Source organism: Chiloscyllium plagiosum, unplaced genomic scaffold (genome assembly GCF_037043375.1).
Source record: "Chiloscyllium plagiosum isolate Xiang-an unplaced genomic scaffold, Cpla_swu_hap1 HiC_scaffold_4, whole genome shotgun sequence".
Classification (NCBI taxonomy): Eukaryota; Metazoa; Chordata; class Chondrichthyes; order Orectolobiformes; family Hemiscylliidae; genus Chiloscyllium; species Chiloscyllium plagiosum.
Genome location: NW_028270142.1, coordinates 109,739,002 through 109,811,090, shown reverse-complemented (window position 1 = coordinate 109,811,090; position 72,089 = coordinate 109,739,002). Strand labels below are relative to the sequence as shown.

At 41.4% G+C, this 72,089-nt stretch overlaps 2 protein-coding genes across 5 annotated transcripts in view; one reads left to right on the top strand and one right to left on the bottom strand.

Annotated features, from left to right (window-relative positions):
• setd2 (SET domain containing 2, histone lysine methyltransferase) overlaps positions 1-5,162 on the top strand; it is a 124,829-nt gene extending 119,667 nt beyond the window's left edge. For all 3 annotated transcript variants that reach the window (XM_043687964.2, XM_087986585.1, XM_087986584.1), the window contains 2 exons: positions 2,136-2,237; positions 2,988-5,162. In XM_043687964.2, the coding sequence (XP_043543899.2) occupies positions 2,136-2,237; positions 2,988-3,149 (264 nt within the window). In that variant the 3' untranslated portion in view covers positions 3,150-5,162. The remainder of the gene's footprint in view (positions 1-2,135; positions 2,238-2,987) is intronic.
• A 32,285-nt stretch (positions 5,163-37,447) lies between these two features.
• nradd (neurotrophin receptor associated death domain) lies at positions 37,448-69,931 on the bottom strand. Of its 2 annotated transcripts, none has more exons than XM_043687976.2 (7): positions 69,802-69,931; positions 69,307-69,450; positions 47,185-47,317; positions 45,309-45,644; positions 42,505-42,697; positions 41,640-41,782; positions 37,448-40,843 (listed from the first exon to the last, which is right to left on the bottom strand). In XM_043687976.2, exons 2-7 carry the CDS (start codon positions 69,340-69,342, stop codon positions 40,536-40,538), a joined length of 1,149 nt encoding a protein of 382 aa, XP_043543911.1. In that variant the 5' UTR covers positions 69,343-69,450; positions 69,802-69,931; the 3' UTR covers positions 37,448-40,535. The 2 variants fall into 2 exon arrangements, with proteins under 2 accessions (XP_043543911.1, XP_043543912.1); XM_043687977.2 differs by having other exon boundaries at positions 41,712-41,782.
• Between the last annotated feature and the right edge of the window lie 2,158 nt (positions 69,932-72,089).

Here is a 72,089-nt window from a genome sequence, read left to right as displayed (position 1 = left end):
ATAAAATGGCTGCCAGCCCTCTCCCTGCTTGAAAATTTGGTAAACTGGCCATTTAGCTCATTGCATGTTGGATCTTGCTGTATGTAAAATGGCTTCAGAATGATTAATTAATTACCTCTCATGATATAATTTAGACATTTTTACACGTATGTATTTTTTTGCTGTTTCCAGTCTTTTCATTTGCTTTTGTTGTAAAGCATATGTGTAAGGCTTAAAAAGTTCGCAATTAGAATAGATGTCAGGAGAGGGAATGTGGAGAACCAGTTGGCAGTGAAGTTGTGAAACAAGTTACTGAGGAAGTACTTTGTAGTTATCAATATGAATATATTTAGTCAGATTTGGATACTTCTCTCAAGGAAGGATGGACTGGGGGAATAGTGAAATGGTTGAGAGGATGTGGATCCCTGGAAAAACCCTACTTTTTTTGTTTGTCCTACATAGCATCTAGAGACAAATTCAACTCTGGTTTTGAAGAGGTCCATTGAAATGAAAATGGGTAATTCATTCAGTGAGTTTTCCTCCTCTTCGTTCCTCTGAAGCGCATAAGCTCTGATCTCAGATTTGCATATGTCATTATGTGATAGCCCTACTTCATCCTGTCAGTGTGTCGTCCTCCACAGGCCTAATGACGGACATGACATTTTCCCAAGAGAGAGCTGTCATCTCTCTCAAATCCTCCTCCCGTGAACATATTCCTGTTTCTCAGGGACAGGCACCCTCCAAAGGATGAATCCTCATCTCTAATTACACACAGCATCCACCTGAAAGACCTTGTTTTCAAGCTTTCTCTCATGGGCATCCCATAAAGCCTCAAGAAAGTATTGTTGAATCATTGCTTTAAATCACTGTTGATCACGTGGTGAATGTGCTACCACAGTGCTGTTAGGTATTAACTTCAGCAACACTGAAGTTGCAATAAAATGTGCTGAAGCTGGGATGATGTGTAACTTGACAGCGGTGGTATTCCTATGCATTTGCTGCCCCCCATTTTTTTGAGATTGAGACTATGTTGTCGAAGATCTTTGGTGACTTTCTGCAGTTCAAAGTATCAGTAGTACACATAGCAGTTACGTTGTGCTACTAGTAGAGGGAATGAATATTTAGGTTAGAGTGGTGCTGGAAAAGCAGAGCAGGTCGGGCAGCATCCGAGGAGCTGGAAAATCAACGTTTCTGGCAAACCCCTTTCATCGGGAATGAGACAGGGAGCCTTCGGGGTGGAGAGATAAATGGGAAGGGGTGGGGCTGGGGAGAAGGTAGCCAATAGTACAATAGGTGGATGAAGGTGATGGGTTGGAGTGGATAGGTGGGAAGGAAGATTGGCAGGTAGGACAGGTCATGGGGACGGTGCTGAGCTGGAAGGTTGGAACTGGAGTAAGGTGGAGGGAGGAGAAATGAGGAAACTGGTGAAGTCCACATTGATGCCCTGGGGTTGAAGTGTTCCGAGGTGAAAGATGAGGCATTTTTCCTCCAGGTGTCAGGTAGTGAGGGAATGGAGGTGGAGGAGGCCCAGGACCTGCATGTCCTCAGCAGAGTGGGAGGGGGGAGTTGAAATGTTCGGCCACGGGGCGGTGGGGTTGATTGGTGCGGGTGTCCTGGAGATGTTCCCTGAAGCTCTCTGCGAGTAGGCGTCCACTGTCCCTAATGTAAGGGAGACCGCATCGGGAGCAACGGATACAATAAATGACATTGGTGGATGTGAAGGTGAAATTTTGACGGATGTTGATGCCTCACTGTAGAGCTTAGGGAGTGCTGCATAGTTACCAAGACTCTGTGCTTTTCAGATCAGACCTAACAGAGTTCCCATTTGCGCTCTCAGATTATTTTTTTTTAAATTGCAAGATGTGATTTGAGGAAGCGCAAGTATGTTCTCACTGGTATCCTGACCAATATTTATCCTTCATACAACATTGTTAAACCAAAGCACCTCTTTATAAGGTGTAATATTCAAAATGGAATGAAGTGTGCTAAGGTCCTATATAAATGTAACTTTACTGTAGAATAAGCAGTACGTGAAAATGCTATTAACCTAGCGACTGTCAAGATTGAGATGGGAAGAAAAATAGACAGTGGAATTTTAGTGGGGAAGGGAGAACAATCTACTCTGTTCAAAGTTTTGTTTTCCTTCCTGTTTCCAGATTTCCCAGTTCATTGTTCTGTGCCTGAATCCTTACCGGAAACCTGACTGTAAATTAGGAAGAATTGTGGCTACAGAGGACTTCAAGCATTTAGCTCGGAAGGTAGGGATATTGAAAGTATTGTTTGGCAAAGTTGTGGGAAATCTTTTCTGGGGCTGTGTTGGGAAAACCAAATGTCTGACAGGCACTGTTGACCCAATGGTCCACTGCTAGTCCTTGGTATGTGCTAAGGTACATGGACACAAACAGCAGTCAGAACAGTGATGTCTGACCTCAATCTCCGAGACCAGACCTGCTCCAGCTCCACTCTATCCACCTTTTGAACTTGTGGAGGATACGGCCATCCCTGGTTAAAAGTAGTTGTGAGCATATGGTCAAGCTCTACAGCGATGACCCACAGTGTCGACCATTTTTCTGTCTCTTGCTTTTCAGACTCTCATATTAATAAATTGTCACTTGTGTGAAGCAATTAACACAGTGAATCTGAAGATAAACTGAAAGCCCCAGTGAGAGTGACTATCTATTGTGAGAGGAGAACTGCATGGAAGATATAAAGCAGATGCATAGTAATTACTTTGTTTTGTCTCCCCCTACTTCCTTGGTCTCTGCCCCTCTCTCCTGCCTCATTCTTCCTGTCCTCTACTTCCACTCCTCCCCTTCCTGTCTGTCCCCTGTGTCATCTCTGGCCCTGCGGTAACCAACCCTTCGTTTACCCTTTTGTTCTCATCCCCTTGCCTTCCCTCCTCTCCTCCCATCTTATCTTTCTCATCACGGCATTTCCTATTTTCTCCTATTGCCTCTCCTCTCCCGCCCGCTTTTCCCCTTTCTCTTGCTCATCCCTCTCTGAAACAGTTGACACATGGAGTCATGAACAAGGAGCTGAAACAATGCAAAAATCCTGAGGACCTCGAGTGCAATGAAAACGTGAAGCATAAAACCAAGGAATACATCAAGAAGTACATGCAGAAATTTGGCGCCATTTACAAGCCTAAAGAAGAACCAGATGTGGATTGAATAATAAACCCCTCTCTGTTCCTTCTCCCCAGACCTGCCCTGTCCTTGAGCAAAAACCCATTGTGAATCTATAACCAGCTTCTCAGTCTCCTCATAGCTATCTGTATTATACTGTTTTAACGCATATGTGAATATATTGAGAAGGCAAAGAAACCACTTTCTAGTTAACGACTAGTCCCTGTTCACTCTGACAGTTTTGTTTTTAGAGGGAGGGAGGTTGCAGGGTCAGGGAGGGTCTCATCATTCTCCCTCTTTTACTGTGTAAATACTAGAGTATTGGTTAGATATCAACTCATTCTGACTGTATATCACCGACAGTCAATGGAAAACTGTCGTACTTTAAAAAAAAACATTTTACTGTATTAAATTTTTACGGACTTTTTTATGTAAAGAAAATGTTTAAAAAACTTTTTTGCTTTCAATTTAATGTCAGCGAAAAGAGAAATTGTGACGAATGTTTTTGGGGAAAAAAGTTTTAAGACTTTTTTTGTTTTTTTTTTAAAAACCTTGTGAAAAATAATCTGTGACTAGTACTGACTTAAAGGTTATTTTCTTTTGTTTGGATAGTGGGCGATGGTGTTTATTCACTGAGCAAAGGTTATATAAAATGAGTTTTAATTCTGATCCTTCCCCCCTTCCCCCCCCCTCCCCCCATCTCCCTACCAGAAGAATGCAGGCAGTAACCAGGCCAAACAGGGCAAGGAAGGTTCTCTGTTCAACTCCCTCACCCCACCCCAATATGTTGTGGGTTAGCTGATCTCGGCTGCTGTGGAATGCTTGGGGAAGCTTGTTAGTGTTAAAGGCTCTGTATTCAATACTGATTGGGAATAGCAAATGGCTTTGGATAGCCTTCTTGGCTCACAGTCACTGTCTGGTGAATCCCCTGTCTTTACGTCGCTCATTTGCGCGCGCGCGCACACACACACTTTTCTCCCACCTCCTACCAGAGTGTGAGATTGAGAATAGGAGTGTCCTCTGCTCTGATATCCCCTGCAGTCAAATAGGCTTTGGCCACTAACTTAATCAGAATGTTGTGTGCTGAATGGTATCTCAGGGTGCAGCACCCATATAATTCCTTTGTTAACTTGAAAGAATAGGATCTTCATTAACTTAATATTTTTTTACAAGGTGCAGGGAAACCGGAAGGAGCAATTTTTGTGAGAACATGAAACTTTACTTCTTTGGATTTGCTTCCAATCCTGAGCGAAGTTATGGACGCCATCAACAAAACTGGAGTTAGCAAGTCACTTACAAATCTCTCCCCTACCCCCTTTCCCCGGCCGATAATTACTGTCATGACCTAGGCAAACTTTAGACCAAACTGTTAGCTCTGATTGGGGCCACAATGGACCAGGCACTCGTTTTGCTGCTTGTCCGTGGAAGTTGTTGGGTGTTGAGGGAGGGTTTCGATCAGGTGGCTGGCCCAGGACTCACCCATTCCTGTGTCTTCCCTTATCTAGCCACAACTGAAAATTCTGTCCAAAAATCCTGGTTAGGCTTGAGTATTTTGATACATGAGCCAATCTGATATTTAAAAGAATGTGTTTGATGGTGGAAATTTTTTTTTAATTATTAATTAAATTAAAGCGTATTATATGGCAGGGGATGCAGGAAATATGATGTATTAAATATTTAGTGTCTGGTAGTGAAACCTTTGATGAAATCTCCAGTTTGACGAGTGATTCAATTCTGTACTATAAACTGAGAATTTTTTTTACGAAGCACAGTTCCCCAAGTTTTTTTCTGAAACAATTAAACTGTTATGGAAACCAACTTTGCATTGACACAAGTTAAGGACTGAGGTAGGCTCTTGAATGTTCTTCCCTCTCTCATTCATTCTTTCTTTCTCTCCTCTTCCTCTCTGGGAAATAAGTTTCAGTGAGTGCTCTCTGGTAAGTGGCTTGTGCGTTTGTAATTTTACAACTTGCAGAGATTTCACTTGGTGCTAGGAGCTGGATATTTGCAGGGATGAATGTTGTGTATTTTTAAAAGTAAAAAAAAAATTGTTTGAAATCCGCCTAGAGTCTTCCTTTTCAAAAAGAACTTTTCCCTTGTTCTTTTGCTAACCATTTAAGGTTAAAGGGAGGCTCCAATTGTAGGCAGTGGATTTTTGGAAAGATGGAGGGGACAAGGCACAATGAAGAGTGAGGGAGAGAAATAGGCATGACTGCAGAAGAAGCAATCAAGTACAGAATCCTGTTAATATATAGCTTGAGTACTTTGAAAGATAATATTATAAAGAATATTCGTACACTGATCTGTACAAAGGGGTTGGGAGTTCCATTAAACTTTAAGCTAAAACACTGACCCTTTACAAGAATGTAAAAGAAAATGATGTACATGTGCATTTTTCATGGTTAGATCGCTGTCGGCAACCTTATGTTTTCTATGTTTATATAGCACACATTTTCTCATTGCTGTATCAGCTTTATATTATATCTGCTGTTTCCATGACTGTACAGTATCTCGTTTATATTCATCAGTTCTCTGTTGTATTCACTGCACACTCCTGTGTGTATGTTTACATTCTCAGCATGGTTTTCTTTATGTACTGGTTAACATCCCCCCCCCCCCCCCCCCACTACTGTCGCTTGTTGTCTGCTCTGTGCTCCTGTTTCCTCTGGACACATACTCTCTACTGTTTTCCTTCCTTGAATGTACCCTCCTGTCCCTGTGTACCCTCGCCGCTGTCCCTGTGTACCCTCGCCGCTGTCCCTGTGTACCCTCGCCGCTGTCCCTGTGTACCCTCGCCGCTGTCCCTGTGTACCCTCGCCGCTGTCCCTGTGTAGCCTCGCCGCTGTCCCTGTGTAGCCTCGCCGCTGTCCCTGTGTAGCCTCGCCGCTGTCCCTGTGTAGCCTCGCCGCTGTCCCTGTGTAGCCTCGCCGCTGTCCCTGTGTAGCCTCGCCGCTGTCCCTGTGTAGCCTCGCCGCTGTCCCTGTGTAGCCTCGCCGCTGTCCCTGTGTAGCCTCGCCGCTGTCCCTGTGTAGCCTCGCCGCTGTCCCTGTGTAGCCTCGCCGCTGTCCCTGTGTAGCCTCGCCGCTGTCCCTGTGTAGCCTCGCCGCTGTCCCTGTGTAGCCTCGCCGCTGTCCCTGTGTAGCCTCGCCGCTGTCCCTGTGTAGCCTCACTGCTACCCACCATGCATTCAAATGTTCTTTTCTATCTGGTCCATCTCTCTTATGTCCTTTATCCACATGGAATGATTTCTTTCTGCTCCTCCTGGGGGTTAATCTGCAGTTGCATTTTCTTGCTTTGGTTTCTCCAGTGTTTTTTCTGTTCTCACCTTTTTTTTTCTGTTCTCACTTTTTTTTTCTGTCCTCACTTTTTTTTTTCTAAACTGTATTCTAACCCATGTTTCCACGTGGCTGTATTTTTCCGATTCTGTTAACATCCTTAAATCTCCTGTGTGCCCTCTCTAGTATAACTACATCCTTTCTGTAATGAGGTGACCGGAACTGCACACATTAGTCACGTTGTGGCTTAACTAATAATTTATGCAGTTCCGGCTTAATCACCCTGCTCAGCTATTACCTTACCTTGAGCTAATAAAGACAAAGGTGCTCTGTGCTGCCTTCTGCACCTTATTGATCTGGGATCTTTACCTTTAAAACAGGAACTAAGCATGAGTAGGTTATTGACCCTTTTGAATCTGTCGGCCATTTGATAAGACCATGGCAGATCTTCGATCTCAATGCAATATTCCTGCTTTTAAAGCTAAAAATGTCTATATTTCTATGATTGGGCTACAATAGCCTCTGGACAGCAAATTCACAGGTTCACTCCCTTCTTCCCTCATCTCAGTCCTAAATGGTCTACCCTATATCTTGAGATTGTCTCTCCTACTTTGACAGTTCCCTTGCTATTTTCCCATTAATTGAGTTTTTTTTTTTGGCTCTGTTTGACTTTCCCCACTGCATCACCTCACCCTGTTTCAGGTTGAATTCTATTTACTTTCTGTCACTTGACCAGTCCATTGATACCTTCTGCAGTTGACAGATTTATTCCTCACTATCAGCCATGCAGCCAATATGTGGGTCATCTCTAAATGTGTTGATGTCCCCCACATTTACATCCGAACCCATTAATATGTACAACAAACACGAGGGCATCTTATACTAAGCTCTGTGGAAGCCCTCAGCTTTGCAGGTCCTAAAAACACCCAACAATTCCCCTGCTACTGAGCTAACTTGTATCCAGCTTGCTCCGTTCCCCTGCAACCTATGGGTTTTTTTTTTAAACCAGGCAGTTGTGTAAACCTGCGCTGTATTATCTCCCTACCTCTTGCTTCAAGGACACTCTCCCCAGCTCTAACTTCTGGGCTCGCCCTCTCCTTCAGGCAGTTCCCTTTTTTGTAATTGGGCACTCTCTCCGGATTGCAGTTTATTCTCCCCATCCTAGAGTGCTGTCTCTATCTCTGTCTGCCCCAGAGCTCACTGTGTTCCTGAGCGCGTGCACGCTTTCTCTCTCTTTCTGACCCCCCCCCCCAATTCTGTCGTGGTGTTCCTGACCATCTGTCTCTTGACTTCCTCTGTCTGCGTGTGCTCTCTGCGCTTCCTTATGGTCACTATCTCTGCCTCTGTTATTCCTCTCCATTTTTTCCTCTGCATTTCTGCATGTCACAATCTCTTCCTGAGTGCTCTTGGTCACTTCCACCCCTTTCTGCTTCCACCTCTCTCTGCTTCACTCTGACTATTTTTCTCTGCCTCTGCACCCATTCTGCTATGCTTCTCCCACCTGGCTTTATGCTCTCTATGTCCTCACTCTCTGCCTCTCCATGCTCTCTTTTTACCACTTTATTCACTGTTCCTCTGTGCTTGCTCGCTCTGTGTTCTCTCTCTGCCTCTCTCCCTTCCTTGCACTCTCTCTCTCGTTTCCCCTTGCACTCTCTCTCCCCAATTCCCCCCACCCCGTCCGCCTCTGACCTTACTGTATTCTTGTACCTTATCTGTCTCTGTGCCCTCTGGCTTCTGTACTCAGTGATCACACTACCTCTCTCTGTGCCATTTCTCCCTTTGAGGAGAAAGTGAAGAAGGGCTTATGCCCGAAACATTGATTCTCCTGTTCCCTGGATACTGCCTGACCTGCTGCGCTTTTCCAGCAACACATTTTCAGCATTTCTCCCTTTCTCTACCCACTCTCATCCCGTGTCTTTCACCTCTGTCTGTGTCCTCTCGCCCCTTCTCTGTGACCTCTCTCTACTATTCTCTGTTTTTGCTTCCATACTTCTCTCTGCCTTTATGTGCTTACTTTCTCTTGCTCTGTCTGTGTGCTCTCACTCTCTCCATTTCTGTGCACTCTTCCTCCTGTCACCCTCCACTTGTGCTGTCTGTCTGTCTCTGTCTCTGTGCTCTCTGCCACTATTTTCCCTATGGCTTCTTTATTTCTCCCAATGAGCTCATTATCTGTCTGGAATTCTCATGGTGTAATGTGTTCACGGCAATTTTGGCGGAACTTCTGAACTGTGAGCCCAGGGTGTGCTCAACATAATATCAGCCACTTAACAGGCTACAACTCACTGTCTATGATCTTGATTAGTGCCAGAAGTCTGCTCCTCTGTTCTCTATTTTTCCTCTCTTACTCAGTATCTTTGTGCCTTGTCACTTTGTCTCTTTGTAATGTGCATGGCAATTGTAAGAATGGAGTAGAGTTTAAGTTATAGGTTAGCAATTCAACTTGTCTGCTTTTGCCATTGGTTTAAAACATGGCCACAATCAATAGTTTCTTGTTAAAGGGTGGACAGGAAACCTGGTGTGCAGGTTTTATTTTAACCAGAATTAGGTAAAATTGGGCAGTTTTGGTCTGGGATTTCGGAACAAAGATAATGTAAGATTAGATGTGGAATGGATAAAGAATGGATACCAGGTTTGTACTAAAAGAAAAGAGGTGTCAACAGCAGCTGATAAATCCTTCCTACAGGTGGAAGAGAGGACTCGGATGAATTTACAAAAGATTTCAAAAGCCAGGTTGATTAAATGGACAAACTAAAAGTTCCAATGAAATGTCACTGGACCTGAAATGTTAACAACTTTCTCTTCACAGATGTTTTTGGACCTGTTGTGTTTTTCCAGCAATTTCTCTGAAACTAGAAGTGGAAATGGCTGCCAAGGCTCAGAAGGTAGCACAGCAATTGGGCTAAATAGGAATACAGGAGAGATCAGGTCTCCAGTTAGCAAGGCAAAGAAATAGCTGATGAAATAGTTGATTAGCTGGATTTAATCTTCCAGTTCTTAATCCGTTCTGAGAAATTTTCTTTAGCAATTTTTCAATTCACTATATCTCATACTCTAAAAGAGAGGAGACAGAAAGCAGGAGACTTACTTAACATTAGCTTAACAGTGTCATAGGGAAGATGTTAGAAGCTATTATTAAAGACATTATAATAGCACACTTGGATAAGTCAATCGTATTTAACTAATTTGTTGGAGCTCTTGTAAGAAGTAATTTGTGTTGTAAATAAAGGAGAACCAGATGTATTGTACTTTGATTTCCAGAAGGTATTTAATAAGGTGTGACCTCAAAGCTTAATTGCAGAAAATAAAAGCTAATGCTGTAGGGGTTAATGCATTAGCATGGATAGAAGAATTTCTGGAAAATAAGAAGCAAAATATAGGAATAAATGGGTCTTTTTTCAGGCTGGGATGGAATCACATGATGTGCCACAGGAGGCAGTATCTAAATGACTTGGATGAAGGGATGGAAAGCATAGTGTCAAAATTTGCTGATGACACCAAGATAAGAGGAAAGTGAGTTGTGAAGAGGATCTAAAGAGCCTATAAAGGAATATTGATGGTTATTTGAGTGGGCAAAGATCGGCAACTAAGGTACAATATGAGAAATTGTCCATTTTGATAGAATAAAATGTTAAGTAGTTCAAGAGGTGTGAGATTCAGAGAGATCTGGGTTTCTTTGTGCATGAATCACAAATTAACATTAGTGTGCAGGAATAACGAGTCAACAAAGCTAGTAGTATGGTGAGATAATATGGCACTTATATCATAAGGAGTTATTAAATTCCTATGGCAGGCATGTAGATATGTGGAAAACTTGAACATTGATTACTTGGTAATTTATTTGGCCAACATTTCATTAGGATGGAGAATAGTACTGTAAAACATCTCGTGTCAGGTAGTAGGGAAACCCCTGTGTAATTAAACCCTCACCTTACATACACTTACCAGTTTATGAAGAAAAATTCAGTCGATGGAGCCCTGCTGTTTTGGGTACAAGCTCAATAAAGATATTTTTAAGATTTGCACAATACCCTAATTTACCTGATGTTTGGACCAATGGTGATAGGAAGTACAGACCAGGTTCTTGTATTAAACAAGAATTATTATTTAGTACAAGTAATTAAACTATGGTTAGTAGTAATTAGTGTGCTAAATGGGACAGACTTCAAATGGATCTAGCAACAGGGCATTCATGAGGCATGTAGATCTTCAGCAGTAACAGAATTGTACTCGAATACAATCTACAATTTCATGGCCAGGCATAGGGCAGCATGATGGCACAATAGTTAGCACGGTTGCCTCACACTGCTAGAGACCCAGGTTTGATTCCTGCCTTGGGCAACTGTCAATGTGGAGTCTGAACGTCCTGCCTAACCACCTTCAACCAGAAGTACCGAGAGCATGATCCATCTTGATCTTCTCCAAAGTTCCCCAGCATGACAGATTCCAGTCTTCAGCCATACTTTCTTAAACATGGAGACAAAAATTATACACAGTACTCCAAGTGCAACTTCACCAATACTCTGAAAAGTTGTAACAACTGTTAATGTATTTTTAAACTCTAACCCCCAAGTAATGAAGGCCAAAATTCCATTTGCTGCCTTAATTACTTGCTGGATCTGCATGCTAACATTTTGTTTTTCATGAACCTGGATCCTTTTGTACTGTACTTTTCAGAATCTCTGTCCATTTAAATAATTGTTGACCTTTTGATACTTTCTACCAAATTGCATAGCCTCACACTTCCCTACATTAAAATCCATCTGCCAAGTTTTGCCCACTCACTCAACCTACCTATAATCTCCTTGCAGATTCCTATTTCCTCATCACGCCATGCCCTTCCCACCTATTTTTGTATCTTAAATAAATTTAAATACTTTATACTCTACCCCCTCTTCTAAATCACTCACTTCGATAGTAAATATTTGAGGCACGAGAACTGATCCTTGATCCACTCCACCATTTCTGTCTTTTCAACCTGAAAAAATCCCATTAATCCTGACTCTGTCTTCTGTGTGCTAACCAATCCCAATACATGCTAATACATGACTTCCAATACCCTGAGCTCTTGGCTTGTGTAATGAAATTTTATGTGAAATCTCATTGAATGTCTTCTGGAAATCTGAATGCACTGCATATATTGGTTCCTCCTTCTCAACTCTACTTCTTACATCCACAAAGAATTCTAGCGAATTTGTCAAATATGATTTCCCTTCCAAAAAAGCATGTTGCTTCTTTGATTATGTTATGATTTTCCAAATGCTTTCCTTCATAATTAACTCTAGTATTTTCCCAAAGACAGATGTTAGGCTAACTGGCTTATAGTTTCTTGCTTTTGTCTGCCGCCTCTTGACCAGGGTTTCCAATCCAGTGGTCTCAGACCAGTGTCTTCAAGTACCATTTGCTACTACACTGATACCTGCCTTTATTAACAACATGACCCCACCTCCTATTCCTTTTTGCCTGTTCTTCTGGAAACCTTGAATATCCTTGAATATTGAGTTCCCAGTACTGATTGTCCTGCAATGGTATCTCTGTAATAGCTGTCCAAATTCATTTATTTCTATTTCTGCTGTCAACATTACTATTGTGTTATAAGTGCCACAATTATTCAGATAAAGAGCCTTAAGCTTACAGAATCCGCTGAGTCCTGGAGTATTTTGACTAATGCCTCCACTAATCTCTGCAGCAGCTACCTTTAAATCTTGAGTGCAGGTCATCAGGTCCTGGTGACTTGTCTGCCTTCGGTCCCATTAGTTTATTAAATACTTTGCCTGTTGTGATAGACTGTTGCAAGACCTTTCTTCCCATTCGCATCTTGCTTCTCTGTTATCCTTGGGATATTTACAGTGTCCACAACCATAAAGCTTAATGTAAAATGATTTAAATTATTTGCCATTTCTCTGCTCCCTGTTATCAACCTCCAGTCATATCTTCCAAAGGTTCCACCCTCCCCTCCGTCCCATTAGCTATTCTATTTTAGATACCTATAACAGTCTTGTTCTTTGCTTTTATATTTCATGCTAATTTACTTTCATAACCAATTTTCTCCCTTTTTATTATGTTTCAGTAAACCTCTGCTGATTTTTAAAATATTCCAAATCTTCTGTCCTACCACTGTTTTTTGCTGCTTTGTAATCTGGTAGTTTTTGGTTGGATATTACCCTTGACCACTTTACTCAAGAACGGATAGTTCATTGTTTTAATCAAGTCTTTCTTTTGGACTGGAATAATTTTTGCTGCACATTACAAAACACCTGCTTAAATGTCTGCCTCTGCTCATTGACTGACTTTCTCCTTAGTCTATTTCCCAATCTGTTTTAGACAAATAGAATCATAGAGATGTACAGCATGGAAACAGACGCTTCGGTCCAACCTGTCCACGCCGACCAGATATCCCAACCCAATCCAGTCCCACATGCCAGCACCCGGCCCATATCACTCCAAACCCTTCCTATTCATATACCCATCCAAATGCCTTTTAAATGTTGCAATTGTACCAGCCTCCACCACATCCTCTGGCAGCTCATTCCATACACGTACCACCCTCTGCGTGAAAATGTCCCTTGGGTCTCTTTTTTAGATTTTCCACTCTCACCCTAAACCCATGCCCTCTGTAATTGTCCTTGTTTAAGTTGACGATACTGGTTTAGGACCTGAGTTGCTCTCCGTTAATGTGAATTTGAAATTCTACAGTGTTGTGATCACTGCTACCTAGATGATTCTTAACTGCTAGATATCTTGTTGATCCTAGCTCATTGCGTATCACTGAGTGCAAAACAGCCCCTTTCAGGGTACATTTGACAACCTACTGCTTTAAGAAACAATCCCCTGATACACTGTACAGATTAATTTTCTACATCACCCCAGCCAATCTGATTTGTCCAGTAAATATGCATATTAAATCACCCATGACAATTGTGTCCTTCTTACCTCCTTTATTTATCAATTTATATTTTGTTCTACAGTGAAGAACCTGATTGGAACTTAGAGACAACTATCACTCATTACTGTTCTTGTTATTCCTTATTTCCACCCACACTGATTCTATATCATAATCTATTGTGCCTATAGGTGCTCACTACTACATTGATACCTTCCTTATTAGCAACACAACCTACCTCCTTTTCCTTTGTTTCATGTTTTTCTGAAAATTTTCAATATCTCTTTGAATATTGAGTACCCAGTCCTAGTCATCGTGCAAACACATCTCTGTAATGGCTATCAAGTCAGATTCATTTAATTCTATTTTTGCTATCAACTTGTCTATTGTATTATAGATGCTGTGCTTATTCAGGTAAAGTCAGAAATTACACGTTACCACGTTATAGTCCAACAGGTTTATTTGAAATCACAAGCTTTCGGAATGTAGTCCCTATGTCAGGTGAAATGAGAAGGAAGCACCTAGAACTTATAGCCAGAGAGAGCAAAAGATCATACAAATAGTGTGAGTGGAGTGACCAATAATAAATCTCTGCGGGTGATCAAGGATGTTAGTGTGAGTCAAATGTCAATAATTGATTAACAACTAAACCTATAATCCAATTTAATGAGACAGGGTCATAATTACAAAAAAATACAAATAAAGGGGTGCTGGAGGCAAATCAAATGACTGGAATAACATGGAACAAAAACAGAAGCTGCTGGAAATGCCTAGCAGGTCTGGCGGCATCTCTGAAGAAAAATCAGGGAAGGGTCACCGGACCCGAAGCATTAACTGATTTGTTTTCATAGATGTCGCCAGACTCACGGACATATCTAGCAACCCCTGCCCCTGTATGACAACATCCGCAGTTCTTTCTGTTTTTATTTAACTAGAATAACATGATAGGTATAAGGTCACATGCTGCGGGTATAACCATAGTAATAAGTAATCCAAAACTGTATAATCTAATTAAGGTAAAGAGATCATAACAATTTATCAAAGTAATGGTGTCAAAACAGGACAGCAAAGAAGATTTTGCAGATACAGAAAGTATAGTGGGTTCACATGTAGCACGACATGAACCCAAGACCATGTTTGAGGCCGTCTTCATGGGTATGGAACTTAGCTATCAGTTTCTGCTCGGCGATTCTGTGTGGTTGTGTATCTTGAAGGCCACCTTGGAGGATGCGTGCCCAAAGATCGGACGCTGAACGTCCTTCACCGCTGAAGTGTTCCCTGACTGCGAGAGGACGTTCCCCATCTGCCGATTGCTGTGTTCATTTATCTGTTGTCATAGCGTCTGCATTGTCTCACTAATATGCCATGCCTCAGGGCATCCTTGCCTGCAACGTATGAGATAGCAGCAAGAGCCTTAAGTTTACACTGTTTACCACTATTATTTATACTGGTTCTAATTTCTGCTGTACTCTTTTGCTTATATTTCTACCCCTTGCAACAACACTGATTATCATTAACCTCCACACCACCTCCATCTCTGCTCTCATTTCTTTTTGAATTTTATAAACTTCCCTTAAATTGAACTGAACCACTCCCAACACCCAAATTACTTAGTTTAAAACTCTATCTACAATCTTAATCATACATCCTTAATTATTCAATGCAATCACACATACTTTATTGAAGCTCCTCCACTCACATTGTACAACAATATTGTTCATTAGGTGTATCATTACAGGTTTCCTTATACTTGTTCAGTAATCTTATCAGATCTTCCTGTAAATATGAGAATACAGCCTTTAATCATCCAGTATTTCTAGTCAAACTATATGATGTTCACTTACAAACTGTCTACTTCACCTTCCACCTCACTCGTACCATCTCTGTCATCCTCCATTACTCTAATGACCTGACATACTCACTTTCTTCTTCTCTGAAATGTTGCTCCAACACGTTTATGTGACAAAATCAATGTTACTTTCAATGATCAGCTATCAGATAAGTCACTTTACCAACTCTCCTGACTGCTTGGTAGAGACCATTGAATCACCTTGTAAAGGCAATTTCCTCCTGCTTGAAGTGTCCTTTTGTAATATGTTTGCCTGCCTATTCTTTTCCTTGTGAAGCATTTAAATGCTCCTGTATTATGTTATATGCTCCTGGTGTTTTCCCTATAAACATGGGCCCATAATCCAACACTTAGGAATTGTCTTAAGAACTACTCCTTGATCAATTTTAATGGACCTCTTATCTCACGGTCATAAACCAACTTGAATAAATAACTTTTAAAAACTGAAAGAACTGCAGATGCTGTATATCAGAAACAAAAACAGAAGCTGCTGGAAAAGCTCAGCAGGTCTGGCAGGATCTGTGCAGAGAAATCTTCACAGATGCTACCAGACCTGCTAAGATTTTCAAACAACCTCTGTTTTTTTTCTGAATAGATAACATTATTGATTTAATCTTGGGAATTCCTGCAAGCAAACAGTAAGTAATCTTATCCTGTATCTCGATCAGTGGGAATTTGTGACAATAGGCTTTAATCATGGTGTTGAGACTCTGATGGTATCTCTCCAAACTTTTTGTGTTTGCTAATGAGACACAGTTGTATTCAATTGTGTTGTACCTAAACTGCTGATTTCCTGGAAAACTTTAGACAAAGTTAGAAAGTTGGTCAAATTGTATTTCAATGTGTAGTCCATAACAAGTATTGTCCTCAAAGAAATAGCCTCAATCTTCACAGTAGAGGACACGAATAGCATTCCCAAAAGATTACAAAATCAAGGTGCCGAAGTGGAGAAAGAAATAAATACAATAACTATCACTAGAGAAAAAGTGCTAGGGAAACTGATTGAGATAAAGGCTGATAGGTTCCCTGAATGTGATGGATGTATCCTAGGATTTTTAAAGGAAGTAATTACAGAGATAATGGATAATGAATCCTTAGATTCTGGAAATGTCCTAGAGGACTGAAAATAAAATGCCAACATAACACTAATTCGTAAAGAAATGGAGTGAAAACAAGGCAACTATAAGCCAATTAGCTTGACGTTTTGACATTGAGAAGATAGTAGAGTTTATTATAAAGGGATGTGATGGCAAAGAATTTAGAAATACAAAATATAGTCAAGCAGTGTCAACATAGTTTAATGAAGGAGAAATCATGTCTTAAAAATACTGTACAGTTGTTTGAGGAGATAACATTTTAAATTCATTTTTTAATGGGATATGATCATCGCTGGCTGGGCCAGCATTTATTGCCCGTCCCTAGTTGCCCTTGAAAAGGTGATGGTGAGCTCCCTCTTTGAACCGCTGCAGTCCACCTGCTGTGTTTGACCCACAATGCCATGAGGGAGGGAATTCCAGGATTTTGACCCAGCAACAGTGAAGGAACGGCGATATGGTGAGTGGCTTCAAGTGGAACATGAAGGTGGTGGTATTCCCATATATCTGCTGCCCTTGTCCTTCTAGATGGAAGTAGGAGGTAAAGTGGAACCAGTAAATTTAGTACATTTGGATTTCCAAAAAGCATTCAAAAAGGTACACATCAGGCTACTTAATAAAATCAGAGGTCATGGGTTTTATATTAGCATGGATAATGGATTTACTGACTAATAGAAGAGAGAAGGTTGGGGTAAATGGGGTATTTTTAAGATGGCAACTTGTAACTGATAGAGTGCCATAATGCTGAGGCCACAATTATTTACAATACATATTGAAGACCTGAATAATGAAAGTGTATGATGTATTAAAAGATTTAAATTGACACAAAAATAGGTGGGAAGGTAAGTAGTGAGGATGACACAAAGAGACTGACAGAAAGGTGTAAACAGGTTAAGTGAGTAGGAAAAAAACCTTGTGAATGGAATATAATTTGGGAAAATGTGAGGATATGCACTTTGGCAGGAAGAACAGAAGAGCTGAATATTATTTAAATGGGGAAAGACTGCAGAAAGCTGCAGCACAGTGATTTGGTATTCCTTGTGCATGAATGACAAAAAGCAACTATACAAGTTCGGCAGGTAATAGAAAAGACAGTTGGCCTTTATTTCAAGGGGAATGCAATTTAAAAATATGGAAGTTTTGCTATAGCTATACAAAATACTAGTCAGACTACAGCAAGAATCCTCCAAACAGTTTTGGTCCCCTCACCTAAGGAAAGATATATTGGCATTGGTGGCAGTCTAGAGAAGCTTCACTCGATTGATCACAAATATGCAGGGAGTTTGTGATAAGGAAAGGTTGATTAGTGTGGGCTTATACTCATTGCAGTTTAGAAGAATGAAAGGAAACCTTACCGAACTCATAGACTTATAGAATCCCTACAGTGTGGAAACAGGCCATTTGGCCCAACAAGACCACACCTACGCTCCAAAAGGTATCCCACCCAAACCCATTCCCCTACCCTACCCTTCTACATTCACCCCTAACTAATGCACCTAACCTACCCCTCCCTGAACAGTGTGGGCAATTTAGCATAGCAAATTCACCTAATCTGCACATCTTTGGAATGTGGGAGGAAACCGGAGCACCTGGAAGAAACCCACGCAGACGTGGGGAAGAATGTACAAACTCCAAACAGACCAAGTCCCAAGGCAGGAATCGAACCCGGGTCCCTTGCACTGTGAGGCAGTAGCGCTAACCACAGCTCTTGACAGGGTCAATGCAGAGAGGTTGTGGGAGAATTTAAAACAGAGATTAGAGGGCCTCTTTTCTCTCAGAGAATGATTAATGGTCAGAATTCTTTACCACAGAGTGTTGTAGCGTCTCAGTCAATTTATTTATTTAAGATTGAGATACAAATTTTTAATGATAAGGGAATCATGGGTTATGGGGATTTGATAGGAGAGTGGAGTTGAGGATTATCAGACCAGCTATGATCTCATTGAATGGTGGAGCAGAATCAATGGGCTGAATGGTCTACTCCTGCTCCTACATCTTATTATCTAAAGAGGTTGGTGCCCTCTCTTTCTCTGTGCTCTTTATACTTATCTTTGTACTGTCAACCTCTGTTTATTCTGTATCTTTCTCTATGCCTCTTGTTTTTTCTCTCTCTCTTTACCCCTGTGGCTTTCTCTGCCTCTAAACCGTCTTTCCTTCTGAACTCTCTATCCATCTTTGCCTCTGTTTGGTTTTCTCTGTCTCTGTCTCTCTCTCTGCCACCCTCCCCCCCCCCCCCATTTCTCTCACTGCTCCCTCTTTCTCCCCCCAGCCTCTCTCTCTTTCTGTCTCCCTGCACCCTCCTATCTACCCTTCCACCATTTCTCTCCCTTCCACTCTCCCTTCCTCTCTCCCTCCCTGTCTCCTTCTCCCACCTCCACTTCCCATCCCTCATTCCTTCCAGTCTTCTCTCTCCTCCGCCCTCCTTATCTAACTTCTCCTTTCTCTCCATCCCTCACCCTTCTCTCCCTTACTGCCCTCTCTTTCTCTGTCCCTCTACTCGTCTTTCTTTCCCCCTTTCTCTCTTTACCCCTTATCTTCTGTCCCTCCTATCCTCTTCCTCCTTTCCTCTGTTCCCTCTTTCTCCTCTCTCCCATCTACCCATTTGCCTATCTCTCACTCTCTCTGTCTCCCTCTTCCGTCTTACATCTCTCTGGCCCACACCTCCAGCTCTCCCAGCCTGTGGCTCTAATTCCCCTCACCCCTCTCACCCACACTCTCTTCACCACCCCCCCCCCCCCCCCGCCCCCGCCCCTGCCACCTCTCTCATTACTGCCCCTCTCTCATGTGTGCCCCTCTCTTATACAGTGTGCTAACTCACACTGTGTTTGCTCACCATGTGGTGACTCGAGCTCTTGTCCTGTTCTGTGCTGAAAAGTCACGGAGGGAGAGAGAGAGAGAGAAAGAGAGAGAGAGAGGGTAGGATGAGGAAGCCAGTCGTGTTGCTCATTGTGTTAATCAGCATTTGGCAATAGAGATGAATATTGCTGACCAAAGTGACATGCTGCTAAAGATTTCCATCTCATCGGGACAGAATCACAAGAGAATCAAATCTCAAAAAGAATGATAATTTATAGTGCTTGGGAAAAGCACGGTAATTGGTTGTCATGTGGACTCTGTTTTGTATATTCATAGCCATGAATAGGAGAATATGTTCATAAACTGCAAAGGTTTTGTTTCGATTCAAACCAGGCAAATGGACTCTGATTGGTGAAGACATAATACAACCATTAGATATAGGAGCAGAATTAGGCCATTCAGCCTATCGAGTCTTTTCTGCTTTTTATTCATGGCTGACATTTTCTTAACCCACTCTGCTGACTTGTCCTTATAACTCTTGACCCCTTACTAATCAATAACCTATCTATCTCTGTCTTAAGTACCCTCAGTGACTTGGCCTCCACAGCCTTCTGCAGCAATGAGTTCCACAGATTCACTACACTCTGGCTGAAAACATTCCTCCTCACCTCAGTTCTAACGAGTCGGCCCTTCAATCTGAGGCTGTGCCCTCAGGTACTGGGGATGATTGGGAATGCACCAGAAAATGTCTGCACCCTTGGTTTTGTTGCGTTGAGCAGTTGAAATCATGAATATGCCCTTGCTGTTTGCAAATGAAAGGGCTCTGAATGCGAACGTATATGGCTTCTAGCATGCACAAATAATCCATGTAGTGAGCCCAAATGATAACCTCAACTGTTTTATACATATTTATTTATACCAATAAATTCAATAATCTCAATTCGTTCAGTTGAAGGATTTAAATCTGAGATCTTACCGTCTTCTCTGCTAAGTTTGAGTCTGCATCCTCTTCCAGTGTGTTTACCTTGTGTCCTTGGGTCCTTCTGTAGGAGCTATTCCTTCTCCAGTCTCAACCAATCCCAGTTCTGGGTGAAAATGAGTACTGCAGATGCTGGAGATTAGAGTGGTGCTGGAAAAGCTCAGCAGGTCAGGCAGCAACCGAGAAGCTGGAAAATCGATGTTTTGGGCAAAAGAAGGGATTTTGTCCAAAACGTTGATTTTCCTGCTCCTCGGATGCTGCCTGATCTGCTGTGCTTTTCCAGCACCACTCTAATCTCGACTCCAATCCCAGTTCTGACTGATTCCATTCATCCAGAATTCACAGCCTTTAGAAGACAGGGTCTTCTGATTACTGCCCTCTGTGTGATAACTTTTTTATGATTTTACTGCTAAATGGTTGGGCTCTCATTTTAGAATTATGCCGCCTATGCTCAGGATTCCCTCCGCCAGAAGAAATAGTTTCTTGCTACCCAAGCAAATTCTCTTTTCTCATTTGCAACTCCTGCATTAGATCATCCTACATTCATCTAAATACAATTGTCAGACCTACTCACTTCCAAATTTCCCTAATTTTCTCCTGTAATCTTTACAGCTTTGGTCTGGAACTCTGGTGTGGCTTCTGAACAAAAATATGCCAAATATCTAAAGGGTTTTTTTAAGAAGTGTCTGTTGTGGTTGGTAACAGGCTATGGTTGGATTTCTGCTGCATTCTTTACTGTAAATGTCACCAAGTGTTTTGGAAAGCCAATCAGTTGAAAAAGGAAAAACAATTTGTGGGAAGAGACCTCGCCTGTGTTTATTTTCTACTTCCGCCAATATTCCTGATGTGTTCCTGGAACTGCATGGGACTGTTACCCTGGTTACTGACTTAGCCCCTTTTACACACTCAATCATCTCTTGTTTCCAACTTGTTATTGATCTGTCCTGACTTTGACTCCACAGTTGCACATGTTGGCCATTGATTTCGCTGCCTGTCCCTCTCAACTGTAGTGATTGAGTTGAAAAGAATGGAACAGCTGCTTCCACATCTGCTGTTTAATCACATGCAGGCGGTGGAAACTGAATCAAGGATTAATTCCGGTCGGCTTGCCTGGGGGAGGTTGGAGGGGGTGGGGTGTGCGGGAGTGAAGGGATGACAGTAAATTGAGGCCTGTCTCTCTCTCTCTCTCTCTCTCTCTCTCACACTGTCCTCATTTTAAAGAGAAAATATTCCTTAACCTAGAGATTCCTTTTGGTTTACCACTCGTTTGCTTCTTCTCTTGAAGGTGCTCATTCTGCAGGGGGGTTTGTACAAATCCAAAGGTACCATGTGGCCTCCCTGCAAAGCAACTTACCTTGTCCGTAATGTGATCATTCTTCATATATCAAACTAGAGGTTGGCCACTGTTCAAAGTCTGGTCTGGTTTAATTTTAACCCTTCCTGAGCCTTAATGGGAATGTAAATAGTTTCCTTTCATGTTTAGAAAATGTCTTTTTTGTTGCAACTAGATGGAAGTGCAATTGAGGAATGTCAAACTTCCACAGTAATTTCTACAAATGCTGTACAGAAGTGTTTTGTACTTATTGTATTTACTTATAAGTAAAGTACAATTCTGAGGAAAAAAATCAAGGGATTGCAATGTATTTACAGCTCATTAAAGTTACGGGAGATTTAACGGACAGATGTGTCAGTAACCAGAGGACAACAATTTAAACAGTTATGAAAAGAATCTGAAGGGAGATGAAATTCCTTTTTAAACAGGGAGTTAATATAATCTGGTATGCACTGTCTGAAAGAATGATAGAAGCAGATTCAATAGTAACTTTCAAAATTTGTTAAATATATATTTGAAATGGACAAACATGTAGCGCTCTGGTGATAAGAGCAAAAGGGTGGATTTATTTAGGTAGTTTTTTTTCAAAGATTCATCACAGGCACCTTGGGATTAATGGCCTCCTGTGCTTTAAGATTCAGTGATTAGATAGTTTACACATAAAATACAAAGATTCCACAAGTCACAGCTATAATCTAGTCCAAGTTCACGCACTGTGTAATCTTAGGTCATAGGAGAACTCCATATGTTGATCACTCAACCAAAGGCTGCTTCTTTCTGTAGACCAATATTGCAGAGACATCAGGAACATGTAGGATTACATCATTATAAACAATTGACAATTGTCAAAATTCAAAAGTGGACTTTGGAATTCCTTCATCAGGAGCTGGATCCCTAGGAAGCATCTCTAAAATACTTTAATCTGCAGAATTGAGAGAAGATTGAACAATAAAAGAAGGTTCAGACTCTGTCATCTCTCTGCTTGTCAGAATCTCATGCAATAGTTTGGACTGACTAGTTGTGGAAGGCTTAGGTGCAGCATTTTCCTCCATATTTATTTTTAATTCCTTATTCAAATGGAATTTTAAAGCTAATCTTGTTCATTAATGAGGGGTGGCCTTCTGCAAAGGATAACCCAAGATCTCTGTTCTCTCTCTTTCTTCTGTTTCTTTTTAAGATGTAAGATCATCATTTGTTGATTGTGGCAGCAAGTTTGCATCAGATGATAATCTTCAAGATCTGAATGTTTCAGTAAAAGAGACTTTCTTCCTCCATCAAGTTATCGTTGTGTCAATTGAAAAGCAATGATGCCTGACTCTAGACTGCACTTGTGGAAATTTTCTGTAATCTTTTTAAGTTCTGATTTCCATTTGTCTCAAAGTCCATAGGAAAATGTTATCAACAATTGTACCTGTTGGTGAAGCAATTGAATTTGTTCACCTTCTAACATTTTACCACTTGTTTGACTTATTGCCAGTAGATCACTGATGTTGGAGTCCAAAATTTGGAGATCTTCATTTGTTTTTGTTACTTATCAAGAAGCTACTGCCACAATTTGAATTCCATAAGAATCTCAGAAGCTCTTCCTCTTCAGTCTGTGAGGCCTGATATTGCTAATACATGAGCTTGTAGTCAATTCTGTAGTTAAACCTTTCAAAATCTTGCTTAATTTTAATATGTAAAGCTCCATGTGATGCTCAGTTTGAAGCAGTTTGAAACAAGATGGGGGTGAGATCAAAAAACTAGAAATTGGCAAATATACAATTGCTGCAGCTTTTTCTACTACTTGATCAAGGCTTTAGAGTCTCTGTAGTTTGCTGCCTCTTTAATGAAAGAAACCTTGAATGCTTTTTATGGCTTGTTGATGAAATTCATTCACTCCAGCTGACCTTTATGCAAACTAATAATTTGAATTTTCAATGGTGGCTTGATCCAATTCAGAATTAAATATCTTCCTTCCCCTGTATATCTTTTCACCTGATGCTGGCTCTTGTTGAGATACCTGCAGGTGATTTGTTTCTGCAATTTCAACATTTTCTCTGACAGTAGCAAGTTAATTTTGAGATTCTTCATTTATTGTTGTAATCTGGGTTCTGTTAATGGGGGTTCAGTACTATCTACTATCTGAAGCTTCAATACTGAAGAATCTTTGTTGATGATCTGAGACCTCCTCCAGTCTAATTGAAGATCCTCCTCTAACTCCATAATCTGAGAGATATTAATGGAAATTTGCTCCTGTTAGTGGGAAATTCTGATGCTTCATTACTGTCTGTGAGTGACCCACCATAAGTTTCATTCAAGTTGTTATTCCTTTAAGCACCAGGGTGTTTACAAACCTTTTCTTCCTCTTCCATAAAATCATCAGAATCAATGGCTGTTTCATTCTCTTCCACTCAAACTAAGATCTAGGATGGTTGCGTTTGGTCATCATTCTGGGTGCACTATGTTCCCCACTCAATCTAGTGTGGAAGCAGGCCATTCAGCCTGTCAGGTCCGCAACAACCCTCCAAAGAGCATCCCATCCATACGCACCCTCCTACCCTTTTCTCATTAACCTGCATTTCCCATTGCCAATCCACCTAACCTGCACATCTTTAGCCTGTAGGATGAAACCCACGCAGACACAGGGAGCACATGCAAACTCCACATAGACACTCGCCCAAAGGTTGGATCAAACCCAGGTCTCTGGCAATATGAGGCAGCAGTGCTAACCATTGAGCTACTGTGCTGCCCCAAATCCTCCTGTGATATAAGGGATAAAGATTATTCAGTGTTGCTTGATCCACAGTGAATTGAATCAACTTCAGTTACTTGTAACTGCTGAATAAGGAATAAACAAAGCCACATAAGCACCTGTGCTTAACAAGGATTCATGATGATTCTGAATGACATAGTAAAGATTAATTGGTAAAGGATAAAAGATCAAATACCAGGTTTCGCATAGTGTAAAATAAGATGGCGTTGCAAGCAGCTAAGACTATCCTGCAGCTGGAGGAGGTACACCTGACTGATTTATAATACTTGACTAAGGCTAAGGCTATGGAATGGCAACATTTTAGGTTAAAGGTGACATTTCCTGCACAGAGATAATTAAAATATTAGCGCAACATTTGGGATCAGTGGAGAGAAAAGGTGGATTAAATATTGCCATGAATGACTCTGCTAGTGCCCTGGAAATTAAGCTCCACTATTCCTGGAGTTGTTGCGAATATGAAAATTTAATTACCCACTCTTACCTTGCTGTCTAATGTTAGTTAAAAAAATGCACGCCATTCTTTTCATTAACAAGAAAATAACTACTTATTGTAAGCAAACTTGTTGTTCCGCCTTTATTGTCAAAAAACACGGAACCATTCACCTGTTATTCTGCTGAGCACACCAGAAACACGCAACTGGTCCTAATTGAAAAACCAATCAAAAGACTGTTTCTAGGCAAAACTGCCCTAAACGGATACACACAAAGCCAATAGTTCTAGCATCCCCGGCCCCGCTTTAATCAGGTGGTCTTGTAGACACAATTCACAACAAGTTCCAATAACTCGTTTTTAAATCTTCTTTCACAGTTTCCAAGCAGACAAGTTGGATAGAAAGCAGCTGTTCCCCTTAGCTGAAGAGTCAATATTAAAGCGGGGGGTATACCATAAAAGTGAAAACAGGAGATTTCAGGGGATTTGCGCTAAATGTTTACACCCTGAAGGTTGTTGAGTTCCAGAATGCACAGCCTGGTAGGTTGGTTGAGACAGGAAACCTCACAACCTTTGAAACATACTGGGATGGGCATTTGCAGTATGATTGTATTCAAGGCATATGCCAACTGCTGGAAAATGGGTCTAGTGTGGTTTTGGGAGTGTGGGTTCATAGGGCCAAAGGGCCTCCTCTGTACTATATAATTCTATCATTCTATGATCTTTTCCCATTTTTAAGCCCACAGTTAAAAAAAAATAGAAGTGGGCTTTTTAATACACCCAATGGTGACTCATTTGAGTTAGTGGAAATTCAATTGCAGCTAAAGCAGCTTAATATCAGAAGAGAAATGAAACTTTAAGAATTGAACATGAGGAATGCGTTAGAGAAAGAGAGATTGGAGACTATAATTAGATATTCAGCAAAGAAAATAGTTTACAGAGGGTAAATGAGCAAAGACATAATAAAATTTTTGCAAGGTTTGTGAAGGTTTGTAGCTCAGGTTGAGGCTTAGGGTGTAGGTTTGCTCGCTGAGCTGCAGGTTTGATATCCAGACGTTTCATTACCTGGCTAGGTAACATCATCAGTGGCGACCTCCAAGTGAAGCGAAGCTGTTGTCTCCTGCTTTCTATTTATATATATTTTTCTCCTCGATAGGGTTCCTGGGGTTTGTGGTGATGTCATTTCCTGTTCGTTTTCTGAGGGGTTGATAGATGGCATCTAGATCTATGTGTTTGTTTATGGTGTTGTGGTTGGAGTGCCAGGCCTCAAGGAATTCTCTGGCATATCTTTACTTAGCCTGTCCCAGGATAGATGTGTTGTCCCAGTCGAAATGGTGGATCTCCGCTATCAGGATTCATAGCAGAAGCAGTAATGCAAAGACTAGAACAAACACCCCTACCAACCATCAAATCAAAAATCTGGGTCCGCTACGTAGATGACACCTTTGTCATCACAAAACGAAACAAGATAGAAGAGACATTTAACATCATCAACAACACCCTCACAGGCATAAAGTTCACCAAGGAGGAAGAAACCGACAACAAACTCGCATTCCTGGACATCACAGTTGAAAGAAAGGACAACGGAGAACTACAAACCTGCGTATACAGAAAACCGACAAACACTGACCAAATACTTAACTACACCAGCAACCATTCCAACATACACAAACAAAGCTGTATCAGAACACTATTCCAACGAGCCACCACACTCTGCAGCACAGACGAACTTCAGAAAACAGAGGAGAACCACCTATACAACGAATTCAAGAAGAACGGATACTCAAAAAATATAGTGCGCAGATTCCTCAAGAACAAGCCACGATAAGCAGACCAAACACTGTCAATATCTGTGCCAGAAACCCTAACCGACTTACCATACATCAAAGAAGTTTCAGAAATGACAGCCAGACTACTAAGGCCCCTCGGAATCCTAGTAGCACACAAACCCACCAACACTCTCAAACAAAAACTAACAAACTTAAAAAACCTAGTACAACCCATGGACAAAACCAACGTCATCTACAAAATTCCATGCAAGAACTGCCACAAACACTACGTAGGACAAACAGGAAGAAAGTTAGCCACCAGGATACACGAACACCAGCTCGCCACAAAAAGACACAACCCTCTCTCCCTCGTAGCCCTACACACGGATGAAAAAAACCACCATTTTGACTGGGACAACACATCTATCCTGGGACAGGCTAAGCAATGACATGCCAGAGAATTCCTAGAGGCCTGGCACTCCAACCACAACGCCATAAACAAACACATAGACATAGATGCCATCTATCAACCCCTCAAAAAATGAACAGGAAATGACATCACCACAAGCCCCAGGAACCCCAACCAGGAGAAAAATATATAAATAGAAAGCAGGAGACAACAGTTTCGCTTCACTTGGAGGTCGCCACTGATGTTGTTACCTAGCCAGTTATGAAACGTCTGGATATCAAACCTACAGTTCAGCGAGCAAACCTACACCCTAAACATAATAAAATGCTTAGAAAGATGGAAATTAAGAAGATTTCAGATGCAGAAGATCGCTTTGATGAGAAAGACCCTAGTCATGATAAAAGTCCAATTAGGAAATTTTAAAGTTTGTAGAAGCCATAACAAAATTTAAGGAAAATCTTTAGACTAATTACTTATGTCACTTAAAGAAGTAGCAAAACAAATGAATTGGCCAAAGGGGAACTGGACACTGCCTATGCAGAGCAGGTAACACTCATTAAGTGTACGATTTTTTTATTCACTCATAGGTCATGTGTGCCACTGGCTGGCCAGCATTTATTGCCTGTCCCTGGCTGCTCTTGAACTGAATGGCTTGCTATGAAATTTCAGAGGCCAATTCAATCAACCACATTGCTGTGTCTCAGGTCGCATGTAGGCCAGACCAGGTGGGGATGGCAGATTTCCTTCCCTAAAGGACATTAGTGACCCAGATGGGTTTTTCCCAACAATTGTCAATGGTTTTATGACCATCAGTAGATTCTTAATTCCAAATTTTTTAAAAATTGTGGCAGATTCAAATCCAGACCTCAGAACATTTAGATTAATAATCTAACAATAATACCACGAGGCCATTGCCTCTCCTGAATTACTTTCAGAAGAGGGTTCTATAGATTATGACACTGCAGAAAGGGTTAATCTGGGTGCACATGAAGAACATGGTCAAAAATTTAGAAATTTGAGGAAGTAGACTGGGCAAACCTCCAGTAAATTTGAAATGGTAAAGCAAGCTATTTTGACAGAGTGCTATATACATTATGAGTAAAGATCATGTATGAAGCACTCAGAGAAATTTTTCTGTTAGAAGTATCTAATAACTCATGGCTGTAGGTAATTAGAATCCAAGTTGAAGACCAGAGGGTTGCAATTTCTGATGATTATGAACTGATCCATAAAAGTAAACCATTTTTTCCAACCCCTATTAATCTAAGAAGATAGAAGATGGGAAAATGAAAGGAAGGCATGTGGCTGTGTGAAGAAGGGACATCTGAGAATTCCATGGGAAATCTTGCTCAAACAGGAAAGGACAGTACTGAGGGTGGAAGTGAGAATCAAAGGCTGAAGTGTTTTCTTTGCACCAGAATAGGACACTTTCATTTAGCAGACAGGAAGCTCATGGGACTTGTTGGGTCTCTGATAAAGGAACTTGCACAGTACATACAACTTGTAACATTAATTACAACTATGAGACAAAGGTAAACATTGCTGTAACTGCAGGAGAGTTAACTAAGGTAGATGAGAAATAGAAACTTTTTTTTGAAAGATAGAGGTGCCTATTGAATATCTTTTTCCGGAGAAGGACCTAGCTTTTCCAAAGTTTTAATAACTTGAATAGGCAGAGAGCACATGCCTATCATGCAAAATGCAATTAGCATGTACTTGGTGTCTGGAGCAGTGGTAAGTAGGAGTTACTCAGAAATTATCTGTGGATAGAGTTGACTTACTCCTAGGTAATAATTTGCCCAGACTGATAGGTATAGCTTTGCATATAATTACAGAAAGTTCCAGTGAGCTAAAAACAGATGGAATACTCACAGGAACAAGTTCCAGGTATCTCTCCCTTGTGTGCAGAGACCAGAGCAATGACTAAACAAACACATCTCAAGAGGTCAAAGTCATACCACAATCAGAGGTTAGAGTTGCCAAAAGCTTCTTCAAGGAGGAGGATAATTCATAAGAAGTATTTCGTAGGTGTTATTTAAATGAGGTCAAAAAACAGATCCAGATTGAATAAGTTAACTCAAACAACACGTATTGAAGCTGTGCTTAAAAGAACTCCAGAGTGTTATTGTGTTGGAAACAAATTCCTGATGACAATGTAGAGATTACGTCACACGTGTAAGGAATGGATCGTTGTTTGTCAAATACTGGTATAACCCAAATATTCGAATGAGATAGTGGGAGTAACATTTTAAATTATGCAGGAACATGAAAACCCAAGCCTTGATAAACAGATCCTTTGCTTGGCCATGACTTCTAAAGGGTGTACTGCAGTTCAGTAAAATATGCCATTTATGTTAGGTAGTGGGAAAACCTTAAAATACAATCAAACCAGCATCTTAAATACCCTCTATTTTTGAAAGAGCCATTCAGTTGTGTTAGTAAACTGGGTATGACTGCGATCAAAATCAAAAGTGGGACACCAATATATCCTTACAAATATAGACATGACTACTGTTATGGACCAGATCAAACCTCCTCAAAACATAAATAGTGGGCGGCACGGTGGCACAGTGGTTAGCACTGCTGCCTCACAGCGCCAGAGACCCGGGTTCAATTCCCGACTCAGGCGACTGACTGTGTGGAGTTTGCACGTTCTCCCTGTGTCTGCGTGGATTTCCTCCGGGAGCTCCAGTTTCCTTCCACAGTCACAAAGATGTGCGGGTCAGGTGAATTGGCCATGCTAAATTGTCCGTAGTGTTAGGTTAAAGGGGTAAATGTAGGGGTATGGGTGGGTTGCGCTTCGGCGGGTCGGTGTGGACTTGTTGGGCCGAAGGGCCTGTTTCCACACTGTAAGTAATCTAATCTAATATTGCTAGACCCTCATCCATATTTTATTTAAAGGCAAGCATAACGCACTGCATTTCTGATGTGATTTGATTGGGCAAACTATTAAACTTTAAGCAAAACATGCTTTATTCTTCCACCATAGTTAAAATACAAACAAAAAGGAATTGTCAAAATGTAACTTTATTGAAATATAAAATAATACATATTTTAACTATTACTTATCAACTGTGCCAATATAGCAGCATCCCTTAAACATACCCTTAGCAAAGGCAAATTCTGTAAAACATTGATTTTCCTCACTTGCTATCTCCTTCAGTCCAGGAGAAGGAACACAGACAGAATAAATCTAGCAGCAGAGGGAGCACTCAAGCTTTTGTAGCAGCAGAGACAGAGCTATATCTAGCAGCTTCAACTCCAAAACCCCAACTTCAACAATTCAAACCAAAACTAAAATCCTGGGTGTATGTGAGCCGCACTCCACCCACTCAGGCTTCTTTTGTCTGATAAAACAAAATCAAAGCTATTTACTCTGGAGCGAACACTCAGCACCAGGTTTACAACATATCTTTTCAAGAGAAACAATTAAAAATCACACTTAAAAGAAGTTCTGAGATTTACATATTAATGAACCGAAACCTGCAACCCATTCTAAAAGATGAAAGACTTAACATCAATCTAGGTTTGTTCAATTTATCATTTCAGTTGCATGACACTAATCTTTTGCTCTAAATTCTGTGTCTTATGATCCTACTTCACAACCACCTGATGAAGGAGCAGCGTTTGGAATCGTAGTGCTTCCAGATAAACCTGTTGGACTATAACCTGGTGTTATGTGATTTCTAACTTTGTACACCCCAGTCCAACACCGGCTGCTCCATATTAAGAGAGACAGGACAGAACAAATCCTTCTTAAAGTCACATATCGTCACACTACCCAATTTCCAAGTATGATTCTATTGCAGACAATTTCAAATAAAGCATTGGTGGCAAATTAATTCTTTTTCAATCATTGTAGACTATCAATTGAAATTCAGTCAGACCAAGTCTCCAACTTTGTGTCTCAGGTTTTCAGGACATAAGGAGTAATTTGAGCATTAAAAAGATAACACCATCAAACAACATTCATAAAACAAAGGGAACTTTTGAGAGATAGCTTAGAGTCTCAAAATAATGATATCTGCAGTCCCTGAGATGATGCAATCTTAACAATGGTTTAGGTAGGGAACTCCAAGGTAATGGTCCTTGCTGGTCTGTAGGCCCCCAACTATATATTGAATCAACTCAGTGAACATTAACATCATCAAATAACCTTTGGTGTTCTTTGGAGACTTGAACAGATAATCTTAATTGATGCTCCATTGTAGGAGCTGAAAATGTGTTGCTGGAAAAGCACAGCAGGTCAGACAGCATCCAGGGAACAGGAGAATCGACGTTTCAGGCATAAGCCCTTCTTCAGGAATGCCCGAAACGTCGATTCTCCTATTTCCTTGATGCTGCCTGACCTGCTGCGCTTTTCCAGCAACACATTTTCAGCTCTGATCTCCAGCATCTGCAGACCTCACTTGCTCCATTGTAGGACTCAGTGATGTGTTTCTGTTTTATTCTAATCTCATCAGGAGGCCTCAGTTAAGGGTCATTGATCAATGGGCAAGATGCCACCTAGGTTGAAAGGAATAATGAAGCATTGTTCTTAACACTTGAGAATTTATAAACCATTTACAGGATTTAATATCATTCTTATAATGGTGTGATTCAAGGGGACGTTTCACTGATTCCTGTTCTCTTTACTGTATTGAGGCACAGAAGCTGTTGCATAAAGGCATGGCCATAATGGACTTGGGGATCATCACAGGAGACACTTTGTAACTTACCTGCACTCTCGATAAAGTTGGTTGTGCCATTGCATGGCAGCATCTCACCTCCAGCATCCAACTCACTGAGGCAGCCACACTTGGTTCTACCTTTACCTGTCACAATGTATCCAGAGTATTTCCAGCAGTGACTTCCCTTCTCTTGCCAACTCTGTTAACTTGGGAATTTCTTGGTTTCTCCACTTCAGTTGCCCATTTACTGCTCATCAGTGAAACCAAACCCAGAAATGGAGTCAGTTCCCATATGTACTCTGACACTTCCCAGCTCAACCCGATCACCTCCCAGCCCCACCTTTCCCCTAAACTCTTCACTTGTATCATATCCAGCCCTGGGCATGGCTCAATATCAAGAGACTAAAACTAACCTTTTCAATTCTTGCCCTGATCCGCAACAGCCACCCTACCCTCACCTCTCAACAATTGCTTTGTGCTCCAGAACTGATGTCCGACTCTCTATTCATTCTATCATAAAGAACAATTAATCCCACTACCTCAATGCCCAAATGAACAAAACTCAAAATCCAGGTCATCCAGCTCAGGGGTCAGTTAGTTAGAGATAGACATACAACTTGGAGCTCTGACACTGTAGCTAGGCAATACTCAACCTCAATGGGTTGCTATTGAGCAGTTTACCTACCTCGAATCTACACTGTACCTGATCTGACAATATGTAATGGGGCTGTATAAAAGGAAATTTCCTCTGTATCTGAGCCGTACCATACCTACCTTGAGAATTACCTTGAGACAGTGTAAAGGGAGCCTGTGTTATACCTGAGCTGGATTTGATAACAGCAGGTGATCTTTGCCCTGACACGTATCTTGAAATGAGAACAAAACAATGTATCATTTTATGGTAATTAAACTGCAGCGACCTCCCAGGCTGACAGTGACTTTGAAAATATACACTGGTACAACTATTCTTGTCAGTTACACAGAACAGAACAACACTGGGCTGGATCCTTTCTTTGAAGTCAAAACACACTCTCGAGAATAGAAGCACTTTCATTCGAGAGGCCAAAGCACCGATATAAATCACATCCCCAGCATCTGGATGCAAATATGAGGGAAGGAAAGCGAGAAAGTTTTTGATTAACTTCACATGTCGAGAAACCTGGAGCCATGAGATCCAGTTACCCAGTGAACACCTCACAGTTGTCTGCAGGGAATGAGATGATCAGGAATTCAGATGCAAGTCAGCTCAGACTCACCTTCAGTAATGGAGCTTCTCTCAATCATCTGTTTTACAGTTCTCCCTTTCTCACTAATGTTTTGCAACATCACTTAAGGTACAATGCGATACTGACCTCATGGTTTTCATGTTGAACTAAAACCCTGAAATAGTGAATTCAAATACTACCAATGATGAAATGTGAATCAGTTATTTAATGAACTTATGCTTGATTTTCCCTTCAACTGGTCTTCTAAGCCAGGCATCACCTCAGTTTCACGTAGGAGAAAGGGAGGACTACAGATGCTGGGGATTAGAGTCAAGAGTGTGGTGCTGGAAAAGCTCAGCAGGTCAGGCAGCATCCGAGGAGCAGGAGAATCAACGTTGTGGGCAAAAGCCCTTCATCAGCCTTCCTAATGAAGGGCTTTTGCCCGAAACATAATTCTCCTGCTCCTTGGATGCTGCCTGACCTGCTGTGCTTTTCCAGCATCAACTCAGTTTCATGCTAACACTGATCCTGTATCCCAGCTTTCATCTTGTCCCTGAGTTCCACTTCCTTCTCCCTTGACTTCAATTCTCACTAAACAGATGATCATCAAACTTTTCTTCAGGACCCTGTGTCAACTAGCCAATATGGGCAACAATTCCCATTCCCAATCACTGATATCATTCACTTTTCATCCCTGTTGCCCATTGCACTCATGTTTAATTTCCTCTCCAAATCTTTGCTGTCACTCCCAATGTTTGAAGACCTTCAATAAGGCTTTGATCCTGTTAAAGCACTGAATTGGTCCTAATTGTAGTCACAAATGACTTACTAATGACTTTAACTGAGGTGCACTATTCCTTATCATTTTTTTGGAACATTCTGGAGCCTTTGACACAGTCAACAAACCAACCAACTGCCACATTGTGACCTCTGAATTTCACAATTATCTATCTTTGCCCTCTTGTCAAAATGATCTGAAAACTAGGTTCAAATTCCACATTTGTATTCTGATCGACTGCAAACTCTGCTCACCATTACCTTTGAACCTTTCCACTGTCTCTGTATTGTCAGAATTCTTGTCTGATGTTGAGTTCAAGAGCCAACCTGCCCTCCACCAATCATTGCAAATGCTAAGGTTGTTGTCTTCAACAGTCACTATAAATTCTACATTCCATGCTAACAATTTCTTCTCCACCTGCCCAGTGTCTCTAGCGAAGAAGACTGTTCAAAACCTAAGGATCTAACTTGATTCAGAACTAAGTTCCAACTTTATATTCCCTTTTGGATGTAGGTTTGCTTGCTGAGCTAAAAGGTTCATTTCTAGACGTTTCATTACCTTAATAGGTAACACCTTCAGTAGACCTTGTGTAAAGCAATGCTGAAAATGTCTGCTTTCTATTTATAAGTTTGGGTTTCTTTGGGTTAGTGATGTCATTTCCTGTGGTGATGTTATTTCCTATGGTGAAATCACTTCTAGTTCCTTTTCTCAGGGGGTGGTTGATGGAGTCTAACTCGATGTGTTTGTTGATAGAGTTCCGGTTGGAATGCCATACTTCTAGGAATTCTCGTGCGTGTCTTTGTTTGGCTTGTCCTAGGTTGGATGTGTTGTCCCAGTTGAAGTAGTGTCCTTCCTCATCCGTATGTGTGGATACTAGTGAGAGAGGGTCGTGTCTTTTTGTGGCTAGTTGACGTTCATGTATCCTGGTGGCTAGTTTTCTGCCTGTTTGTCCAACTACTCAGACCCCTTGGTATCATGGTAGCCCACAAACCCACCAACACACTAAAACAGCAGCTAATGAACTTGAAAGACCCTATACAGACAATGAGCAAAACTAACATTTACAAAATCCCATACAAGGACTGTAACAATTACATTGGACAAGCAGGCAGAAAACTAGTCACCAGGATACATGAACACCAACTAGCCACAAAAAGACATGGCCCTCTCTCACTAGTATCCTCATATACGAATGAGGAAGGACACCACTTCGACTGGGACAACACATCCTAGGACAAGCCGAACAGAGACATGGCATTCCAACCGGAACTCTATCAACAAACACATTGAGTTAGACTCCATCTACACCCCCCCACAGAAAAGAAACAGGAAGTGACTTCACCACAGGAAATAATATCACCACAGAAAATGACATCACCAACCCAACCATATAAATAGAAAGCAGGAATTTTCAGCATTGCTTCGCACGAGGTCCACTGAAGATGTTACCTAGTAAGGTAACGAAACGTCTGGAAATGAACCTTTCAGCTCAGCGAGCAAACTTACATCCAAAACCTCCAAATCTTCTCAAAACTTTATATTCCTCCACCATGAGAACACTTACTTTCTTCTGCACGTATTACCAGCTTCGTCCTGCTCTATTTTCAGAGCACAGCAATTCAGGCAGCATCCGATGAGCAGCAAAATCGACATTTCGGAATTATGTTAAGTGGTGTGAAAAAAAGACATGAAACACTTGTGTAAAAAATCTAACTGGATCCCTAATATTCAACCTCCAGGGGAGACAGTCTGCCCTTGTTAGCCAATCTGGGCCTAAGACCATAAGATTTAGGAGCAGAAATTAGGCCATTCAGCCCATCGAGTCTGCTCCACCATTCAATCACAGCTAGTGAGTTTCTCAACCCCATACTCCCGCTTCCTCCTCCTAAGCCTTGATACCCCAGAACCTGTCTACCTCAGTCTTAAATATACTCAATGACCTGGCCTCCACAGCCTTCTGTGGCAGTGAATTCCATAGATTCACCACCCTCTGGCTGAAGAAGTTTCTCCCTATCTCCATTCTAAAAAGTCTTCCCTTTTCTGTTAGGCTGTACCCTCAGGTCCTGGGCTTAAAAGAAACTCCAGTCATATATGATGTGATCATTTCAATAGGTGCTCAGCAACTCAAAATGAAGAATAAACAGCCTTGCCGTTGCTCACATCTGAAGAACCTCTGGCTGTTCTGCATGTGAACCTGCAATATAACAGTAAGCTGATCAAATGGGAAGAATCTCACATGGTTCTCTTACCCCATTAATATTCCAGCAGATGCACTTTCATAGCTGATTTTCCTTCAGCCCGGGACCCCGTATTTATTTATTGCACTTACGGTGTTCAGTTGAGGCAGCATTCAATGTACCTTCTAGTTGAACCATTGAGACACGAGTACCTTCACTTAAAGTAAAAGCAGTTGTGCCCACCAGCGATCTATCTGGGAAATGTTGAACTTGTTCTAGGACTCAGACCAGTCGCAGTTCAGACATCCATCCTGACCACTTCGATTAAAAACAGATTAAATTTGAATGCTACTTAGCATTAATGTTTCCCAAGTTGTCAGTGAGTAAAGCATGCAGACTGTAATGCTCATTTACACACAGGAATAGGCCATTTAGCCCTTCATGCCTGTTGTACTAGTCAATGAAATCATGGCATATCTGTACCTTACTCTCATACCTGCCTTTACTCTGTATCCCTTGATAATTGCATTGAATCAAATTAGTCTCGATCTTGAAAATGTAATCTGTTATACAGACACTTAAAAAGTTTGTTTATGGGAAATAATCATGACTAGAAAAGGCCATAATATTGTCCATCCCTCAAGGAAGTGGTACAGGGTGTGGTGTAGGAGCTCCAGATGTTGACTAAAACTTGTGAAAATGTACTTTGTGAATGGTGTTGCTAAATGACCTGGCTCCAAAATGAAACCTCTGCTAGTTGTTCTGGATTACTGCAGAGGAAATGATTTATCTCTATCAGCTCTGGTGAATCTATATAGAACTTCCTCCTGGGCCAACATAAGCTTCCTGAAGTGTGGTATGCCAGAGGACACTAACCAACCTATGGGCGGCACGGTGGCACAGTGGTTAGCACTGCTGCCTCACAGCGCCAGAGACCCAGGTTCAATTCCCGCCTCAGGTGACTGACTGTGTGGAGTTTGCACGTTCTCCCCGCGTCTGCGTGGGTTTCCTCCGGGTGTTCCGGTTTCCTCCCACAGTCCAAAGATGTGCAGGTCAGGTGAATTGGCCATGCTAAATTGCCCGTAGTGTTAGGTAAGGGGTAAATGTAGGAGTATAGGTGGGTTGCGCTTCGGCGGGGCGGTGTGGACTTGTTGGGCCGAAGGGCCTGTTTCCACACTGTAAGTAATCTAATCTAAACCTCTCTATAAATCAGAGATCATTTATTCCGCTTTGATCCCAGTCAGAGGTTCACTCTCTAGGTTCACATATGAACTGCCCAGTTGAGTGAGAGTATTCAGTGCACATTAGACAGGACCAAAAGAAAAATGCAATGTTCAAGTGCTCCAGCCACTCCAGCACCCTGCTAGCTCTCCAAACCTAGCAGTAAATGCATTCCATACAAAGCAACTGTCAATACCATTCAGAAGGTCACAGCCTTTCACTTTTGACCTCTGCAAATCTGAGCTCATTGAAGCTCTGCTTACACAGAGTATCACATTCTCCTTCAAAATTGCTTTGATCTCAATTAAAGCCATCTTTTGTGTGCAGTTAATGATGGATGGGGACAAGTAGTACAGCAGTAAAAGTAGCTGAAAACTCAGCAGGAGCAATGCTAAACTCGGGTAAGCCATTTATAGATGCAGAGTGATTCTACTGCTCCCCCACCCAACATCTTCCACATTTATACCAGCACAGACCAGACAATGACGCACTCCACAAGCAAATACATCATGATGACAAAGAATGGACAGTTGTGTGGAAGCTGGTGCCTGTGGAATCCCCTCTGAGAGAGGAGACCCAATGGCGGGGGCGAGGGGCAGAAGAAACTTTACACTTCGGGTTCTATGACTTTATCTAAGACTCTATGACTTCCTATTCCATGAAAATAAAGGATATCAGCAGATTACTTAACATACAAGAAAATTAAACCACAGGCAAACTGGAGGAAGTGAAACTTAATATTTCAAAATGTTTATTTGGAATAACAAGATTATTTTAAAGAATATAAAATTTCTTTGTCAAACACAATTGAGTAATGACAAGAAGATGAAGATTAAAATGGTCTGCAACAACTCCAATGCAGAAACCCCCGACTTCATCTCTTCCTGCTCAGGAGAAAGTTCCAGAAAACAGCATCAGCCAAAGCAAGCTGACAATTCCTCAGTTTCCAAAATTCCAGATGTTTATCATTTACACTTGATCAATAAAAAGTACACTGATACATACAAAGATAATGATTTGCCTTAAATTGGCATTAAAGACAATAAATCATTGGTAATACTTTGTAATGTTGTACATAGGTTGATAATTTAGTTAACATTGCAGTCATTGTAATTTTCTGTGCCTTAACATTCCTTTTTAAAAAAAGTGACTGATTTGTCCACTTGAGGGCACAAAACTCAATGCCGACCACTGTAAAGCTTTTATTTTGGTCACAGGAAAAGCATCAAACGCAGGGAAAAAGCATCCATTACACTCCATTCTCAAATCTAACAATAGCACAGGCACCACTCTCAAACAATGCTCCCAAAATCTCCGCCAGGTGAATGTCAACCAAGGATCGCAAGTTCTACTGCTTGCTGCCTTCTGCTCAATTGTCTTTGGAAATTGGAAAGTATTTGTTGTGTTTCTCATTCCACCTTAAGTAGGTTGCCCCATCGTTGTATTAGTTCTGGTCTGTGGTCAGTTATGCTGTTTTCACACTAGAACCTGGATTGAGACTTGCAAAATCATGTCATGCAATACTAAGGAAAAGTGCACTGACTGCAGGCAGTTTTCAAATTGGGTTTTGCAGAGACTAACACTTTACAAAAGTCTGCCATTCCCAAGGTAAAACATGCCCATGCCCCCAGTAAGTTACATTTTCAAAATTAGTGCCTCATAAGTCAGTTTTTGGTTGATTTCTTTTGGCCTTGGAACATAGTTCTCCAAAGCCACCAATCCCCTATCCACCCAAATAACCATATATTGTGTGGGAGACTATCTGAATCTTTGCAAAATATTACAATTCAAGGATCACAGTCAAGATTCTATTAATGTATAGTTCCCAAACATGTGACTTCAGACCATGTATGGATGGGGCAAATTACTTTGCAGATCACCTACTAGCCCACTTGCTTTCATGCACTATTGCAAAACAAGTCAAAATTATAAAACAGGGTGTTGTTGCATGAAAAGCAGTTGATTCCAAGCTGGAGTGTTTCAGCCTCAGTCCTGGGATTCATGGTCAGCCACTTCTTCCTCCTCAATTTCTGCTCTGCAGTGATGAAAATCTGATTACGTATTTGTACAATGCAACAGCATTGCGAACACTGCTTGTTAAATGACAAAATTGTGATGGCTCAGATCTATGATAATGGATGCTATGCAAGTCAAAGCCAAAACCAGTCTGGTTGTGATACGTCATGGCAATGGTGGGGATAGGATTTCTGGCCTGTTGCCTGCCCTCAGTCATGCCAATATCTCTCAGTGACTTACGTCTTGAACCAGGTTACAGAAGGCCTGGAGAAAGCCCGTGGACCACTACAAAACCATTGAACTTATAGATACTCCAATGGAGGACAGCAAGGGACTGAACATTGCTGATTTTCTCCCCCTCCCCTTTAGAATATAGGTAGTGTTGATCACAAACTTAGCAACTTTCCAGCTTTAATGCAGCATTGACCCGTGACTCCTGATTGGTGTCACATTGTCACATCCAGCAAGGTCATGGTCATTTTAAGTGGAGTTGCATATCCAAAAACTGAGAAGCTCATATGTAACACAAAAGTTCAGCTACTTTTGCAGCCAGGCTTACTGTTTAGTCAGGCATTTTTTAAAATCTGTAACTGTTTTGCAGGGAATGACAGCAATAAGCAGTTATTTTGAGTGTAAAGCACCCAAAATACACATGCCTGGTTTAGGAGTCAATAAAAAAATCAGCTAAAACACCTCAAATACACATGGAGTGTGACCTGGACTGTAGATTAACTGGATATCCAACCCAGAGGTCTAGAAAATGACATTAACTATCTGAATCCACTTTGGTGCCAAGAACGACGAATTCCTCCCTCTTGTTGTGGAAAAAGGAGGTAGCTTTTGCTTACTGTCCAGTAGCACCCACCCATCCTTCAGTGGGAAATGTCCACAACAGTCTTTGTTCATCTGAGAAAATTGACTCAAGTCTGATGCCGTTTCAAGCTGAAGAGTTCACTGACAAAGAGGTGGACAAAGAGGTCACTGAAGTGAGGTAGTGGAGAGAAGACAATAAAAAGGGATTTATTTAATTTTAAAACTTGTTAATCACAGGAGCAGAGCTTTGTTAGCATTTAATGCCCATTCCCAATTAACCTTCAGAAGGTGGTGGTGAATTACCTTTTTGAATAGAAGAGTGGCTCACTAACCACTGCACAGGATCAGGAATCATGCAGATGGGTGTAGGTCTGAAAACACATTGACAGAGGGGCACAAAGATGTCAAGATTCCTTTCCCATCATGCATTAATGAACCAGACAGGATCCTACAGTAATCTGCTGGTTTCACAGTCACCACTTTCATTACTGATCAATTCATTGAATTTAAACTCCGAAGCTGAAATGGTGGCATTTGATCTCATGCCTCTAGATATTTGGCAAGAGCTCAGAGTACAATAACATTACCAAGACCCTGGCTTACCCCAACTAGAGAAGACTGTCAGCACCTTACAGAAAGACGAGGAATTGAGCAAAAAGAAACCAGTAAAATGGAGCAGACTGCTCTGCCCATGCAGATCATGCATAGGATACTGTAAAATGAAACAAATAAAAACTCACATCTCAAAACATTCTAAGATGCGGGCCAATGGCAAGACTTCATCCACAGTTTCACAAATTCCGTTCCAATTCCCACACAGCCAAACTGATTGTCTCACCATTTTGTCCTAGCTAAAGTCAAGAGGTTTTCTCTTTGAAAAAGTTGAAGAGACTCAGCACATTTTGAGTCTGGTGTGACCCCCTTTCTGCTGAGACAAAAATCTTCAACACGTGACGGCTGAGGGTGGGTGCTGCTCTTTGTGTCACACTAGAGAGGTTACCGCTGACTCAGATTTTAGACACTCCACGATGTCCTCCCTCTCCACCCTCCTCAATGCTTTGCAGAGTACATCCAAGTTGCCATTGTCCCTCATCGACCAATCAGACAGCAATGTGTGAGCTGGGTCCTCTCCACGGCCAATGGTGGCCACCCGTTCCTCATCATAGCCCAGATGACATGCCAGGCTGCGCCAGTCAGCTCGGCTGTCATCCTGACTCTCCAGCAGCTGTTCAACCTCTTGCCGTTTCTGTAGTGGGAGCTTGCTGTACACAGACGGGTCAGCACAAACAACTGACGGGAGAAGGGGGAGAAAAAGAAAAGCAAACCTGGTTAGGCAGCTAGTTGTTGATGCAGGAACCACAATTCAGTGTCAACATCTGACATCGCATTGATGAGACAAAAACAGGATCCCTACAATTGAATAAAACAAGTAACTGCAGACGCTGGAGATCTGAAACAAGAACAAATTTCGGGAAAAACTCAGCAAAACTGGCAGCATCTATAGAGAGAAAACACAGTAAACATTTAGAGTCCAGTGACTTCTGAGGAGTCATCACCGGACTTAACATTAACTCTGTCTTCTCTCCAAGGATGCTGCCAGACCTGCTGAGTTTTGTCAGCCATTTTAGGTTTTTTGTCCCAGACTTGATTACAGGCAAGAATCTAAATCAAGGGATTTAGGTATTTATAGGGAAAAGATCAGCAGGTATCCAGGAGGTTGCAGCTAACTTGTGGCATCTTGCGTGGTCATAAGTAAAAAGGGGGACATCTTCCTTGAAAGCAGAACCCAATCAGAGAGAGGGCGAGTTTATGAAACAAGGCCACTCCACTATTTTGACCCTTTTTCCATACATCTCAACCTGAAATCTTCAGTCATGGAAACTGGGAAAGTGCCCTTCTCTTGGCTCCCACCAATGGCTCAAACTACTCCAGGATTAAAACGTTCGATCTAACTCCCTATCTTTCTTATTAAATATGGGAACAGTCGAGATTGGCTATGAGGCACACACAGACTTCAATAAGCAGCTCATGCACTGAGGGATTTTCACAGCACAGTCAATGTCAGTCACTGCCAGAGCTGTTGTACCTTTACTGAGCTGTGGCTCATGGAGGCTGTGGGTGTCGACAAACACTCCGCTGTCACCGTGCAGCTTCTCACCTTCAGGTCCCGTGTCAAGCTCACCAGCTCGAGCTTTCGCAAGCTGCTTCTTCTGCTCACACGTGTTCCAGCTGTAGGCAGAGAACAAGAGAGAGGGGGAGAGAGAGAGAGAGACAGAAGTGTAAGAGTCAGGAAACTGATATTAATGCAGACAGAGGCTAAGAGTGGGGAAATTGCAAGCAAAAATAAGAGAAAGGGGTTATTGCAAGCAAGAGTGAGAAAGTGAGGAAGAGAGAGGAATGGAACAAAGGAGGTGAGTGATAAATGATGAGGAAGAGTGAGAGCGCAGAAGAATTGAAAGAAAGAGAAGAGGAAAAATAGTTCAATTGAAGGAGCAAGTGTGGAGGCTGAAGCAATGTCAAAACTGAGAGATAAATCAACAAGTGAGAATCTTGGAAAGAGGAGATGGATTTGGCTCATGAAGGGGGGCAGCACATGAGAATAATACGGGCAGTGGGACAAGGCCTGTAATCAGGCTCATCCACCAAACAGCAGACGCACAAAGTCATCAAACTACATTAGTTAATTAGACATCACTTCTTCCGTCACCTTCACTTCCATTCCCCTCCTCCACCAATTCATCACTTTCCTCTTCTTCCCTGCCAACCAAGTAATTTAGGATAGACCAGGAATCAAACCCCAGGCCTTTGGAAGCTCAATCTTATACTCAGTGGTGACGTCCCTTCCTTTACAGAGGTGGAGGGACACACAAAACAAAAACAAAATATGAAGAGCAATTTGCCCTTTCCTGAAATCAAATCGTAATCTCAAGTTAATCAGCTATAAAATTCACCATTTCACAGTGACGTAGATCACAAGTCCCATGATGACTGCTGCAAGGATGGAAAAGTAAACGGGAATGATGTTCTTTCCCGTATCATGAGCCGTGAAGTTGACCGTGCCAGATGCAGGTTCCACAGGATTTACAAACTTGGCATCGTCTCTCACTGGCTCCACCTGTGGCCTCAGCAGCGATGAGTTTTTGCCTAAATGGGCAGGAGGAGGGAATGAAAACTACATTTTAGATCCACTCTGTAATAAAGTCACTGCAGGCAATTCTAAGTTTAAGAAATGGAGAGCTGAAAATCAAAACAATCGGTGCTGGAACTGAAAAAAATATAAGCAGCATTTTGGATGGAAGAAATACTGTGATTATAGGCTATGATCAGAAAACCATATACATATGATGACAGTCTAAATGTATTCAGGAGAGTGTTTTATACTGACATGTCGATGGTCTTATTAGGAATGGCTCAGTTCTGGAACTAATTCTGGGGAATGAAGCCAGACAGGTGTTCGGGCTGGTGACGGCAACCACAGCATTGCACATTTTCAAGTTTGTTACAGAAAAGGGAAAAGACGGTCTACAAATAAAAGTGGTTTTGGATGTTTTTGGGGGGGTGGGGGGGCAATCTAATTAAAGTAAGGCAGGATGTGGCCAAAGTGTACTGGGAATAGCTAGGTGTGACGTAGTCGTCTCTGTGTGCAAATTGGAACTGGCAAGAGCACAGGCCCAACACACTCCCTTTAGGGTAAAATGCAGGAACGACAAGCCCAGAGAGAGCATGGATTTCCAGGACTATTCAGTACTGGACAAGAAAGGAAAGAGAGAGGCTCCTAGACAAGTGCAAAGGGAATAAAACAATGGGAGTCCTGGTGGAGTACAGTAAGTGCAAGGGAAACCTAAAGCAATTAGGAGAGCAAAGAGTTTCATGAAAAACATTGATGGGTAAAATTAGGGAGAATCCAAAGGCAATATATAAATAGGGGGAAAGATGGTCTGAACAAATTATCATAGCGAGTGAAGAGGCATTGGAGGTTTCCGTGGGCTTGAAAAGTGGAAACAAATCTTTTCAGTTTTATCCCAGCCTGCTGTGAGAGGAAATTATAAGGGCTCTGACCCAAATTTTTAATTCCCCTCTGGGCACAGAGAAGGTGCCAGAGGACTGAAGGACAGCTAATGTGGTTTCACCTTTCAAGAAGAGTGGTAGGGATAAACCAGGAAATTACAGATCAGACCAGGGAGCCTCCTAACAGGAACAGGGAAATTAGTGAAGAAAATCCTGAAGGAGAGAATTAGTCTCCACTTGGAGAGATATATTTTGGTCAGGGATAGTCTGCATGGCTTTCTCAGAGGGAGGCCATGCCTAATAAATGTAATTGATTTTTTTCCAAGGAAGTGGCAGATGTGTAGATGAGGCTAGTGCAGGTGATGCAGTTTGTATGGATTTCAGCAAAACCTTTAACAAGGTTCCTGTTGAAAGACTGACAAAGTAGGCAGAAGCACATGGGATCCAGGGTAACTTGGAAAATTGGATCCAAATTGGCTTAGTGGTAGGAGACAGCAGGTCATGATAGGAAGCTGTTTGCTTGATCAAAGACCAGTGTCTGGGGACATACCACATGGATCAGTGCTGGGTGCTTTATTGTTTGTGATACACAAATGATACAGAAGAAAATGTGGATGAATTGATAAATACGTTTTACAGATGACAAGAAGATTGGCTGGGTGAGGAAGCTCTTAGGCTACAGGAGAATATAAAAGGATTGGCGAAACAGGCCGATACTTGTCAGATGGAATTTAACCCTGTTAAGTGTGAGGTGATGCACTTTGGAAGAAGTAACAAGACAAGGGCATACTCCTCAATAAATGGCAGGACAGTAGGAAGCTCAGAGGAACAGAGGGATCTTGGGATGATTGTCCATACCCCTGAAAGCAACAGAGCAGATTAATAGAGTAGTTAAGACATACAGGACTCTTGATTTTATCAGTCATGGCTTAGATTACAAGAGTTGGGAGATTATGTTGGAGCTGTAAAAACAAACACTTTGGTTAGGCCATAGCTGGAGTGCTGTGTGTAGTTCTGGTCACTGCAGGATAAAAGATGTGATTGCGCTTGAGGGAGTGCAGAGGAGATTCACCAGGATGTTGTCTGGGATGGAGCGGTTTAGCTATGAAGACAGGCTGGATAAGCTCGGGTTGTTTTCTTTAGAGCAGAGAAGGCTGAGGGGGGACCTGATTGAGGTGATTAAGATTACATGGGCATTGACACGGTGGCCAGAAAGCAACTGTTCCCCTTAAAGTATTAATAGGATTAGGGTTAGAGAGCATAATTGTAAAGTGAAGGGCAGGAGTTTTAGAAGGGATTTCTAAGATTTTATAGGGATTCGAGGAAAAATTCTTTTCACCCAAACAACAGCAGAATCTGAAATGCACTGACTGGGAGGGTCGCTATGGCAGGAAATTGCAACTTATAAATAGTACTTGGATGGAGAGTAGTTGGAACATTCAAGGCTATGGGCCAAATACTGAAAAGTAGGACGACTGCAAATTAATTTTGTTGGTGAAGGCACAATGGGCCAAAGGGCCTCTTCTGTACTGTCTGATTCTATAAGATATAGATTCTTGGCTACAAGTTTCCTCAATTTTCCCTTGCCTCTCTACAACTGAGTGGATGTAGAGGTGTTGGCTGGATATAGAAATTCTCATTTTTAGTAAGATCATAGTGTAGTGCTTCCCAGAGGGAGTACAGCCCAGAAGGGGTTATGGATTGAAACAGACAAGGTGTCAATCAGAATTCAAACAGCAGGCCTTACTCAGGCAGACTGTGTCAGAGGTCCTTTGGCACTCTTGCAGCACAAACTCATCTTTGTCGCAAACCCGACATGGCGCACACGGTTGGGAGTTGCTTGCTTTCTCAGAGGAGCCTTCAGGGCACAGCTCACACTTGACATTTTTGTCCCTGCGGCATTTCTCCAGCATCTGAAAGCCCTGGGAACAGCTCCTGCTACCAGGCTGCAAGTAGTATCCTTCCATGCACTGACACTGGATGTCAAACGTGGCAGTACACAGGGACACAACCTCCATCTTATCGGGGCAGCTTGAGCACGGCTGGCAGTGAGAGAAGCTGGCACTGGGTGAGAAAGTCACACCTGCAATTCAACAAAGCAAGGAAATGGAATTAGTGTAATCCAGGAGCATTCCTAGCTTTAACTCTGAACCCCTCTCCTACCAACCCATGCAGTTAGTAAATAGAAAAGCATTTGTAGTTTTCACAATGCCCCAAAGCCACTGAAGTACTTCGCAGCCAGTGAAATACCTTTGTGTGTACTCATTACTGTAATGTCGGGAAATCTGACACCAAAAATGTGCACAGCAAAATCTTAAACTATCATCAATACACAATGATGGGATAATCTGACATTAATAGAAAAGTAACATATGTTCAGGAGCTTGGGAAGTCTCATCTGCTCTTCTTTGGAATAATGCCACTTTATTGGCTGGTCCTGGGTAGGGGGGGCCTCATCCAAACAGGCGCACCTCCAACAGAGCAACACAATCTCAAAACGTCAACACAGGTTTTACTCTTTACTCATTCATGGGGTGACAGCTTCACTGGCTAGGCCAGCATCGATCGCCCATGCCGAAGAGTCAATCACATTGCTGTGGGCCTGGAGCCATATGACGGCCAAATTCTACCTGAGTGGCAGATTGATTTCCCTAAAGATCAATGAACCAGAAGGATTTTTTTCCAGAAAACACAACAAGTGCTCATTGGTTTCTTGATGAACTTATTGCTGAAACTAGATTCATTAACAGAATTTAAGTTCCACTAAATGCTGTAGAAGGATTAGAACCCTGTCCAAAAGCATTAGCGTAGGCCGTTGGACTACACTCCAGTGACTTTATCATTGTACCATCACCTCCCCATAAAATCATTAAGGACAGCAGACAGATTGAAAGAGCAGTTGAAGAAAACAAAAAAAATCACACTGTATCCTGGCTTTATTAATAGAGGCATAGCGTTCAAAAGCAAGAAGATTAGGTTCAACTTGTTAAGAAACTGGTTTGGCCTCAGCTGTAGTAGTGCGTCCAGTTCTGGTCACTGCATCTCAGGAAGGATAGGAGAAAGTTAAGAAGTAATTTCTAAGACTAGTTCCATTAGGAATTGTGCTTCTGACAAGAAATTATTGAAAATTTGTAACTATTTCCCTTGGAGAAGAGAGCTGCAAGGAGATCAGATTATCAGGCTTCTGGACAGAGTAAACAGGGGAAAAATGCTCCCACTCACAAAGGATTGAAAACAATGGGCACGGATTTGAAGTAATTGCTAAAGGAAGGTTTAAAAAAAACATAGTAGGTGATTAGGGTCCAGAACGTACTGTCTGAGAGCATGGTGGTGGCTATTCAGAAGAGTAATCAAAAGACAATTAAATGCTAATTGAAAAGGTGCAATGTTCAGGTGGGGAGAAGACAAGAATGGCACTAAGTGAAATGCTCTTTTGGAAAGCTGGCCTTTATCTAGGTAGAACAATTCTGTGATTGAGAATTAAAGCATACATAGTAATTTCGAAACAAGACGAGTGCAAGGAACAATACACACAGCTAATGAAAAGGGAAAAATGGTGAAGCAGAGAGGTAAAAATAGACAACATTATCTCAAGAGGTTACAGACTGACTGCAGACACTTACCATCCTCACAAGGCTGACATTGAGTATTAGTGATGTTACACTCTTTAATGATACCATGACCTACAGGGCAGAAGTCACAGCAGTCACCCTGCAATGTAAATTGTCCACTAGGGCAGGAGTCATCCGCCAGCACCTAGAGGATCAAGGAAAGAAGGTTAAACAAGATAGACCAGCAAGGGCAAGGACAGCTTCTTCCTCCTTAGCATGTCCAATGTACATCATAATTACTGATCTACACTCAAAAAGGAGCCTTTCTTCATTTGACAGTCTCAGTGAGTATGCTAGGCAGGGGGCTAATACCTATTCTTTAGGATATCACGGTGGCCATGTTCAATTGAATCCTAGATTCAGGCAATGAAGAACCAGCACAAATTCCAATGATCTAGTAGGAGGTATCTAATGGGCAAGTTACATGAACATTGAGTAGAGAACTAAACATTCCCTGTGGCTAAACATCTTGCTCACACAAAGAATGGCCACAGTGGCAAGATGCCACAGTGAGACACAAATGAAAAGGGGGAGTGGCAGTTGGGGTCCGATCTATATCCACCTACCTACTACTGCACTAGAGTTCCACCAGGAACAGGGTTGGGTAAGTGGGATACTGATGCAGCACAAATTTGAAAATGGACAGAGGAATAAGAAGTGACAAGAGAAGAACTGTGTTCTCATTCATTGATAGTCATGAAAGTTTGATTTGTGGACCTCTTATTAAAGCTCCTTCTATTGTCTCTTTGCTGTACAGGAAAACAATGTGGGACAATTAGAAACATTTACACCAGCGCTCAGAATGCAGAAAGAATATCTTCCACTAAAAACAGGGAACAAATTGAAGACTAGTGAAACTTCTGAAGCAAATATAAAGAGGGAAACAATTACAGGTAAGGAACAGAGGCATACTTCAGGTTCATAAGCAAACAGAGGAGTGGAGGATTAAAAGAAAATACAAAAAAGAAATTAGGAGGGCTAAAAGGAACTAAAATTATATCAAAATGTATTAAAAATGACATTTTACAAGCACATCACAAAGAAAAGTAGGACATCCGTGTAGAAAAATGGCAATGAAGAAATAAACAAATAGGGTCACATAACTCAAGAAAAATTAAATAATCATTTCACTTTGGTATTCACCAGAATAAACAGAACAGGTTATAAAGACACTAGTTTAGGTGGTGTATAATGTCAAGTGTGCATTTTAACGTAAAAGCAATGTATTGAATAAACTAAAACTCAAAAGAGATGATAAATCCTTTGGACTGGATGGATGTATTTGTATTAAAATAATCTAGAAGAGATGGCAGAGACATATTACTCAATAGTTTTTTTTTAAAAATGCATAATCCAGGTGTACTTGACTAACAATTTTCATAATTAAAAACATATACAAAAAAATTATAAACCTGCCAGCTTAACATCAATAGTAGGAAAAATAATGGAATAGAAAATATTTAGCCAAGGATAACACAAAGAATAGCATGTATTTCACAAGAGAAAATCTGGTTTGATCAAACTTTTATGAATTATGCAAAAGTTAGAGAGAAAAGACAATGATAGTGAAACTTCAGTAAGGCGCACCATGATAGATGGTAGTTGGAGACAAATGGCAGAAAGAATTCCCAGCTGTCTTACAAAATGCAGAGCAGGGGAGTCAACATAATTTGTAGTTTATCACAAGTGGCAAAGCAATGATCCACAAGGATCAGTGCTGAGACTACTGCTATTCATAAATTTATACTGACTATCTGAAATGCAAAATCAGAAATATAATTTCTGAATTTATATATATCAAATGTAGAAAGGGGAGGGGGCTTGGAAAATAGGGAAGTAACACTGGTGTGGACTCGTTGAGCCAAAAAGATGTGTTTTTAGATCAGATTACTTACAGTGTGGAAACAGGCCCTTCCGCCCAACAAGTCCACACCGACCCTCCGAAGCGTAACCCACCCAGACCCATTCTCCTACATTTACCCCTTCACCTTACACTATGGGCAATTTAGCATGGCCAATTCACCTAACCTCTGCACATTTTTGGATTGTGGGAGGAAACCAGAGCACCCGGAGGAAACCCACACAGACACGGGGAGAATGTGCAAACTCCACACAGAGAGTCGCCTGAGGCGGGAACTGAACCCGGGTCTCTGGCACTGTAAGGCAGCAGTGCTAACCACTGTGCCACTGTGCTGCCCAATTTTCTTGCTGGGTATCGTACTGAACATAATCAAATTACTATTATTCCACCATGGACTTCTCTCCAGAAGAGAAACGTTCAGTCAAGTATTGTCTCATCTCAAATATAACAGAACAAATCTCAAGTACCTATCCATTACTACATCTCCTGTACTCCACTCTAGTTGTTTTCTTCAAACTCTCCATCTTTGTCCCAAGCAACATTGGGTCAATTGCATCCTGTGGCATGTTTAATCACTGCAGTCTTTACTCATACCTTTAACTTCAAACAAAACAACACTGATAACTGTAAATCATCTTGGCCTCTCCTGGACTACATACTCTGCCACAGTCGAAGCCCCAAGACCTGAACTCCAAAATTTTCAGGGAATTGGAAAACAATGTTCCAGATTATGAAACAGGAGGCAAAGCAAAGCTTCAGTAAAATATGTTTACATTTTCATGTTCATCGTTAGTTATAAAAAAAATTTGGGTGGGGGGGGGGTGCAGGAAGTGAAGAATTATCCAAGTTTTTAAAAAAGTGTTAGCCTCCAAGTGGTCTTGCACATTGATCACATGACATGTCGATCCTCAAGGCATGAGTGGGAAGGCTGGGGGCAGAGACTTGGAAGCTGAAGGTTGGGTGACAAAACCTCCAACATCCAGACAGCGTGATGACTCTCCTTCCTCCAAAGTGCAGACAACACAGCCTCCCTTTTTTTTCAAATACTACTTTCTGACTCTGGTTTATCGAGTTTGGATTTCCTGTGACTGAAGGTTTTGGCAAGAGCTGTAACTCGTACTGTTGCCTGATTGGTGAATGAATCCTAAATCAGAACCATCAGTGACTAAAGAACTATGCAAATTAATAGCAGCACCCCCGCACCAGAGGCTCTACAGCATTGAATAGAACCATCAGAAATAAAATATTTGGATATTCCTGGTCTAGCTGATGCGTGTTGACAAGCTGTTCGACAATGTATCAGCACAGGCTACATTTGTTTTCTTTTTTCTCTAGGCCAGAGGCACTGAGGCCAAGTTTATTGGTCCATTTGGTCCCAGCCAAGATCAGCAAACTCTGCAGAAGCCAGAGTTTCAATAGCTCAGTTTTTGTGACTAAGTACTTGAGACCTGCTCAAGTGTAGCTTCCACAGCATCATAGTTTTATACTTCAGTAACTTTGCTTTAATAGCGATGGCTCGGAATGGGGGAGCTGAAGGAGATGGGGCAATGGAGGAGGAGGAAAATTGAGGGGTTGGAAGTAGAAGCAGTAAAGGGGGATTAAAGTGGGATATAGGGAGGAGGGCACAGGAACAGAGGAGGGAAAGAAATGAGAGAGATAAAGAAAGGGAAGGACAGCAAAGGAAGTGGAGGGGGGGCAAATGAAAGGAAGGAGGAGGTAGAGAAAGGGAAGGTGTGGAAGTTGAGTGAAAAGCCAGTGGGAAGAGTAGTGTGAAGAGGAAGTATTAAAAAAAAAAGGTGTCAAAAGGAGAGAGAAAGTGATGGCCAAGAAAATAATTGGGGGGGAGGAGGGGGGGCGCGTGGAAACAGGGAAGAACGGAGAAAACTGAGTTGGAGGGATTTGAAAAAGGAAGCGGAGGGAGGAAGAGAGATTGAAGAGGAAAACAAAAAAAAAGGCAAATGAATTAGGATCCTGTGATTCATAGCTTCGATCATGATTCATTCAAGGCTGGCTGTTTCCAATTTACATGAACAATTTCGATGGAGAAGATTGACATACACTGATCCTGTTGGTAGATTTGTGTGACAGACAGACAGAGACAGAAATGAGTCAAATATTAAAAAAACATGCTTGGGCAAAGAATGGCGAATACAATTTCAAAACCGCAAACAAAGCTGGAAAGCCACTCAGCCCACCCAGTTGATCGTATCAATAGGAATCGAAGATTCTTCCTTCTGCACAATCTAATTGGTCCTGAATAATTACACTTACCTACACATGAATTATGAACAAGTATAAATATTCCATGAAGGAAGAGAACTGAGAAACAGTAGCTCATAGCAAATTAGAGTCATAGGCATACAGCATGGAAACAGCCTGTTTAGTCAACCAGTCCATGCCAAACATTATTGCAAACTAAACTAGTCCCACCTGCTTAATCCTGGCCCATATCCCCCCAAACCTTTCCTATTCAGGCACTTATCTAAGACTATATTAAACTTTGTAACTGTGCCTGCATTTACAATTTTTCAGAAAGTTCATTCCCCACACAAATCACCCATTGTGTAAAAAGGTTGTCCCTCACGTCTTTAAATCGTTCTCCTCTCACCTTAAAAATATGCCCCTTGCCTTGAAATCCCCCATCCTAGGGAAAAGACACCTATTATTAACCTTCTCAATACCCCTCATGATTTTATAAACCTCCATAAGGTCACCTCTCAACATCCTATGCGCCAGTTAAAAAAAGTCCCAGGCTTTCTTTATAACTCAAATCTTGCACTGCTGGCAACATCCTGTTAAATCCCTTCTGAACTCTCTCTAGCTTAATAATATCCTTCCTATAAAAGGCGAACAAGCAGAACTGTTGCTAAAAGGAACACAGACAATACTGTTTACGAAGACTTTAATAATAGGCATTTGGTGAGGTGCCATGGAGTAAGGTCATTGATAAAATTCATGCATGAGATATTAAAGGGAATTCCACAGCACAGACAGGAAGTTGGTTATAGTTCAGAAAGCTTTTGCTATGGGCAAAAACAATGTAAACTCTGATGTCCTCCAGGGTTGATAACTTTTTTTTTATATAAAAATGATCATATCCAGTCCATTTTATCCTAATCACATTTAATGTTATCCCTCCCATTCCTTTCAAGTCTGCCAGCAGTCAATAAGGTTGTCCTATTCTCTGGAATTTAATCTGTTTTTTTTTTCCCCCCGAGCTCTCCACGACGAGAAACAAAACAGTCTGTTTCTACATGCTCTGTCCAACCCTTTACAACTTTAAAATTTCTATCAAATGTCACCCCATAATTTATGTTGTTTGAAGTCTTGGTATATGTATTTTCTAACAGCAAGCAGCCACCAAGAAACATTTGTACACTTTCCAAACTATTCTATCTATAGATAACAAAGTTTGAAAGCAGTGTGAACTAAGAGCAGGACAAGGAAAGACTTCAAAAGGAACATGGGAACTGGCAAGTGGAAATGGTGGAAAAGTAAAAGATGAAACAATAGCAAGATATGACATACACTTAATAAACAGAGGCATAGGTTACAGGGAACATTTATAATTGATTAGATTGGCCTCAGTATTTTAACCTATTCTGGGCACCACGTTTTAGGATGGAAGGGAGGAAGAATGTAGTAAAGATTTAGGGAATGGTTTTGGGATACAGGATTTCAGTTACGTGGATAGCTTGGAGAAGCTGGGAGTTATTTCCCCAAACGGAAGAGATTTGACAAGCGTTCAAAATGATGAAGGATCTCAGAGTAGATAGCAAGAAATTGTTTCCACTGGAGGGTCATGAACCAAAACTTACAAATTTAAAAAGGTGAATGGCATAAGAACCAGAGTTGATACACAGAAAAGTCTTTTTAACAAAAAATCCCAGTAATGCCTAGTGTATAACATACAACCTGAAAGATTAAATCACAGCTATCAGAAAAGGAAGAAAAAAATGGTTAAGTACCCAAAAGGGGAAAAGATTTGCAAGCTAAACAGCTGAAAAATTTTCTCACAGAACACCACTATGACACAGTGGCCAATTTATCAATTCTACAGACTGTACAGAAAAAAAAAATTTCAGACTTCAATTTAACAGCTACTATCCCAAAATTGGGAGACCATTGGAGGTTGGTCTACTGTGAAGGGGGAGGAAAAGAAAGAACACCTTTCATGACACCTCAAAATACTAGATCAACAACAAAATACTAATGTTGTTAAAAGCAAAATAAGAAATGCAGCAACCAATATTCTTGCAGCACGTCCCCCCAGAATTAGCAATGCAATAAACAGCCATAATTATTTCAGTCGTGTCAATAAATGGGCAAATATTGGTTCAGCCACCAGATAGAACCTTTCGCTCTTCTCAAAAGCACGTCATGGAAAGTTTCATATCCACCTGAGAGAGAAAACAGAACCACAGTTTTAAACAACTCAGTGCAGCATTCCCTCAGTGGTGCATCAGAGTGTCAGCCTTTTCTTAAAAAAGGAGCATAGAGTCAGAGACACCAATAGAGATGTCAGATGTAAGCTACTATATAGAAATGTAAAGCAATACAATTAGAGAGAATAAATAGCGGAAATATCCACTAAATAGGAAAAGAATCGGAGCAGACATCAAAAGATCAATGAATATAAACTCTTTCCATGAGTCAGTGAGCCAGGAACTAAAGGCCATAAACATACAATCTTTGTCAAAGTGCAATGAGAATTTTTTCAAACACACAAGCTATTAGAATGCCCAACCGGAAACAGAGCTAGAAACGGATTTCAGAAAACTAAAAAAAAAGTGGAAAAAGTTTTGGAAAAGAAAACATTGAAAAGGCACTACAGGATAAGGAACAGCTCATTAAAACGGAGTCAGCGCAGAGAACAAATGGACAGAATAACTTTTTCTTTGCATGGTAAAACTGTCTGATTTTAGAGAGTAGGAGAGAACCATGCACCAGCCTCATGTTGGAGGTCGTCAAAGACTCACTCCTCAGTCTATTCAGCATGAGGGGATATACAACTTAAATGCCTTTTTACTGCCTTTAAACTGGGTGCGTAAATATGTTTAAATACATTTTTTTTCAAAAACCACACAGTGCACACAATAGGAAGGAATTTAACAGCTGCAGGGGCCCAGTATCTCTCTGATCTTCACCACTCAAGACTCATGAGATTTTAGTCTCAAAAGGTTTCCACATGGTCCTTATGCCCACTATTCCTCATTTTTGGTGTAACATAATACTCAAAGTAAATAGACTAGAAGCAGTTTTTTAAACAAACAGCACAAGCCATTATTTAAGTTATAATCCATTGTTTGGGGTTACATAGTGGAACAGTCTGTCAGAATTTACTACAGCTGATGATCCTCCAATATCAGTGCTGGTTTCAAGCTGCCTTATATCACAGGACTCACACTTACTCCTGAGATTGCCAGTAGCTGAAAACTGTCAATTGTGATACTTTGGATTTCTCCATGTGATATCGAGAAACAGCTGAAGACATTTGATGCAGCAAAGGCTATGCACTCTGACAACATCTCAAAAAAAAAAGGACACGGAAGGCTAGTGGTCCAAACTAGACATCACTAGCTGAGTAACTCTCATATAGCTACAACACAGCCATCTATCCAAGTGTAGAAAATTACCCAGATATGGCTGGTGCAAATGAAAAAAAAAATCCATTCAATCAATTGCCACATCAGATATTTGTAATCAACACGTCCAGGTCTGTAATGACACATCTTCTGGCTCAAAGACAGGGACACTACCACAGTACCTCTCCGTTCATTCTCAACAGTGAAGTGATTAAAGATGGTGTTAACAGTACTATCAAATGGCACTTAGTCAGCAATAACCAGCTCATCAATGCTCAGTTTGGATTCTGCCAGAACTACTTGGTTCCAGAATTCATTAGCCTTGTTCCACACATGGATTAAGAGCTAATTTCAAAAAGGTGAGGAGAGTGTCTGCACTAAACATTAATACGTCATTTAATGGAGTATGGCTTCAATGAGCCACAGCAAAATTGAAGTTAGTGAAAATTTATCAAGTTATCTACCAGTTGGAGTTACATAGAATCCTTACAGTGTGGAAGCAGATTAGTCAGTTCAGCACAAACCCTCCAAAGGAGATCCCACCTAGACGCGCCCCATTCCTGTAACCCTGCATTTCCCATGGTTAATCCTCCTAACCTGTACATCCGTGGACAGTATGGGCTGTTTAGTACGGCCAATCCATCTGCTTACACATCTCTGGACAGTGGGAGGAAACCAGAGCATCCAGAGGGTAACCCACGCAAACATGAGGAGAATGTGCAAAACTCCAAGCAGATAGTCACCCAGGGCTGGGATTGAACACGGTCCCTCGCACTGTGAAGCAGCAGTACTAACCACTGAGCTAAACATACTGCCATAGCACAAAATTATGATTACTGATGGGTTTTGGGTCGCTGAAATAGTTCCTTAGGGTAGTCCCCTATGCCCAAACATTTTCTGATACTTCACTAATATTCCCACCATCATAAAGACCAGCATGGAGATTATCACTAATGATTTTGTTGTTCACTGCCATTTGCGATTTCTCCAATTCTGAAATATCAGCAGCAGTCTATGTGCAAAATATTCAGGCTTGGGTTATCAAGTCAGTCTTGGGTCATAAAAAAATGACCAATTCTCACAACAGAGAATCTAACTAGTGCTGAATGTCCCAACCATCATTCTGCACATTACCATCGGCTCGCTATATAAATACAGAAACAGCAGCAGGGACTGAGGCTAGGAATACTGTGGTGTTCAACCCACCCCCTGACTCCCCAAAGCAGGCCCACCATTTATAAGCCACAAGTGAGGACTTGCCTGGAAGAGTGCAGCTCCAACAAGAAGTTCCACACTATTCAGGATAAAGCCATGTGCTTGATTAGTGCCACGTCCATCAACTGACCCATTTACCATCTACAAGGTGCCACAACCTTCCAAATCTTCAAAGCCACTTTCAAAATATGCAATCTTTACCACCTAAACCAGCAAAGACAACACCACCTGAAAGTTCCTAAGTCACATCCTGACTTGGACCTATAATTGCCATTCTTTCAGTGCAGGGATCAAATTTCTGGAGCTCCCTCTCTCAGCACAGTGTGCATACTCACACAGTGATTGCTGGGGATCAAGGTGACAGCTCACCATCATCTTCTTAAAGGCAATTAAGTATAAACAATAAATCCCACCTTTGTCAGCAATGTTCACTTCCTATACGTGAATAAAATATGAAAAGCTAGGTAAATAAGGGCAGGATTTTTACTTTCCACAACACCCAAGTCACTAGCTGATAGTATCACACAGTTAGAGATATGGAACTGGTGAATTGGGCAGGGAGAGATCTTCAACTCCACAAAATAAAACTACGGGAGACCAACTGGTCTGATTAGATGTGTGGCCCAGCAACACGTGGTGTTTATGGGAAAGGAAACATTAACACAACTTCTGCCTTCAAACCAGGAATAATAAGAAAATCAGGCACCACTGAAGTGTAACCTGCCAAGGGGGTGAAAGACCGAAAACTGGGGCTCCACTGTAAATAATATAGATTCTTTGCTTTAATTCCACACAATAGGAGCCGACAGAAGAAGCAATTAAGGAGGAAGTGAGTTCAGACAAGGTCTGTGCAGATGGTGCATCTGTGGCACAGGCTGGAGGTTATTTTGTGTCTGACAGAGACTGTTAAACATTCCCTCTCCACCCCCTACTATTTACCAGGACTGAATTCTTCTTTCAAAAAAAAAAGACAAATTAGAACTCAGTTTGAGATCCTGAAAACAACCACCCAGACTATTTCTCAGCCAACTCCTGCAGAATTATTTATTTGAAACACAGTCTCTGTTTAATTAGGATTGGGTTGAAACCATTCTGGAGAAGCTTGAGTTTGGTAGTATTAAAAAAAATGAAAAATGTATACCGGACAGGTAAAACAATGGATTCAGATATTATTCCCAGTCTGAGAGCACAGCTGAAGCCTTGCCACACAACTTTGTTAAAATAAAAATTTATCAGAATAAATTTACTACTTGATGATTGAAGTTAAAAAGGAAAAAAACTCATTTCTTTGGAGAACACAGGAGCTGGGATAGAATCGCAACTATATATAGAATCACAAGACTATGAACTGCCACAGGGAGTGGTAGATGCAGGTATAGTTACACCATTTAAAAGACATTTGGACAGATACAAGAATAGAAAAGATTTAGAGGGATATGGACCAAATACAGCCAAATGGAACTATTTCAGTTTGAGAAAACTTGGTCAGCTTGGAATTGAAGGGTCTGTTTTGTGCTGTGCAATTCTATGACTATAAGGCACATCCATTCTATTTTACATGGTCAGTGATAGGCCAGAGATGAGGAGAGGTACATTAACTTTGGAGGTAAACAATTGGCAGGGTGCAGTAGTGAAAAGCCTATACCTCATTTAAATGTGGGAGGGGAGCTTCGGAGAACCACATCTATCCTGGGACACGACATCAACCACATGTTTACCCATATTCTGACTTTCACATGTGCTGCTGTGGAAAAACCAGAACAGCACCATTCTACTTCATTGTTTGGTAGAGGCGTTTTCTCTTTAAAAAATCAGGGAACATGGAAAGAAAGTACGAAGAGCTACACAGCCTAATAGTATGAAGAACTCAATGGTCTAAGAGAGTATAACTAATAGAAAACAAATGGTGAAAAATCCTGAAGAACAAAGCTGACGTAACACAAATACTACCTTATAGCACAAGGGGTGCATGTGATGATGCACAATGCTTCACCCAAATCAGTTTAGTGTTTGGTTACAGGCAGTCATCTTCATCAGAATCATGACTGAACAAGCTCCGCCGTCCAGAAAAGATTCTAGGAGCCAGCTTCATCTATCCATAACATACATTTGATCAAGTTCAACAATTCTGAAGACACATTAGCATAGAAGAACAAAGTGGAACATCAAAGCAGGTCTCGGCTGTTTAGTCAGTCTCTTCTGCCATTCCATGGTCTCATTAGTATCCAAACTCCATCTTCCTACCTTTCTTCTGTATTCCTTATCTACTAGCCTCCATCCCAAAAGCTCCAAACACATCTGGCATTCGCAGACTTCAGCCAGACAGAGTTCTACATTTTAAGCATGTTTTATGTGAAAATGGCTTCCTAATTTAAACTGTCTGCAGAACGATGGACAGTCTGCAATAAAACAGAGAACTGGAGGCAATAATATGCTATGAAGAACCAGACAGTTGGGATTAGAGTGATATGGCTGCAGAACAATCAGAACTAGGAGTGAAATACCACAGGGTGTAGCATATTTAGAAAAAGATTAAAAAAAAGGAAAGAGAGGTAGAGTAGCTGAACTCAATAGATAATAGTATTCAAAATGACTTGGCCACCAGCAAGACAGAAATAGCATTCATGTGTTAAGGGGCTGAGAATAGATCTTGAACATAAAATGGATAATATTGGCAAACAATGTAGTGCAACAATGTGAAACACTTACAACAATTTTCATAGTCCAAGAAAAACATATCCTGTTGAGAAACAGGCAAAGCTAAACATCAATCACCATGAATGATTCAAGACAGGGTAATAAAAAGTGACACAGACCAAGTATAGACATGGACTGTAAGCAAGACCCCTGAAAAGAATACCAAAGAGAAAAAAATACAAAATATTCCAAATTTAAAAAGGTGTGCAAGGAAACACTTGACGGACAGAATATCATTTGCAACATTACAGAAATAATGGTGATAACATGGTAACTCTGTGTGGTACTATATTAATACTGGTTATTTTATTTTTTTAACTAATGGCATGGGGATATTGGTTTGTGCAGAGGGGATTTTAATGCTTAACTTATCGGTATTTCTGCTTAACCCAGTATGAGAGAGGGAGTCCCAAAAGTGATAACACGAATTTGTTTGGATTAGGTGAGTTTTATAAGCCACAGCATACAGAAGATTCATTTTCCTCTGAAAAGGATCAGGAATTTTTGTTTTCATCAAGAGGAAATACCCACAGCTTGGAAAGTTGAGACTTCCAGTCCAGAAGAATTTGGTTTGAAGGCAATATTTGGAGCTGAGAATGCCTAAGCTCAGTTATGTGACAACCAAGGAAGAGTTACCAAACTTTCAAGACCGCAAATTTTTTTTAAAAAAGGTTATGTTACACCTATAGATGTGATCGAGAAGTGAACAGTCTCTGATGTTTGAGTACTGCACAATGATGGCATTGTGATAGATGGAATTATATTTTTTAAACTGTATTTTGAATTGAGGAACATCACTTAAAAGGGATGATGGCGAAAAGGAAATGGCAACAAACAGTTCATGGGTAAACTGCAACAATTGTTTATTCCTGTCTGGTGCAAAAGTAAAAAAAAAAAAGGAAAAAGAAGCCAAACCATGGCTTACAAGTGAAATTAGAAATTGTATTAGATCCAAGGAAGGGGTGACGGGGTTACAGTCAGGGTTGAAAAATAAACAGACCTGAGGAGTGGAAGCAATTTGAATTCAGCAATGGAATCTGAAACCAAAAGAGGAAAATACTGGAAAATCTCAGCAGGTCTGGCAGCATCTGGAAGGAGAGAAAAGAGCTGACGTTTCGAGTCTAACTGACCCTTTGTCAAAGCTTTGACAAAGGGTCAGTTAGACTCGAAACGTCAGCTCTTTTTTCTCCTTACAGATGCTGCCAGTCCTGCTGAGACTTTCCAGCATTTTCTCTTTTGGTTTCAGATTCCAGCATCTGCAGTAATTAGCTTTTACTTTTATGTAGGACAAAGGGATTGACTTAAAAAAGGGGGAAAAAAATACCAAATTAAGCTTGCAGGGAACATAAAAACTGACTGTAAAAGTGTCTATAGATCTGTGAATGGAATTAGTGAAAACAAATTTAGGCCCTTTTCAGAAACACGGGAATTTATAACCGGGATCAAAGGAGTGATCGACCAACTAAATACATACTTCAGTTCTGTGCTCACAAAGGAGGGCATAAATAACATATCAAAAATGTTGGGAAACTGAACATTTAGAGAGAGAGGTGCTGAATATAACCTGTATTTGTATGGAAATGTGTTTAAGCAAATTGATGGGATTGAGGGCTGAACAATCTCTAGGGTCTGATGATCTATATCCCAGAGCACTTAAGAAAGTAGCCCTAGAAATACTGGATACATTGGTACATCTTCCAAGATTCTATAGATTCTAGAATAGTTTCTACAAATCGGAGGGTAGATAATATAAACTCCATTTAAGAAATTAAGCAAAGCAGAAAACTGGGAATTAATCAACCAGTCAGCTTGATATCAGTAGTGGGGAATATGCTAGCGTCCATATATATATATATATATATATATATATATAAAAATAAAAAAAAGTCGATAGCTGAGCATTTGGAAAACAGCGGCAAGATCAAACAGTCAGCACCAATTTATCGAAAGGGAAATCACGCTTGATAATTCCAGTGGAAGTCTTTGAGGACGTAACTTGTGGAGCTAATGAAAGGGAGCCAGTGGATGTGGTTTATTTAGACATTTAGAAGCTTCTTTAAAACAAAAAGAGATCAGCATGTAAAATTAAAACGCGTGGGATTGAGGATAGCATATAGAATTGGAAGGGAACAGGTGGACAGACAGGAAATAGTAGGAATAAATGGTCTTTTTCCAAATGGCATGTAGTGACTAGTGGGGTTCACCAGGGATCAGTGCTATGACCCCAGCTATTCACAAGTTACATTTAGTTCCCTCAGCTAAAGCATTAATATAATATCTACAAATTTATATATGTTACAAAGGGATGGGAGGTAGTTCACCGCTACCAATCCTCCTTCGTCTTTAATAAGCTGAAGACAAAGCTAGTGATTAGTAGTCGAGGATACATCACTGTAGATTATAATTTCAACAGAAGTTGCACTCTTCTTAGAGAAATAGTATGTTTATTATATGACAGCAATAAGTACAAATATACTTGGTCATGCTTCATCTCTAGGACTATAGTGAGCTATTACATCTACTCCCTCCAAAAGTTCAAGTAGAACTCGTCACAGTCTGTTGGTGGATTCATCATTAGGATGGGTGGAGCATGTAACATAAATATTAACTCCTTCAGAACAAGTCATGGTGACAGACACAAATCTCCCATGCAGAGTATCTTCCGTGCCCTTATCACCTTCAGAACTTCTTCAACATGGTTGGGACAGGACTGGGGTACAGTAATGCTAAGCACCAGTTGGTTTCTTCCCCATGATTAACCTGACACCATGAGACTGGGGCCCCCAGAGGGAGTGTACAGAGAGCTCCCAGGCCCACGCCCCACATCTGAATGTATATAGGTTGTGCAGCCACCTCTGCTGGGTCTGACATGCCTGTGGGACAGGTTGAATCAGGGATAGCAATGGACAAGTCGGGAAAATTGAATCATCATAACAGCCAGCAAGTATGACTAAGCCATCTTTGGAATGAGTCCTCCAATTTTGGTACAAGTCCTGATTGAGGACAACTTTTCAAGGTTGACTCAGCAGAGTCTGCCTTTGCTGCTTTCAATGCCTGAGTCATGCTGGGGTCGGTCTGGTTTTACTCTGGTCTCAAACCACTACAGAACTCAAAGGGGTGGCTTGACATGCCATTTCAGAGGGCAGTTAAAACTCAACCACATAGGCTTGACCAGGTAAAGGCAGATTTCCCTCCCTCATATGACAGTAATTTCTGTCTGCTCATTCTGGGTTCTTATGAATTTATGCACCTTGTAAATTTATGCACCTTGGTCAAGTCTCAAATGCAAAGGATTCAATCCCATATAAATTAAATCCTGGAACTCCAGAATTTGTCTTTTAATCCTTTTCTGCACCCTCTTGGAAACCCTCACATTGCTGTGCACAGAAATAGACAGCATCTTCATGGATTTCAAAAGGACAAAATTTTGTGTACTCAGCCTCATTGGGTTTTGTTGACAAGATAACAATTGATGAAGATAACAGTGAATGTAAGTTAATTGAAATTTGTGTGAAAATCTAGATAAAGGTACCAAAAATTAGACTAAATGAATAAACATCAGAGGACAGGAAATCTGCTTAGACATTTTGCTACAAGTCAGAAAACAGTCAAGGAGGACAAATGATATTTATTCAAAAAGAGGAAGATGACAGTAAGTGGTATTCCAGCTAGATCAGTGCTTGGAGTACAGTTGTTTATACTTTGTGAAAATTATTTCAACTGAAGGCAAAAAGTGGGTGGCACGGTGGCTCAGTGGTTCGCACTGCTGCCTCACAGCACCAGAGACCCGGGTTCAATTCCCGCCTCAGGCGACCGACTGTGTGGAGTTTGCACATTCTCCCCATGTCTGCGTGGGTTTCCTCCGGGTGCTCCAGTTTCCTCCCACAGTCCAAAAATGTGCAGGTCAGGTGAATTGGCCATACTAAATTGCCTGTAGTGTTAGGTGAAGAGGTAAATGTAGGGGAATGGGTCTGGGTGGGTTGCGCTTCAGCAGGTCGGTGTGGACTTGTTTGGTCGAAGGGCCTGTTTCCACACTGTAAGTAATCTTAAAAAAAACACAAATTCTAAATTTGGAGACATGATCAAATTTTGGGGTGGAGATAATCGATACTGAGGAGATAAATATGCAAAATTGTTATTTGATTGGCAAATTAATTTTAACATAGAAATAAGGTAATACATTTTGGCAAGAAAAATGAAATTTTTCAAAAGGCAAGCAAAGGAACCTAAGAGTACAAGTACCCAAACCACTAAAAGGAACAACACAAGTCAACAGGGGCAAAGGCAAACCAATCACTACATTTCAGGTATTGAAAGTAAAGTCTGTACGAGTTCAATACAACTTTGATTAGACTGCACATGAAGCACCAAATATGATTCTTACTACCATACTATAAAAACAAAAAAAGATATGTTGGTAGGAGAAGGAAAGATCTACAAATACATTAACAGAATGCAGGATATATTCATCATGAGGATAAACAGATGAATCAAGTTTTTTTTGAAAAAGCACCACCAAGATTTATTTACAACATCTTTAAACATGTAAAAAGGTTTTGATAACAGATAAAATGTTTCCAGTTATGGCAATGAACAAAATTAAATGCCATCGATAGAGAAAAATCACCAAAACAATCAAACAGGGAATTAGAGAAGTTTACGCAGTGTGGTGAGAATATGGAACTCGTTGCCACAGCGAACGGTTAAAATGTAGCACAGATGCACTAAGAAATTAGACAAGCACATGAGGGAGAAGGGAAAAATGCTGATATAGTTAGATGTGTAAAGATGAGAGGAGGTCGACTGGAATAGAAAAGTCAACTTGAACTGGGTGATCTGGTTCTGTGCTATGTCACCTTTGTAATGATTTCAAAACTGAACAGCCTGGCTCAAATTCAACATGACAAACTGTTTCTCTGGATTTACTCACTGCAACAGTGATTTCTTTGTACCTACTGTTTTATCATTTTAAGTATCTCAGTTAACATTTTAGGACAAAGCTGGGTGGGAGGGTGAACTGTAACAAGGACACACAAAAATACTTCAGTGCAATTTGGATAAGTTGAGTGAGTGGGCAAATGCTATTCACTTTACTAGCAAAAATGGAAGGCAGAATATTATCTGAATAGCAATAAGATTGGGAAAGTGGAGATGCAACGAGTTCTATTGCTAAAAGTAAGCATGCAGGTGCAAGTGAAGAAGTCAAATGGTTATGTTGGCCTTCATAGCAAGACGATCAAAGCACAGAACAGGGATGTCTTGCTGCAATTATACAGAGCACTGACGAAACCATACCTGTAATAGTACAAAGTTTCAGTCTTCCTACTGGAGGAAGGATATTCTGGCTATTGAGGGAATGCAATTAAGATTTACCAGACTGATGCCTGGGATGGCAGGACTGACAGGTTAGAAACCTATAACTATAGAATTTTGCAGAGTGAACACAGGATGCATATGCACAGTGACAGGGAAGTCCAGAATCAATCTAAGGGGTTAGAATCTATGGATACACGGTAAGCCATTTAGGATTGAGGTAGGGAGAAAATGTCTTCACCAGAGAGATTGTTGAACCTGTGGAATTATCTGCCACAGAAAGGGATTAAGATCAAAGCACTGAATGTTTTCAAGGAGGAATTAGATATAGTTCTTAGGGCTAAGGGATCTCAGTGTTCAGGGACAAAGCAGGAATAAGGTACTGAGTTGGAAGATCAGCCACAATCATGTTGATGAATGGCAGAGCAGGCTAGCAGGGTCGAATGGCCTATTTTCCCACTCCTATTTGCTATGTTTCTATCAATCCTCAACGCTCTAATTGTCTAAATAAGCTTGTGCAATCATTCCTCATAATTTAACCTTTTCAGATCCAGCAAAGCTGTATTTCACTTTTCCCCAAGACTGATAGACAGTACCCTTTCTGATATGGGATGGCCCAAGATAAAAGTAGTACTTTGCATGTGACTGAAGTTTCTGTGATGGAAGCACCACTATTTTCCTTTCGTAGTACATCCACATTAAAACCAACTCACCAGTTGTCTTGTATGCCTTTGGTACCAAAGAATGACCTTATAATGAGGTGTAGATATAGCCACCAAATCTTTTTGAAACTCCACAATTCCTACTGGGATCCCAAAAGTCAGCATTTTCTAATACAAAACAGCTCACATCCTACATCAGTAGAATCTTTCCTGACAGGCTATGTCCAAATTTCCAACATCTCAGGAAACATCATGGCCTGCATACCATTTGTCCAGTTTAATTTGTACTGTTTTTTTTATGACCCTTAGCCCTCCTCCCTGCCAGGAGGGCATATTAAGCTTTGAAGCTGTAAACTGGCTCAGCACTGACCACAATCTTCCTGTTGCTAGTGGAGAATTCCTTCGGTTACCAAATATGCCACTTGCTATCCCCTTGGCCTACATCACTGGTGGGGAGAAGATGCTGTGGATTTCACCAGTTTCTTCATTTCCCCACCCCCCACCTTATCTCACTTCCAAACTTCCAACTCAGCACCACCCTCATGACCTGTCCATCTTCCTTCCCACCTATCCGTCCTATCACCATTACCCCCACCTCCATCTCCCTATCACAGTCTTAACTACCTTCCCCCACCAGTCCCACCCCCTCAGCTCACAAGCCTCATTCCTGATGAAGGGTTCTTGCCCAAAACGCAGATCCTCCTGCTCCTCGGATGCTGCCTGACCTGCTGCGCTTTTCCAGCAACACACACTCAACCCTGATCTCCAGTCCTCACTCTCTCCTATTAAGACACTCAGTTGTATCAGACAACCAAAAAAACCCACTACCACAAGCGCAACTCTTGTTGCGCAAGAATTTCCAATCTTAGCAACAACTTCTATTTCCCCTAGAAACAAATAACAAAAATTATCTAACAGGGTCGTAGAGGCAGTGGGTGGAGTACAAATGTTTTTTCCAGGAACTAATATGACCCTTTGACTGCGGCCCTGTGGCAGTCCAGAAAATATTAAGCATCAACACAGCACATTCTGTTAAGCAAAAACAATCAGTCATGGTTTTAAAAACCAGTGGCCTTGAAATTCTTGGTCTGCGTGGGTTTCAGTTGCAGAGTGAAGAGGTGGAACTGCTCTTAACAGGGCATGAATAGAGAGACCAGGCATACTTCAGATCAAAGTTGCTTCTAAGTTCACATTCAGCCATGGGCAAAGACTCCAACGGATGCTGGAAAGAGCCAAGGGTTGGTTGCCCAGTCCGGTTTCAGTTTTGCTTATGTCAGGCAAGGCAACAAATTCATCATAACCACTGACTTCTGGCCTCAAGCTTTTTTTTTTGGGGGGGGTGGGTGGGCGACAAGGATAGAAGTGGTGGCAGCAAAACATCAGGAAAGACTTGTATGCTGATCCCTTGCCAATGATTTAACAAAAAGTCATTCAGACCCAGGTGGATGGAGAGAGGGAACCACAAACAAGAAAATTTGACTCTGAAAATGCAGTCTCATTTCACCGCCCCAAACAAAACACCAAATCTCATACACTGAACTATAATGGTCTACAGCGTACTGGTCTCGATGGTAGAATGAGCTTCTGAACTAAGGGAACCAGATATTTCCTTGAAAGGGAAAATAGCAAGGCATGTTGAATGAGCGAGTAAGTGTAATAACCTGGAGTCAAACTTAAGAGGATGAAAGTTGGTCTTTGACTGCAAGGGAGCTTTCAAACTGGCTAGGACTTATTTAGAATGATTGGTGAAAACTAATTTCACCCTAGCACTTGAATCAATTCACTACTTTCAACTGTCTCCTTGATAAAACTCCATTAAAGAATCCTGCAAAGAGACTATAGTTTAACCTCTGGCCATTGACGAAATAAGACTTGTATTTATATAGCAGCTTTCACAGCACAAAATGCTTGCCAGCATACTGCAGGAAAACAGCAGGCAATGTACACACAGCAAGCTCCCACAAATAGAAACATGATAAATGGAAGGCAAGTCTGTTTTAGCGATAATGGTTAAAGAACAAGTGTCAACCAAAGGAAATTCCCTCCTCCAACCAGACCTCATTTTAAAATCTTAACTGAAAGACACTCCCCATCTGCCCCCATGCAGAAGTCCTCTGCAGTCAATCAAACGTGTGGGTGTGTGTGTATACACACTAAGAACCTGGATCAAACCTGAAGCTGACTGCACACACAGACTGACTAGACTGTAACATGAAGAACTGACACCCAGACAAAGTGTCAGAGGGTGCCTATGGAACCACATCTTGGAACAGTCAGCACAATGAAGGAACTAAATAATAACAATAGACAAGAGACTGGGAAACAGAGGTTTGTACTTCACTGGGGTTCTATTGTACTGACCAAGAAAAGAGTGTATGTTAGCTGCTTAGGAATCTCATAATCCAAAGCAGAACTTGACCACTTATGAAAAGACTCGAAGTATTACATACACAGAAAATAATAATGAATGTAAAACAATTTTTACAAAAAGAATCATCAACCCATTTCATACAAGCTCGAGGAAATAGAAGAATCATTGTCTCTCGGAAGATTTTATATTCTAGATTCCCACCTCTCCCATTACATTTTCTCCCCTAATGGGGTTAAGATCTTTCAGAGAATGAATTACACAAGAAACAAGCACCTGTGCTTCCTATACATACTGGGCTAGGAGCCAGAAAAACAGCAGATGCTGGAATCCAAAGTAGACAGATAGGAGGCCGGAAGAACTCAGCAAGCCAGGCAGCATCACGAGGTGGAGAAGGCAGTGTTTTGAGTGTAGCTCTTCTTCAGGACTGGGGGTGGATGTAGGAGGAGCTGCAGATAAAGGGGATGGCAGGGGCAGGATGCTGAAGTGGGGAGAGGTGAAGACAGGTAGAGAGTACAACCTGGTTGGTCAACAGGAGGAATGAATCTGATTGGTGGCAGGGAGGAGTGTAAGGCAGGGCAAGGGGCTGGGAAGGGACTTGGAGGACTGGAAGGGAGGTTATTTGAAATTGGAGAACTCAATGTTGAGTCCTCCAGGCTGCAAGCTGCCCAGGTGGAAGATGTGGTGCTGTTCCTCCAAATTGTGATTTGGTTCATTGTGGCAATGGAGGAGGCCAAAGGTGGTCATCTTGGAAGGAGAATTATAATGGGCGGTGACTGGGAGGTCCAGTCAGCCCCTACAGCCAAACTGAGATGCATGTCAGAAAGGAATTGGGAAAGGGAATTAAAATGTAAACTTAGGAAACAGTTCATACAGCATCTCAGCTGGGCCCACAGGGGCCAACCGGACGTCCCAGTCACTGCCCATTTTAATTCCCTTGCTGACATGACCATCCTTGGCCTTCTCCATTGCCATAATGAACCAAATTGCAAATTGAAGGAACAACACATCATCTTCCTCATGGGCAGCCAGCATTGAGTTCTGCCATTTCAAATAACCTCCCTTCCCATCCCCCAACTCCCTTCCTAGTCCTTCCCCCTCCATTCCATTCCTCCCTGCCACCAACTGGATTCATTCACCCCACTGACCAACCAGGGTCGTACCCTCTGCCTGTCTTTACCTACCCCCACTTCACCACCCCATCCCTGCTACCGTCTTTAATCTGCACCACTTACACCCATCCCCAGTCTTAAAGGGTTACATCCAAAACATTGAATTCTCTACTTCCTGATGCTGCCTGGTTTGCTGTGTTCTTCCAGCCTCCTGCCTGTCTACTCCCACACATACTTTGTATAGACTACAGGCTGTTCAACCACAGAAGCCATCATTAAGGAACCAGTTCCTTTCCTCACTTATATGTACTTGCCACTGGAGGGAGTCAGTCAACAACCAGCCAGGATTAGCACCCAATGCAGTTTATTCACACATCACACATGGATTCCAGAGAATTTAAGATCAATTGGATGCCTGGGCTAGTAATGCAAAACATGTGGACTTATATTTTAGAGAATGCAATTTCACCGTGGAGATGAGAATTTGAATTCAGTTTAAATAAAACTACTGATATCTGTGAAAGTGACTGTGAAGTTATCATACAAAAGCAACCAGGAATTTACAGTACTGTTCTTTAAAGAAGGAAATCTGCCATCTTTACCCTGTCTGGACTAAATGTGACTCCTGCCCCACACGAGTGCCTTCTGTCGTGTCTGAGCAAGTTATACCAAACCTGCCACCAGCAATTCAGGGAAAGGCACAATATTCCCCATTCATTTCAAGTCGACAAGTGTGGCACTGGAAAAGCACAGCAGGTCAGGGAACATCCGAGGAGCAGGCGAATCGATGATTCGGACATAAGTCCTTCATCAGAAAGTTGAATTCAATGAAAACGTTTATTCAATACAGTGTATGGTTTCGCTGGGGCTCAACTCAGTGCACAGGATGCCAGCAAAAATTCTCCAGCAAAATATTCTCGTTAACGCGGACAAGGAATACCCGCTCAGAATTCCAAGTGCGGGTTTATAAACAGAGTTGCCTTTGTTTTCTACACTACTCTCCCTAGTGTCCCGACCAACATTAATTCTCTGAACCAACACCTAGACAGAGAGAGAGGAGCCGCTAGTGGTATCTTGCCGCTGGTTGTGGGAGCTTGGTTGCCGCGTTAAAAATACACGACGCCGCTGCAAAAACGTGCTTCACCGACTACAAGGAGCTTTGCAGGCTCTATATAAATGCAAGTTGTTTTTATTTCTCTCCGCACGCTTTATTTTTTTGAAGCTGGAGGTTCTTCGAACAGATGATTCAGGTATTAAACATAATCTTAAAAATAATGAAGATAAACCTGTACAGTGACTCCAGTCTAACACAGCCTCTTACCTGGGAGATGAAGAGCAGACAAAACAGGAACCGCATCCTGCCCTTGGCCAGTTTCCAGTCTGGGTGGATTCAACTCAGATTTCAGTGTTGCTCAGTCCCGGCTTAGTTTAAACTTGCAAACTTCTCTGTCGAACTAATACCAGCCTGAGAATGAGAGACAGGATTCGTTACTTAAGACTGTAACGAAAAATGGGATAACAAGAACTGCAGGAATGGAGTCTGGCGGAGCCTCTGGCTTTGTCCAGGGAGGGAACCCTCCAGCTCCTTCAAATAAAAGGCAAAGTAGCGCGGATGTTGGAAATCTGAGCCCCCACCCCCTCCCGGCCCCTGATCCCCAGCCTGGGTGCTCGGAGCTGCTCAACGAACCGACCAGAGCGGAGCCAAAGGCTGAGATTGCAAGGCACAGCCCCAGAGAGGGTAAGAGAGAGGAAGGGGAAGAGAACTTACCACCCCCCCCCCCCCCCCCCAAATCTGCACTGAACCAAGTGCACTCACCTTCACCCTCTGTGACCTCCCTGCTTTCCTTTTTCGTTTCTCTGTTCTGCCTGTCTGTCTGACTTTCTCTGTATCAGTCTCTCTCCCTCAATGACTGAAATGTTTCCAATTGCTTTCTCATGGAAGAAAAACCACAGAGAGGGAGGGGGTTAAAAACTCAACCCCACGTGGTGCTGTTTGGCGGTGGGGGGGGGGGGGTGCTGGGGGGAACATACTTTCATTCTGATTGGCTGAGAGCTGCAGTATCAAAACTGCTCTGGAAATAATAACTTGTTAACCAGAACTTCAACTCTTAAAGCCGCACCGCATAGGAACGTCATTTTCAGATGTTCAACTGTTAAATATTGAACTATTCAATATCAAACTGATCTGTTGTGTTCCTTTAACCATGACGGCTAGGCAGAGGGTGAAATAATAGTAGAACAATTAACACCACCACTAATAGCTGAAAAAAATGCCATTGTGATTTGATGATGGAAAAAATGTTCAATTGTGTGTAAAAGTATTTTTGGATATAAAAATAGGAAAAGATAGGACAAGCGTTTATAAACCCCTTTCATGTTTTCTGTCAACAATTCACTTCTAGATTGCAGCTGCTTAGATTCTGTAGAGAAATACTGTAGCCAATTAGTGTTTGGCACGATGCCACCAACAGCCGAAGAAATAAAAGACCAGTTAATCTTTAATAATGATTCATTTGTGGGGAGGAGGGATTTCACTCACTTCTGTACATCAAATACTGCATTGGGATCTTTTACATTCTCCTGAGAGGGCAGATGGGGCATCAATTTAATGTCTCTTCCAAAAGCGGCACCTCTGACAGTGCAATACACCCTTAGTGCAGCATTGATGTGTTAACCCAGATTATGTGTACAAATCTCTGGATTCACAGTTGGATTTGTACTCGCGAGAGATCTCCCAACTGTGCCAATTAAAAAAAACATTTTCTTTATAATTAAACAAATATTTAAATACCTTCTGCATTCAGTGAACTTTTTTTCTCTTCCTCTGCAACCCTTTTCCAGGATTTACTGAGGAACGTTTTCCAGGGTACAGTTCAATGTGTGCCGAACATGTTAACATTTCTTCCGAGGACATGAATATCAATGATAAGGAACACATTAATTACTTATTTCTTAATCATTTTTGAGAAGATGGAATTTCTCCTTGAATAAGTCTCCACAGATAAGGGGTGCTCCCATGATGATGTTCTGTAGGGTTAGATTGTCCTGTGTCACCTCAGACATAAGCAATGGCAATAGAATGAGGTCTATTATGGCAATTACTCCAAACAAACTCAATTTATCCTCTTGTCCAACATCAGTGCATTTTCCATCAGTGACTCAACCAGGTTCAAACATTATTATAGAATTAGTATCAGGCCCTTCAAGAGTGAAATCAGGAAATAACTTTTCACAGAAAGGCTCATGAAAATCCTGAACCCTCTGTTCCTGAAAAGGCTGTGGATTTTGGGGCAATATTGATTTTAAAAATTGCAATCAATATGATTTATATTGGGTAAGGGCAGCAAAACATATGGACCTGAATATTATTGGGATCTAACTCGCCCTGATCCAGTGGAGAACAACCTCAAAGGACCGAACGACTTCCTGCTCTTCATATGTAACTGGAGAGAGATCAAAACTGAGATCTCAAAGTAAAATCAAAATGTAGTGGAGGAACACAGCAGAGCAGTCAGCATTTGTGGAGAGGGCAACAAAGTTAACTCTTCGAGTTCAATAAAACTTCATAATCAAGCAATGACAAGATTCCAAAATCGTTATTTTTGTTTTCAAATCCCTCCATAACCTCACCTCCTTCCATGTCCGTAATCTCCTCCAACTCCATAACCTCTAAAATGGCTGCACTTCTCTAATTATGAGCTCTGAAACATAAGAATATAAGAATTAGAAGCAGGAGTAGGAGAATGGGTGAGATTCTGAATGATTACTTTGCATCAGTGTTCACTGAGGAGAGGAACATGATGAATCTTGAGATTAGAGATAAAAGTTTGATTAGTCTGGATCATGTTGGCATAAGTAGGGAAGATGTGTTGGGTAGGCCAGAGGTTATTAAGGCGGACAAATCCCCAGGACCAGATGGGATCTATCCCAGGTTGCTGAGGGAGGGAAGAGAGGAAATAGCTGGGGCCCTGACAGATATCTTTGTGGCATCCTTAAATACAGGTGAGGTGCCAGAGGATTGGAGAGTTGCTCATGTTGTCCCCCTGTACAAGAAGGGTAGTAGGGATATTCCGGGGAACTATAGACCAGTGAGCCTGACGTCAG

Excerpts from the sequence above, each read along its gene's own strand:
- nradd (XM_043687976.2), bottom strand. The coding sequence starts at position 69,342 with ATGCGGTTCCTGTTTTGTCTGCTCTTCATCTCCCAG. Across the intron at positions 41,783-42,504 it reads ATCTACGTCACTGTGAAATG|CTGGAACACGTGTGAGCAGA; the intron begins GTGAATTTTATA and ends CTCTGCCTACAG. Across the intron at positions 40,844-41,639 it reads TGAGCCACAGCTCAGTAAAG|TTGTTTGTGCTGACCCGTCT; the intron begins GTACAACAGCTC and ends TTCTCCCGTCAG.